Raw genomic sequence first — 72089 nt, 5'->3', positions numbered from 1 at the left:
GAAATAGAGAATAGCAAAATAATTGAAAAAAATAGCTGAACCAAAGGTTGGTTCTTTGAAAAGACCAACAAAATTGACAAAGGCTTTAGTTAGACTGACCAAGAAAGAAAGATATATGACTCAAATCATTAAAATCAGGAATAAGACAGGAGGCATCACTATTTCCTTACTGAAATAAAAATGATTATAAGGGAATTAACAACTTTATGCCAAAAATTAGATTATCTAGATTAAATGAACAAATTCCTGGGAAGACAGAAACAACCAAAGTGACTCAGAAAGAAAGAAAATCTGTATAGATTTATAAAAATACATTGAGTTGCTAATTAAAAAAAACAAAAATAAAAGCAAAACAAAACACTAACCACAATGAAAAGCCCAAAGTGTTCACTAATAAATTCTATTAAATGCATTAAGAAAAATTAAAACCACTTCTTCACAGAATCATCTAAAAAAATAGAAGTTGGAACACTCAGACCAATACTACCCTGATACCAAAACTAGAAATAGGTATCACAAAAAAGAATAACAACAAATCAAAATCCATTATGAATATATAAGCAAAAATCCTCAATAAAATACTAGAACATGGAATCCAGCAATACATACAAAGGATTATACACCATGACCAAGTGCAATTTATCCAAGAATACAGGTTTCTTTAACATGCAAAAGTCAGTTGCTGTAATACTCCTTATTAGTAGAATAAAGGGCAAAACCATAGGATCATATAAATAGAGGCAAGAAAGATATTTGACAAAGCCTAACACACTGTAGGGATAAAAAAGATTCAACAAACTTGAAGTACAAGGTTATGTCCTCAACCTAAAAATGAGTATCTATGAAAACAACATAGCTTATACCATATTTAATGATGGAAGACTGAATACATTCCCCCAACATCAGGAAGAAGGAAAACGTGTCCTCCCTCACCACTTCTATTTAATACTATACTTGAGGTTCTTTTTAGGACAATTAGACAAGAAAAATAAATGCATCCCAATGGGAAAGAAGATGTAGGAGGACCTTCAAGATGGCGGAGGAGTAAGACGTGGAGATCACCTTTCTCCCCACAAATACATCTAAAATACAACTATATGTGGAATAACTCCTACAGAACACCTACTGAACATTGGCAGAAGACCTCAGACTTCCCAAAAGGCAAGAAACTCCCCACGTACCTGGGTAGGGCAAAAGAAAACAGAAAAAACAGAGACAAAAGAATAGGATGGGACCTGCACCTCTGGGAGGGAGCTGTGAAGGAGGAAAAGTTTCCAAACACCGGGAAGCCCCTTCACTGGTGGAGATGGGGGGTGGATAGGGGGGAAGCTTCAGAGCCACAGAAGAGAGCACAGCAACAGGGGTGCAGAGGGCAAAGCAGAGATATTCCCACAAAGAGGATTGGTGCCGACCAGCACCCACCAGCCCGAGAGGCTTGTCTGCACACCCACCAGGGCGGGTGGGGGCTGGGAGCTGAGGATCAGGCTTCGGAGGTCAAATCCCAAGGAGAGGACTGGGGCTGGCTGCATGAACACACCCTGAAGGGGGCTAGTGCACCACAGCTAGCCAGGAGGGAGATCAAGAGAAAGTCTGGACCTGCTGAAGAGGCAAGACACCATTGTTTTGGGTTGCTTGAGAAGAGGGGATTCCTTCCGTTTCTGCCCACAGAAGGCAGAGCACCGTCTAACAAGCTCCAGAGACAGGCACGAGCCATGGCTATCAGCTCAGACCCCAGAGACAGGCATGAAACACTAACACTGCTGCTGCACCCACCAAATCCTGTGTGCAAAGCAGGTCACTATCCACACACACACCCCTGCCCCCCCGGGAGCCTGTGCAGGCCGCCACTGCCAGGGTCCCGTGATCCAGGGACAAGTTCCCTGGGAGAACATACAAGGCTCCTCAGGCTGTTGCAATGCCATGCCGGCCTCTGCCACTGCAGGCTCGCCCTGCATTCCAATTATAACCTGTACCCTCTATCCCCTGGCATGAGTGAGCCAGAGCCCCCTAACCAGCCGCTGCTTTAACCCTGTCCTGTCTGGGTGGGAACAGAAGCCTGAGGGCAACCTACACACAGAGGTGGGACCAAAACCAAAGCTGAACCCCAGGAGCTGTGCGAACAAAGAAGAGAAAGGGAAATCTCTCCCAGCAGCCTCAGGAGCAGTGGATTAAATCTCCACAATCAACTTGATGTCCCCTGCATCTGTGGAATACCTGAATACACAATGAATCATCCTAAACTTGAGGCAGTGGACTTTGGGAGCAACTGTAGACTGGGGTGGGGGGAGGCATCTGTTGTCTACAACTGATTTGTTTCTGATTTTTATGTTTATGTTAGTACAGTTTTTAGTGCTTGTTAACATTGGTGGATTTGTTTATTGGTTTCCTTGCTCTCTTCTCTTTTAATTATTATTACTATTTTTTTCTTTTAATATTTTTTTCTTTCTTTTTTTCTCCCTTTTCTTCTGAGCTGTGTGGGTGACAGGGTCTTGGTGCTCCAACCTGTTAGGCTTGAGCCTCTGAGGTGGGAGAAGTGAGTTCACGACATTGGACCACCAGAGACCTCCCGACCCCACATAACATCAATGGGTGAGACCTCTCCAGGAGACTGCCATCTCAGTGCTAAGACCCAGCTCCACCCAACAGCCAGAAAGCTCGAGTGCTGGACGCCCCATGCAAATCAACTAGCAAGACAGGAACACAACCACACCAAATAGCAGAGAGGTTGCTGACAATCATAATAAGGTCACAGACACCCCAAAACACACCACTGGACGTGGCCCTGCTCACCAGAAAGAAAAGATCCAGCCCCACCCACCAAAACACAGGCACCAGTCCCCTCTGCCAGAAGCATACACAAGTCACGGAAAAAACCTCACCCACTGGAGGCAGACACCAAAAACAACGGGAACTATGAACCTGCAGCCTACAAAAATGAGACCCCAAACACAGTAAGTTAAACAAAATGAAAAAACAGAGAAATGTGCAGCAGATGAAGGAGCAAGATAAAAAGCCACCAGAACAATCAAATTTAGAGGAAAAAGGCAATCTACCAGAAAAACAATTCAGAGTAATGATAGTAAAGATGATCCAAAACCTTGGAAATACCATTCAGAAAATACAAGAAATATTTAAAACGGACTTAGAACTAAAGAGCAAAAAACCAGTGATGAACAACACAATAAATGAAATTAAAAATTCTCTAGAAGGAATCAATAGCAGAATAACTGAGGTAGAAGAGCAAATAAGGGACCTGGAAGATAAAAGACTGAAAATAACTACCACAGAGCAGAAAAAGAAAAAAAAAAAAAACAAAAACAGAAAAATCTGAGGACAGTCTCAGAGACTTTAGAACAATATTAAATGGACCAACATTAGAATTGTAAGGGTCCCAGAAGAGGAATAGAAAAAGAAAGGGTCTGAGAAAATATCTGAAGAGATTATAGTTGAAAACTTCCCTAACATGGGAAAGAAAAAAGCCAATCAAGTCGAGGAAGTGCAGAGAGTCCCATACAGGATGAATCCAAGGAGAAACACGCCAAGACACATATTAATCAAACAATCAAAAATTAAATACAAAGAAAAAATATTAAAAGCAGCAAGAGAAAAGCAACAAATAAAATACAAGGGAATCCCCATGAGGTTAACAGCAGATTTTTCAGCAGAAACTCTGCAAGACAGAAGGGAGTGGCAGGACATATTTAAAGTGATTAAAGTGAAAACACTACAACCAAGATTACTCTACTCAACAAGGTTCTCATTCAGATTCGACGGAGAAATTTAACCCTTTACAGACAATCAAAAGCTAAGAGAATTCAGCACCACCAAACCAGGTTTACAACAAATGCTAAAGGAACTTCTCTAGGCAAGAAACACAAGACAAGGAAAAGACATACAAAAACAAGCCCAAAATAATAAAGAAAATGGTAATAGGAACATACATATCGATAATTACCTTTAATGTAAATGGATTAAATGCTCCAACCAAAAGGCACGGACTGGCTGAATGGATACAAAAAGAAGACCTGTATATATGTTGTCTACAAGAGACCCACTTCAGACCTAGGGACACATACAGACTGAAAGTGAGGGGATGGAAAAAGATATTCCATGCAAATGGAAATCAAAAGAAAGCTGGAGTAGCAATGCTCATATCAGACAAAATAGACTTTAAAATAAACACTGTCACAAGAAACAAAGAAGGACACTACATAATGATCAAGGGATCAATCCAAAAGGAAGATATAACAATTATAAATATTTATGCACCCAACATAGGAGCACCTCAATATATAAGGCAAATGCTAACAGCCATAAAAGGGGAAATCGACAATAACACATTCATAGTAGGGGACTTTAACACCCCACTTTCACCAATGGACAGATCATCCAAAATGAAAATAAATAAGGAAACACAAGCTTTAAATGTCACATTAAAAAAGATGGACTTAACTGATATTTATAGGACATTCCATCCAAAAACAACATAATACACTTTCTTCACAAGTGCTCATGGAACATTCTCCAAGATAGAACATATCTTGGGTCACAAATCAAACCTTGGTAAATTTACAAAAACTGAAATTGTATCAAGTATGTTTTCCAACAATAATGCTATGAGGCGGGATATCAATTAAAGGAAAAGAACTGTAAAAAATACAAATACATGGAGGTTAAACAATACACTAATCAATAACGCTGACACTGAAAAAATACAAAGGATCAGGAGAGATTACGACAAGAAGCTATATGCCAATAAAATGGACAACCTGGAAGAAATGGATAAATTCTTAGAAAAGCACAACCTTCTGAGACTGAAACAGGAAGAACAGAAACAGGAAGAAATAGAAAATAGAAACACCAATACATGCACTGAAATTGAAACTGTGATTAAAAATCTTCCAGCAAACAAAAGTCCAGGACCAGGTGGCTTCACAGGCGAATTCTATCAAACATTCAGAGAAGAGCTAACACGTATCCTTCTCAAGCTTTTCCAATATATAGCAGAGGGAGGAACACTCCCAAACTCATTCTATGAGGCCACCATCACCCTGAAACTAAAACCAGACAAAGATGTCACAAAAAAAGAAAACTACAGGACAGTATCACTGATGAACATAGATGCAAAAATCCTCAACAAAATATTAACAAACAGAATCCAACAGCACATGAAAAGGGTCATACACCATGATCAACTGTGGTTTATACCAGGAATGCAAGGATTCTTCAATATATGCAAATCAATGAATGTGATATACCATACTAACAAATTGAAGGATGAAAACCATATGATAAGCTCAAAAGATGCAGAAAAATCTTTCAACAAAACTCAACACTCATTTACGATAAAAACTCTACAGAAAGTAGGTATAGAGGGAACGCACTTCAACATAATAAAAGCCATATATGACAAACCCACAGCCAACATCGTTCTCAATGGGGAAAAAGTGAAACCATTTCCTCTAAGATCAGGAATGAGACAAGGTTGCCCACTCTTACTAATATTATTCAACAAAGTTTTGGAAGTTTTACCCACAGCAATCAGAGAAGAAAAAGAAAGAAAAGGAATTCAAATCAGAAAAGAAGAAGTAAAACTGTCACTGTTTGCAGATGACATGATACTATACATGGAGAATCCTAAAGATGCTAGCAGAAAACTACCTGAGCTAGTCAATGAATTTGGTAAAGTAGCAGGACATAAATTTAATGCACAGAAATCACTTGCAGTCCTACACACTAATGATGGAAACTCTAAAAGAGAAATTTAGGAAACACTCCCATTTACCATTGCAATAAAAAGAATAAAATACCTAGGAATAAACCTACCTAGGGAGACACAAGACCTGTATGCAGAGAACTATAAGACACTGATGAATTAAATTAAAGACGATACAAACATATGGAGAGATATACCATGTTCTTGGATTGGAAGACTCAACATTGTGAAAATGACTATACTATCCAAAGCAATCTACAGATTCAATGCAATCCCTAACAAACTACCAATGGCATTTTTCACAGAATGAGAACAAAAAAATACACAATTTGCATGGAATGACAAAAAACCCTGAATAGCCAAACCAATCTTGAGAAAGAAAAATGGAGCTGGAGGAATCAGGCTCTCTGACTTCAGACTATACTACAAAGCCTCAGCAATCAAAACAGTATAGTACTAGCACGAAAATAGAAATATAGATCAATGGTACAGGATAGAAAACTCAGAGATAAACCCATGAACATATGGTCACCTTACCTTTGGTAAAATAGGCAAGAATATAAAATAGAGAAAAGATAGCCTCTTCAATAAGTGGTGCTGGGAAAACTGGACAGCTACATGTAAAAGAATGAAATTGGAACACTCCCTAACACCATACACAAAAAATAAACTTAAAATGGATTAAAGACCTAAATGTAAGGCCAGAAACCATCAAACTCTTAGAATACGCTCTCTGACTTAAATCACAGAAATATTCTTTTTGAACCACCTCCTAGAGAAAGGGCAATAAAAACAAAAATAAACATATGGGCCCTAATGAAACTTAAAAGCTTTTGCACAGCAAAGGAGACCATAAACAAGATGAAAAGACTACCTTCAGAATGGGAGAAAATATTTGTAAATGAAGCAACTGACAAAGGATTAATCTCCAAAATGTGCAAGCAGCTCATTCAGTTCAATATCAAGAAAAGAAAAAACCCAATCCAAAAATGGCCAGAACACCTAAATAGGTATTTCCCCAAGGAAAATATACCGATTGCCAACAAACACATGAAAGGATGCTCAACATCACTAATCATTAGAGAAATGCAAATCAAAACTACAATGAGGTATCACCTCATGCCTGTCAGAATGGTCATCATCAAAAAACCTACAAACAATAAATGATGGAGAGGGTGTGGTGAAAAGGGAACCCTCTTGCACTGTTGGTGGGAATGTAAATTGATACAGCCACTATGGAGAGCAGTATGGAATTTCCTTAAAATACTGAAAATAGAACTACAATATGACCCAGCAATACCACTATTGTGCATATACCCTGAGAAAACCATAATTCAAAAAGAGACATGTACCAGAATGTTCATTGCAGCTCTGTTTACAATAGCCAGGACATGGAAGCAACTTAAGTGTCCATCGACAGATGAACAGATAAAGAAGATGTGGCACATATACACAATGGAATATTACTCAGCAATAAAAAGAAACGAAAAACTATCTATAGTGAGGTGGATGGACCTAGAGTCTGTCATATAGAGTGAAGTAAGTAAGAAAGAGAAAAACAAATACTGTATGCTAACGCATACATATAGAATCTAAAAAAAAAAATGATACTGATGAACCTACTTGCAGGGCAGGAATAAAGAGGTAGACATAGAGAATGGGCTTGATGAAATGGGTGGAAAGGCAAAGCTGGGGTGAAGTGAGTAGCCTCAACATATACACACTACCAGATGTAAAATACTTGGCTGGTGGAAAGCAGAAGCATAGTGCAGGGAGATCAGTTCAGTGCTTTGCAATGACCTAGAGGTGTGGGATAGGGAGGATGGGAGGGAGGCTCAAAAAGGAGGGGATATGGGGACATGTGTATGCATATGGCTGATCTGCTTTGTTGCACAACAGAAACTAACAGAGTATTTTGAAGCAATTATACTCTAATAAAGAGCTATTTAAAAAAATACTGATAGAAACATCTAATGTGTTTAATCATATTAATGAAGGTTTACAGTTCTGTTGGAAACTTTGAGTAATATTAGTAATAATGCATTCATAAATCATTTAAAATTAACAAAAATAGAGAGGGCAGAAAGCAGAAGTAAGAAGAACTACAATCCTGCAGCCTGTGGAACAAAAACCACATTCACAGAAAGATAGACAAGATGAAAAGGCAGAAGGCTATGTATGTACCAGATGAAGGAACAAGATAAAACCCCAGAAAAACAACTAAATGAAGTGGAGATAGGCAATCTTCCAGAAAAAGAATTCAAAATAATGATAGTGAAGATGATCCAGGACCTCAGGAAAAGAATGGAGGCAAAGATCAAGAAGATGCAAGAAATGTTTAACAAAGACATAGAAGAATTAAAGAACAAACAAACAGAGATGAATAATACAATAACTGAAATGAAAAATACACTAGAAGAAATCAATAGCAGAATAACTGAGGCAGAAGAACGGATAGGTGACCTGGAAGACAGAATGGTGGAATTCACTGCTACAGAACAGAATAAAGAAAAAAGAATGTAAAGAAATTAAGACAGCCTAAGAGACCTCTGGGACAACATTAAACAAAAGAACATTCACATTATACGGGTCCCAGAAGGAGAAGAGAGAGAAAATACCAGAGAAAATATTTGAAGAGATTATAGTTGAAAACTTCACGAACATGCGAAAGGCCACGAACATGCGAAAGGCAATAGCCACCCAAGTCCAAGAAGCACACAGAGTCCCATACAGGATAAACCCAAAGAGAAACATGCTGAAACACATAGTAATCAAAATGGAAATATTTAAAGACAAAGAAAAATTATTGAAAGCAGCAAGGGATAAATGACAAATAACATATAAGGGAACTCCCATAAGGTTAGCAGCTGATTTCTCAGCAGAAACTCTACAAGACAGAAGGGAGTGACATGAAATATTTAAAGTGATGAAAGGGAAGAAACTACAACCAAGATTACTCTACCCAGCAAGGATCTCATTCAGATATCATGGAGAAATCAAAAGCTTTGTGTACAAGTGAAAGCTAAGAGAATTCAGCACCACCAAACCAGCTCTACAACAAATGCTAAAGGAACTTCTCTAAGTGGGAAACACAAGAGAAGAAAAGGACCTAAAAAAACAAACCCAAAACAATTAAGAAAATGTTAATAGGAACATACATATTGATAATTACCTTAAACGTGAATGGATTAAATGCTCCAACCAAAAGACACAGGCTCACTGATTGGATACAAAAACAAAAGCCATATATACGCTGTCTACAAGGAACCCCCTTCAGACCTAGGGATACATTCAGACTGAAAGTGAGGGGATGGAAAAAGATGTTCCATGCAAATGGAAATCAGAAGAAAGCTGGAGTAGCAATACTCATATCAGATAAAATAGACTTTAAAATAAAGAATGTTACAAGAAACAAGGAAGGACACTACATAATGATCAAGGGATCAATCCAAGAAGAAGATGTAGCAATTATAAATATATATGCACCCAACATAGGAGTAGCTCAATACATAAGGCAACTGTTAACAGCTCTACAAGAGGAAATCGACAGTAACACAATAATAGCTGGGGACTTTAACATCTCACGTACACCAATGGACAGATCATCCAAACATAAAATTAATAAGGAAACACAAGCTATAAATGACACAATAGACCAAATAGATTTAATTGATATTTATAGAACATTCCATCTACAAACAGCAGATTACACTCTCTTCTCAAGGGCATACAGAACATTCTCCAGGAGAGATCACATCTTGGGTCACAAATCAAGCCTCAGTAAATTTAAGAAAATTGAAATTGAGATTATATCAAGCATCTTTTCTGACCACAACACTATGAGATTAGAAATCAATTACAGGGGAAAAAACGTAAAAAACACAAACAAATGGAGGCTAAACACTACGTTACTAAATAACCAAGAGATCACTGAAGAAATCAAAGAGGAAATCAGAAAATACCTAGAGACAAATGACAATGAAAACACAATGATCCAAAACCTATGGGATGCAGCAAAAGCAGTTCTAAGAGGGAAGTTTATAGCAATACAAACCTAACTCAAGAAACAAGAAAATTCTCAAATAAACAATCTAACCTTACACCTAAAGGAACTGGGGAAAGAAGAACAAACAAAACCCAAAGTTAGCAGAAGGAAAGAAATCATAAAGATGAGAGCAGAAATAAATGAAATAGAAACAAAGAAAACAATAGCAAAGATCAATAAACTAAAAGCTGGTTCTTTGAGAAGATTAACAAAATTGATAAATCATTAGCGAGACTTATCAAGAAAAAAAGGCAGAAGACTCAAATCAACAAAATTAGAAATGAAAAAGGAGAAGTAACAACTGACACTTCAAAAATACAAAGAATCAGGCTTCCCTGGTGGCGCAGTGGTTGAGAGTCTGCCTGCCAATGCAGGGGACACAGGTTAGTGCCCTGGTCTGAGAAGATCCTGCATGCCACGGAGCAGCTGGGCCCGTGAGCCATGGCTGCTGGGCCTGTGCATCCAGATCCTGTGCTCTGCAACAGGAGAGGCCACAACAGCGAGAGGCCCGTGTACTGCAAAAAAAAAAAAAAAAAAATACAAAGGATCATGAGAGATTACTACAAGAAACTATATGCCAATAAAATGGACAATGGAAGAAATGGACAAATTCTTAGAAAGGTATAACCTTCCAAGACTGAACCAAAAAGAAATAGAAACTATGAACAGACCAATCACAAGTAATGAAATTGAAACTCTGATTAAAAATCTTCCAGCAAACAAAAGTCCAGGACCAGATGGCTTCACAGGTGAATTCTATCAAACATTTACAGAAGAGCTAACACCCATTCTTCTCAAACTCTTCCAAAAGATTGCAGAGGAAGGAACACTCCCAAACTCATTCTATGAGGCCACCATCACCCTGATAAAAAAAAACAGATAAAGATACTACAAAAAAAGAAAATTATAGACCAATATCACTGATGAATATATATGCAAAAATCCTCAACAAAATACTAGCAAACAGAATCCAACAACACATTAAAAGAATCATACACCACGATCAAGTGGGATTTATGCCAGGGATGCAAGGATTCTTCAATATACGCAAATCAATCAATGTGATACACCATATTAACAAATTAAGGAATAAAAACCATATGATCATCTCAATAAATGCAGAAAAAGCTTCTGACAAAATTCAACACCCATTTGTGATAAAAACTCTCCAGAAAGTGGGCATAGAGGGAACCTACCTCCATGAAATAAAGACCATATATGACAAACCCACAGCAAACATCATTCTCAATGGTGAAAAACTGAAAGTATTTCCTCTAAGATCAGGAACAAGACAAGGATGTCCACTCTCACCACTATTATTCAACAGAGTTTTGGAAGCCCTAGCCACAGCAATCAGAGAAGAAAAAGAAATAAAAGGAATACAAACTGGAAAAGAAGAAGTAAAACTGTCACTGTTTGTAGATGACATGATGCTATATATAGAGAATCCTAAAGATGCCACCAGACAACTACTGGAGCTAATCAATGAATTTGGTAAAGTTGCAGGATACAAAATTAATGCACAAAACTCTCTTGCATTCCTATACACTAATGATGAAAAATCTGAAAGAGAAATTAAGGAAACATTCCCATTTACCATTGCAACAAAAAGAATAAAATACGTAGGAATAAACCTACCTAGGGAGACAAAAGACCTGTAGGCAGAAAACTATAAGACACTGATGAAAGAAATAAAAGATAATACAAACAGATGGAGAGATGTACCATGTTCTTGGACTGAAAGAATCAATATTGTGAAAATGACTATACTACCCGAAGCAATCTACAGATTCAATGCAATCCCTATCAAATTACCAGTGGCATTTTTTACAGAACTAGAACAAAAAATCTTAAAATTTTTATGGAGACACAAAAGACCCTGAATAGCTAAAGCAGTCTTGAGGGAAAAAAATGGAGCTGGAGGAATCAGACTCCCTGACTTCAGACTATACTACAAAGCTACAGTAATCAAGACAATATGGTACTGGCACAAATATATATATATCAATGGAACAGCATAGAAAGCTCAGAGATAAAACCATGCAGATATGGTCAACTAATATGGTCAACTAATCTATGACAAAGGAAGCAAGTATATACAATGGAGAAAAGACAGTCTCTTCAATAAGTGGTGCTGTGAAAACTCAACAGCTACCTGTAAAAGAATGAAATTAGAATACTCCCTAACACCATACACAAAAATAAACTCAAAATGGATTAAAGACCTAAATATAAGACCAGACACTATAAAACTCTTAGAGGAAAACATAGGAAGAACACTCTTTGACATAAATCACAGCAAGATCTTTTTTGATCCGCCTCCTAGAGTAATGGAAATAAAAACAAAAATAGACAGATGGAACCTAGTGAAACTTAAAAGCTTTTGCAAAGCAAAGGAAACTACAAACAGACGAAAAGACAACCCATAAAATTGGATAAAATATTTGCAAATGAATCAACAGACAAAGGATTAATCTCCAAAATATTTAAACAACTCATGCAGCTCAATATTAAAAAAACAAACAACCCAATAAAAAAATGGGCAGAAGACCTAAATAGACATTTTTCCAAAGAAGACATACAGTTGTCCAAGAAGCACATGAAAAGCTGCTCAACATCACTACATTATTATTAGAGAAATGCAAATCAAAACTACAGTGAGGTATCACCTCACCCAGTTAGAATGGGCATCATCAGAAAATCTACAAACAACAAATGCTGGAGAGGGTTTGGAGAAAAGGGAACCCTCTTGCACTGTTGGTGGGAATGTAAATTGATACAGCCACTATAGAGAACAGTATGGAGGTTCCTTAAAAAACTAAAAATAGAATTACCATATGAACCAGCAATCCCACTACTCGGTATATACCCAGAGAAAACCATAATTCAAAAAGACACATGTACCTCAGTGTTCATTGTAGCACTATTTACAATAGCCCGGTCATGGAATCAACTTAAATGCCCATCGACAGATGACTGGATAAAGAAGATGTGGTACATATATACAGTGGAGTATTACTCAGCCATAAAAAGGATTGAAATTGGGTCATTTGTAGAGACGTGGATGAATCTAGAGACTGTCATACAGAGTGAATTAAGTCAGAAAGAGAAAAACAAATATCGTATATTAATGCATATATGTCAAACCTAGAAAAATAGTACAGATGAACCAGTTTGCAGGGCAGAAATTGAGACACAGATGTAGAGAACAAACATATGGACACCAAGCGGGGAAAGCAGCGGGGGGTGTGTGGGGGGGTGTGATGAATTGGGAGATTGGGATTGACATATATACACTAATATGTATTAAATGGATAACTAATTAGAACCTGCTGTATAAAAAATAAAATAAAATTCAAAAATTCAAAAATATATATATACTGCATGATAATAAAAGAAAATTAACAAAAATAGGTTAGCTCTAAGAAAAAAGTTTACAAGAAAGGAAATATAACTATGATACACTTTATGATTTAACTGTGAAAAAATGTTACATAGAAAAATAAGTTGTGAATATTTATTTAACCAAAAGTTTAATATAACTCTATCTCTAGGGTAAAAGGATAGAAGTTATATGTGTGAATTTAATATTATTTTTCTTTTAGAACTATGTTTATGAATTACTCTGATTTTTTTAAAGCTAAATTTATAAAATAATAATGAATTCAGAATATATGATAAAAAAGTTTCTTGGGACTTTGTGTCTTCAACTATTTAGTAAAATTATGAAAATATGCGTGGTTTATTTATTTTAAATAAAATGTAGGCATTTACCTAAAGTTATTTGTAAATTAATATGAAACACAAATAATATTTTGTTTTTCACTTGTCAAGTTTTTTCTGACAAAATTATATGATAACCTGAAATAACATTCTGTACTTCATGCTTGACTTTCTCAGCAGGTCAAAATGAGAGTCATTTTGGCAAAATATATCGAAAGGGTTCATCATTTTTCCAATTATCTTATTTAATCCTTTCATATTCATTAATTTTCTCCTTTTTGACTGGTGTATACTTTATATACAATAACATCCCCTAATGTTAAGTGGATAGCTTAATGACTTTTGACAAATGCATGTAGTACTCTAACCATCATTACATCACGATAGAGAAGGTGTCCATGCCCTGATTTACTCTCTGAACATCATCATGTGTTTTGACTTTCTGTTCCTTGATTGTTAAATTCCTAACTCTGCCAACTTTTTATTTTTTAATCAGATCCCAATATCACTTTCATTGACTTCGTGAAAACCTTCACTTGCAATTTCACTTTTGCTTGTGCAACACCATATTGTTAAGTTAAACAAGCAGGAGTCATAAAATGAAAACATTAAAGGAACTTTATCATGTTCTCACTTTCCTTTAAATCAAGTTGATGTGTGTACCTTTCTTCCCGCATCCCCATTCCCAGATAAAAACTCAAGCAGTCCCCATGAGTTCACTGGTTACTCCTAGTACTCAGTCTCAATTCAGAATTTTAAAAGTCCAGACTCAAATAATAATTGAAAGTTTGAACTTGATACAAGTTAATCTTTCTAAATTCTGCACTTGTTAGCAGAAACCCCCCATAGTTTCTTGAGGAGGCAGGGTGTAAGTTCCTTCTTCCCTCTTTCCACGTATGGTATTTCTACATGACATTTCTATTCCTTCTATTACTAACTAGAGTTTCTGCCAATTCCAAACAAGATTAAAGCAAGTAAATTTCAGAGAGATGTGGAAAGAGGCAGAAGAGCCCAAGGAGCAAAAATTTCTCAAGTGATTGCTCCAGTTATAAGATGGTCTCAAGCTCTTTCCAGAGAAATGTTTAAATCTAACACCTTTTTTCTGTGTTTTGGGGAATGTTCTTGCTGGATTTCTCCAATTTTAGCTTTTGGGACAGAATCATTGTTGTCCTTTGGCTCAGTGCTTAATATTTCCTCTCAACTTCTGGCATCTTCTTGAGGTAGGTTCCTTCATTCTGTAGCAGAAATCCTCATGCTGCCCTCTTCTCTCTGATCCAGGCTGCTTTGCCAGATATTTGTCCTTTAGCACTGGGTTCACTGTGTTCTTCTACTGCAAAGAACACACTTCAGGCTGTCTAGTGATCCAGCTGAAAACCCAAGATGGGGATCAGGCACATCCCTACATATACTCATGCTCAGACAATGAGAATCCCAACCGGGCTTTTTCCAAAGAAATTATCTCCCTCAAATTTTTTCCAGTTTCTTTCAACCTGGCCCTTTGATAGTCTTGATTTGTTTAATCTAATTATTTTGATCATCTACTTTAAATTTCTATGACCATGTCTCAATCAAAATGGATACAACAATAATCCCATTACAGAGATATACAATACCTGACAACTGGAAAGATAGTGAACTATGCAAATATTAAGGTGGACACTAGGATTAACTGTTGGGAAAAATGCCTCAGTGGACACTAATTTCATAAATGACAGTTTGCTTATGAATAATTTTCAGGTTATAATGATTTTTACTTTGATATCCAACTTTGTAACTACAAGAGTTTCTATATTATAAACCCAAGTAAAGAGGATAAATGCCAGAATGACGGTGTTTAATTCTTCATTAACTTTTAATTAATTTATGCCCTTTCCATATAAAATGCTCTCAAAGTAAAGCATTTGATCTCTTTCATAGTACATTCTCCCTTATGGCAATGTTTCACATAATAAGCCCTATGGATCCTGTAAAAGCAAAGATATAGTTTTACACATGGAACCTTTTAAAACTTTCCTAGCTCACTTTCCTACCTCTAGATTCTTCCCTAATAATCCATGGAATGTGCTACTGTTAGCCTAATTTTGCTAAAGTACAACTCTGATCAAATCATTAGGTAATAGAAATGCTTCAGTGACTCCTTGTTGACAATAAAATAAAATTATAATCCCTTGGCCTGGCATCATGGCTCTCCAGGATACGACCATCATTCTCTTTACCAGCCCAATATTTTTCTACAGTCTTTGCAATTCTCACAATCCTTGTGTTCAAAAGTTACAGAACCACTTTCAGTTCCAAGTACATGTCCAACACTTTCTCATATCTCTGGCTTTACATCCATGATACCCTAGGACTAGAATATCTGGAACACACACATGCCCATGTGCCATGCATTCACCCATCTTTGCATTGCTGAATCTTATCCACTTCTTAAGATCCAACTCTCAAGCTGACTAGTCAGCACTTCCTGATTCTTCCCAGTTAGCCCAATTATCTCCTTCCTCTAGATTTCAGTTTATCTGTACCTACCTTATGATACTTATTTTCTACTTAGATTTTTTTAATTATTATTTTATATTGGAGTATAGTTGATTTACAGTGTTGTGTTGGTTTCAGGTGTACAGCAAAGTGACTCAGTTATACATACACATATATCCATTCTTTTTCATATTCTTTTCCCATATAGGTTATTACAGAGTATTGAGTAGGGTTCCCTGTGCTTGTTGATTATCTATTTTATATATAGTAGTGTATATAGACATTCTTATTAAAATTTGTTTCTGTAGCTCCTTTGTGAAAAAGACTGAATTTTATATATCCTTATCTCACATAGAACTTAAACCACTGCTTATGTAATAAGATATATTCAAAAAAATAGTAATTTCTATGGATTTGCCATATATTGCCCTGTAATAATATTGAATTTGAATATGTTTCAAAGTAAGGGAGAATAAAATTTATAATCTTAAACAACCTTTCACTGGAATTTTGGTTTAGAATCTGTATACATTAGAATTCCTCCAGGTAACATAATATATATACTGTTACTGCTGAAAAGAAAGCAAACTAGCACCTTAGGTAAGTTACTCTCAGTCTCAGCTTCCATATCTGTAAAATGGGAAAATAATACATTGTGAGAATTGAACAAAATGGCACATATACAATGGTGTCTGGCAGACAGATGTGCTTACTCAATAAAATGATGTAAATTCCTATTAAACTATAAGCTGCCACTACTTCTGCTGACATGGCATTGTCCCTTAATTCTACTGCCTGAACACTCTTACTCTCTACTTTCTATACCATTAAGATGAATATTTTTAATAAAATTAATATAGGCTGATTTTTTTTTAAAAACTGTTTTAAATATATGTGAAAAATAAATAAAATCCTTCCTATTGTCATCACCTAGAGATAACTATTGTTGACATTTTGGTAACACCATTCCAGGCTGATTTCTATTTCTATGTCTTCATAAATATATAAATGTTTTATTAAACATAGAATACTTAAAACTTGATTGTTTATTTAATAACTTATTATATCTCCTCTATATAAATACACATACCTCTTTATCTGTCTATCATCAATCTATCTATCTATATATCTATCTATCATCTCCCTATCTACCTCTCTCTGCCTCTGAGAGAAAATACAAAGGAATAATATACAATATATGTATATATGCATCTACTTATATATTCATGAAATTACCTAAACTTTTAGTATACATAGGAGTATAATTTCTATACTAAAGTTACATACTGTTTTATAGATATTAATACATATTGCTAAATTGCAACAGTATAAAAAATGACCATTTTTTCACACTTAAAAAATCTGAGCATTAATATAAAAATTCACTGATTTGCTGCGATAAAACTGAGATTTTATTGTTTTAATAGGCATTTTTGTTTATTAGCGAGATTAAACATTATGCCTACACTTATGTTCAGTTGTTTTGTTGTATAATTTTGTCTCTAATGAAAAGTAAGCTAATTTTAAACTAAAGCTACCTACATGTTTACCTTTCAAACATTATTTTTTTTCTAAGTTATAGTATGCAGCAAATAAATTAAAAACAAACGTTCAGCAAGGTGTTTTTAGAAGCTGACAGCATAATATATTTTAAAAAGAAGAGAAAGTAAAGCTGGGAGAACCACCAAGCACACAGTGCCTTAGAGTTCCTCACTATAATATACTGAAACACTTGCAAGCATGAAGACAAGGTTGAGTTATCATAAACATTTAAAGTTAAATATTAGGAAAAAATAAAATTATGTATTAGATTTTAGAAATATTTTCATCTAAATTGTTAGCACTTGGTAGTTGGAAAGTTGATATTCAGTAGTCTAGAATTTCACTTATGTGAATACTTTATTCCTATGATGAAAGATAAAGCATTGATTTATTTTATTCTATTGTTACAAAATTACTTTGTATACATAAAATACATACATACAGTTTTATGACCACAGACTATAATTTGGCGTATATGTCAAAATGGTATTTGGACTTCTCAACTCCCATATATTTCCATACTACTGTAAACAAGAATATAGTATAAACTGGAGGAGGTCCATATTACTTCTTCTTAACTCTAAATTTTCACATAATATTTCCTTTTCACTAAGTGAAAATGCACTAATTTTCTTTAAAAAAATTGATTTTTACCATCATGGTAAAAAACATTGCTTAGAAGAACACCTAGTGTATAGTAAAAACCCAAGACATTTGTTGAATAAATAGCATTAAAGCAAAGTGACATGCTTATTTTTATGAACAAGGACATGCTAAAATCAAATGATTACTGTTAACTAAAAATATTTAGTCATTAATCAAATATTTGATAAAGTATTGTTTATATTTATTGCATATATAATAAATTAATTACACTATGGATATGAAAAGCATGCAGTATGATCTAAAGAGAAAAATCTTACATAGGCTAAGATTTAAAACCCCTAAGTTTTAGTCCTGTGGCTCCTCTAATAATTATGTGATATTGAACAAACCGCTTAACCTTGGTATCATTTTCTCCAGCTGGAAAATAGTAATAATAGTAACTCCCTATGCAGCCCAGACGGTTGTTGTAAAGATAAAATGAGATAATAGATGTAGGAGTGCTTTCAAATATAAAACTTACATAAATGTAGGATAATATATAGATGTGGTCAGACAAAAGGAGAATCAGAACAAGCCCACAAAGGCAGAATAGCTAAATCTGACTGCAATGCTTTCAACTCTGAATAGAGTTAGATAAGGAAAAATAACCTAAATAAATCCTGAAGGAACTAGGTTTCCTTTTAAGAAGAAGCAATTTGAAATAGATAACCTCTAAATGTCCATGTTGTATACTGGATACCAGCCAAAGAACCTAAGTATTTCTAAACAGGAATAGGTGGGAGACTGGAAGTTCGAAGTCTGTGATTATTTTTTCTTACAAGGTGAATTTATTCCCTCGCGTCCCACATAAATGCACATGTAACTGACACAGGGAATCTCAGTTATAGTAACAGTTTGCCCACACTAGTATAGTGATCTAGAACAATTATTTTTCTTAATCTCTGAAGGCTTCATTTTTCACACGAGAAAAATGATTATGTATACACTATTTCCATAGAGATTTCCAGAATTAAAGATATACACATATATAAAGTATGGAGGCATGCATATATGTGAAAACTTTGCAAATATGTAAATTACAAACATTCAGAGATATAAATTCAGAAATCTCCTACACTATTGATTCAGCAATATTGCTGAGCACCTAAACGTTGCCAAGCATTGAGCTAGATCCTACCAATACCAAAATAAATGACCAATTTATGGCTCTCTATAGGAGGGGATGGCTCTCAATAGGAGGGGATATTTCAATAAACAAAGAATACAAAAGTATGTATATATTTATGAATTATATATGAAAAAGTGTCCAATTCCTGGCTCTTACCACTTAGTCCCAGAATATTAAAACTGAGCACTTTAAAAAAGTTGAAATGTTTTTAGGTTGCTTTTTAATTTACAGGAAAATAAAGATTTAAAAGGTACTTTCAACATCCAGAAGAAAGCCTTACATACGTATGTTCTATTGCCGATGGACTAGAGATGATGGCATTCTCTGTCCAAAATCTTAAATTAGTACCATAGAGCTTTTTGTCATATTATATAATAGGTGTATGCCAATTGAGTTTGACTTTGTTTAAACTTTGGAACTAGAGTCACTCAAATCAAAATAAAAAATAATTACAATTAAAATGTAAGCCTCTTAAAAATAAAGTTAAATTTCACATACAAATGGTTCTGGTTTAACAAAGCTAATTACTTTTTTACCTTGCTGATTCCTTTATTACAGCAGGATTTATCAACTTTACTGGTTTCTAGAATCAAATTATCCTCATTTTTTAATTATTGCTGCTTTTGTTTTTTTCAATTGCTAAACAAATTAACCCCTTAAACAGCTTACGGTTTTTAAAAGTGTTACTTTAATCATCTACCTTGAAAATGCTCTCTTTCTGCTTGTGTTTCCTCTCTATAGTTATCAATAGTCTGATTGAAAACTACTGGCATTGTATAACTTGGAGATCATTTTGACTAACATACTAAACTTAAATTGGAATTAATCTCTTTGTTTCCCTGATGTTTTTTCATAGAAATAGCTAAGAGAGTATCACGGAGACACTGGTGTCTTACCTGCATTATAATATACTTTCAAATAAGGGTAGATTGTTGATATAAACATTGTGTTGCAAAGAATGTGTCCTAATTTCTGAAACATAATTATTTATTTTCTTAATGTTTCTTGGAAGCATCAAAAAAGTATCTAAGGTTATAAAGCAGAAACTAACACACCACTGTAAAGAAATTATACTCCAATAAAAAAAAAAGTATATAAGTTCATCAACCTACCTAGGCTTCTCCAGTAGTGTTTAAACAGCCACTTAAAATAGCATGCAGGGGCTTCCCTGGTGGCACAGTGGTTGAGAGTCCACCTGCCGATGCAGAGGACACGGGTTCGTGCCCCAGTCCAGGAGGATCCCACATGCCGTGGAGCGGCTGGGCCGGTGAGCCATGGCCGCTGGGCCTGCGCGTCCAGAGCCTGTGCTCCATAGCAGGAGCGGCCACAACAGTGAGAGGCCTGTGTACCGCCAAAAAAAAAAAAAAAAAAAATAGCATGTAGATTTCCAGATCTAACAGAATGACAGACAAGAATCTGGAGAATGAACCAGATAAAATCCAATGAAATGAATAATAAAAAGATAGGAAAAATGAAAATGTATCAAAGAATTCACAGTGGCTAAAAATTAGTGAAAAGAGGAACCCATGAATTTAAATCTTTCCATGAAGTGTTTGGCCAAATCCAGATTTCCTTGATTTTCCACTGATGATTTCATGGAAGAGGAAACAGGATATAAAGCCTAGAACCTGATAAAGTAGGGAATGTAATAAGAAAGCCTCCATATCAAGGTTAAGACTTCAATGGACACACCACCAGAGTAATGGTGAAGTAAAAATGAAGGTGCCACAAAGAGAAGAGGAAGAGAAGCTGACTGTCTCAAACTTGGCACTAAGTAAAAGGAACAGACAAATAAAGTTTCTCCCCTAAGAATTTGTTGCAATCATATCAGTCCTCTAATATATAGTAACTATTGTCTGAAAAGCCTCATGAGGGAAATTTAATTTTAAGTGTCTCTGGCTTGTTATTATTTGAGGGAGTCAACAGAAGCAAGCATGAATCCTCTTGGAAGAATATAATTTTAACCCAAGTAGGAATGAATTTCTATACAAAAACTTTTATGGTAAATAAGCAGCTTACTTAAAAAAAAAAAAAAAACCACAGGGGAAAAGGTACCATGGATGATATCTAAAAGAACAGACTAATAGCCGATTCATATCCTTAAAGACTAGATATTAAAATTATCAGCAATCAAATATAAAATAAGTATGATTAATATGAAAAAATAAATAAAAGCCAAGCTCAAAAATTCAAGCAAGGAAAAAAAGTCCATAAAAGGTATCCAATCATACTGAAAAAGAGCAAAACATAACTCTTAAAATGTAAATATTATTAAAATGCAAAACTAATTGGACATATTTAAGAGCATAATGTTCATTGGTAAAGTGAGAATTATTGAATTTAAACACAAAACCAAAGAATTTATGTAAAAGAAACATTCAAACAAACCAATGAATGGAAAATTTTAAAGATAGTTTAAAATGCTCCAATGTAGTAGAACTTTGAATTTCTGAAGAAAAATATGATAAAGAGATGAGGCAATTGTCAGAGATCAGGGCAAAGAATTTTTCAGGCTTATGGGAAAGCACTAAACCTGAGACCAAGAAAGTCAAATGAAATTCTAGTGTTATAAATAAAAATAATCACATCTGTATTATGGAGAAATTACAGAACATCAAAGGCAAAAAGAAATTATTAAATGTAACCAGAGAAAAAAGAAAGATCCAATACAAAGTAAAGCAATAAAACTGACAGCTGACTTCTCAACAGCAACAATGGAAGACAAAACATGGCATATTTTCAAGCCTCTCTAATGTCTGTATTGGAAGAATATATAGCTCTCTCTATTGCAAGTGGGAGAGCCAACTGGTACAAACACTTTAGAGAACTCTCAGACAATTTCTTAAAAAGTTAAATGTATATCTATCCAGCAATTGCATCCCTAAACATTTATCCAAGAGAAATGAAAATATACATGCACAGAAAGACTTGTACACAGATGTTCATAACAGTTATACATGAAATCCCAGTACTTCGGCAAGGCTAAGGACAGTGGCATCTGCATAGCTTCCGAACCCCCAATACTGCCCCAAATAATGAAAAGAAGATAAAATTAAATTCTACATAAAACTATGTCTTCAACACCATTTGCAGATAGACAATACTAAAACATCAAAACAACTGTAAGCAAAAAAAGAAAAATCACCACAACCCTGCACACCATCTCTCCTTTTCCCACTCCACCCCTGCCCTGTTGCAGGGCTTTAGGCAAGCAAAGGCAGACCTAGAAAAACTCCAGGGAGGAAAAAAGAGGAAACTAATGAAGAGGTCTGAGGGGGAATCAAAACAAGTTTCAGGAATATTAAGTTCACCCAAAATACTAAAAAGTGTCCAGGCAGATCAGAGCATGGACTATAGGGAAGGAAGTTCAAAGTACACATGATTTAAGAGCTCAGGTTTAATCTAAAAGGGGTACTTTTCAAAATATATAGCTTCTGGGGAAGAAAATAGAACAAAGAAGAATGGGAAAATCACTCTTTGCCAATTGGGTGGTGAAGGGGAAAAGGAAAATAAAAAGTATATATATAGCCTAGAGTAAAATAATTTTTGCCTATTTCCCTCATAAAAGTGAACACAGCCAATTGAAGTATTGCACAACCATAGGGGAAGGAGGCCTGTCATTTAGGAAAGCTTTTCTAGGTCTTCCTTGGCTTGCCTCAAAGTCCTAGATGTATATGTATACATGGGGGAAATCTAGGCTATGTCATAACAAACGAGTACCATAAACCAGAGGACTTATAACCTCTGTTTCACCACACCAATACAAAAACAAATAAACAAACAAAAAGACAAAGTACCTGGACCGTGCTCTACTAATAAATTAGGATGACATTAAGCTAGGAATCTTTTAAAACACCTAAATACCTTAAAGAGGAAGTTCAATAAATCCATATTAAACTATTGTAAAATATCAGGAAACAAAATGTCACATAGGTTAACTGAATAAAATCCTCCCTCCTGCAAAATAACCAGGAAGCAGAAGAAAATGAAAAAAAATCAACATTCCAAATATGATTAAATATGCTCAACTCAGCCTTCAAGGATATGAGAAAGCAACTTGAATTAGAAATTCAAATACAATAAACAGAAACAAACCTAAATAGAGAGAAATGATAAAAGGAAGTTGATTGAACTCAGGAAAGAAATGAAAAAACAAAAACAAAATTAATTCAGAAATAAAGAATAAATCACAAAGTGCCCAAAAGAAAATAGACTCAAACAGAAATTGAATAAGGGGCACTGAAAGGCAGAAAAGCAACCAAGAAAATAAAAATCATAAAATGAAAGAAGTAAAAAGGCTTAGAAAGTAGTAGAAATGGAAGACCAGCAAAGAAGGAATAATATTGTTATTACCTGAGTCCCTAAAGGAGTAGAACAAAATGATGGATAGAGCAAATACTTAAAACTATAATGCAAAATAATGTCCTTTTTTCTTCCTAAATGGCAGGTCTCCTTCCCCCTAGTTGTGTTATTCTTCAATTAGCTGCATTCATTTTTATGTTGAAAATAGTCAAAATTTATTTTACTCTATCAAATAAGATGATTTTAATTCCCTTCATATTTATAAAATTTTGTTTTTCAAAACATACAAACATTTTAAACTATTGCCTACAATTCTGTAAACTGGAGAATGTGCTATTCCCATTGAGTGGATGGGGGAACTTGGCATGATAGAGTGAGACCTTGCTTAGGGTCTTCAGCTAGATAATCACAAACCCAGTTCTAGCAGTCACATGTTGAATTCTGCTCCCCAACACTCTTTAAAACACATGGATGTAGTCACTGCACTGAATCAGTCAATATATGTTGAGTTTATACAATGTGGTAGCAATTGAACCAAGTCACAGGCTGTCCAAGCTCTCTTCAAAGATCCTTTCTGTGTTATCATGCAGCTATATCGATGCTGCTCTTAGTGTTTTCTTAGATCCCTTTAAAAAATGAATGCTCTAACCAGAAATTTTAGCATCTCATTTTTCCAGGCCCTATATCAGATTCATCTACTATGGCTTCTCGTTGCAGAAAAATGTGTTATTGGGTTTTTTTTGCCTCTACTCTCACTTATTAAAACTGATTTTGCCAGGTAGAGCAGCAACAACAATAAAAAAATTCTTTGATTTTTTTCCTATCAAAAAAAATTATTCAATTTACCAGAGTTAATAAAAGTAGGAGTCATTTTTTTGTCTCACGTGGCTGGGTCACAATGATTTCACACACACACATGCACACGTACACACCCAAAAACCTGTTTCCAATATATTTTTCTTCATTTCTACAGTCTCAAGGAGTTTTTTTAAAAGTCACATTCTATTGACATAATAATCAGTCTCTATTTTAAGAGTTCAATCTCTATTATCACCTACTTAAGAACAAATTAGCTACTATATAATCAATGGAAACTAAAATTTAAGATGTAGGAGTTTCAAATGTCTATTACTGCTAACCAAATGTGAGTTCCTACTGAGACCCACACTACATGTAGAAGAAAAGGTGTGGTTTGTGCATAAAAAAGTTGTTTTTGAATCCAAAAATACAGCTCAAATCAGTCTGAAACTCTCATCTTAAAGGATGGTTCTGAATTTCTAGCAGCATAGTAGATATTTTCTGTTGAACACTCCGCTCAAGAGCTCAAAGCAACCACTGTCTCATCTGTGTTTTCTTCCCCTGTATTTAATCAGTCACTAAGTCTATCAATTGTTTTTCAAGTTTTTCTCACTTGAACCCTTCGTTTTCATCATTACCACCATTCTAGCCCTCACTGCTTCACACCTGGACTGCTAATCCATTTCCCTATTTTTAGTCTCTTTTTCCTCCAATAGAATATGTACTGCCACAAGAGCAAGATCAATGTCGCCGAGACACTACTTTCCCATTGTCTACGCGATGCAGGTCAAATGCTTAAAACTGGAACTTAAGACCCTTGTATTCCAATTCCAACCTGGCTTCCTCACTTTCAACTTTTACATAAGTCCTCCTACAACTAAACTAGGATAGTCAAACCAACTCACTACACTACGTTCCATTGTAAACTCTTATGTAAAAGGAATACATGGGCTAGAATAATTTGAGTTGATTGATAGCAACTGAGCACTCAATTCAAAATTACTTAAATAGTAAGTAGCTTATTATCTCACATAACAAGAATTCTGCAACCGGTTTTTTCAGCTTTGTTTTTAATAGCTCAATGACATCAATGACATATTATTTCCAACCTTCTGCTTAACCATGCTTGCTATATTAACCCAAACCTTCACAGATTGGAACTGTGTAAGCTCCCATCTCTCAATTACTCACTTGGTAAGAAGAATGAAGTCACTTTTAATAGTTTAGACAAGCTAAGATTCACCCACTGTAGTTGGGGAGGTACCAGGATCCTTTGAAAGAAAAAGACACTACAGAGAAAAATCAGGGCTCAGTTAACAAGACCGTCTGTTAGAAAGGCTAAGATCAATTTGCCATTAAGAGACTACCTCGCCCTTGAAATTCTTGCATCAATTACATATTTATTGATTAATATTTATAAAAGTTAAATTGGCTTTAACTATTATAGCAGTGGACTACCTAAAAGAGATAATGTATTGGTTAGCTGCACAATAAGGAGTTTATCTGATTAAAACTTATATAACCCATTACCATTAATATAAAGAAATACACATACAAGCACACATACACAGACACACACACACACACACCCCTAAACAAAAGAACCAACAGAGACTTGCAAAATTTAGCCATATTTACAAGACATATTCTGCCAGATGAGCTCTATGAGATCAGTTTGAATGAGGAAACTGGATTTATAGGAGCAAATGGCATGCAGGATCCCATTAGAAGTACTAGAAGAGCACATGAGAACAACTTAGCCTCCATTATAATTCTATTGGCAACATCAGTTTCCTTCAAAAATAAATCTGAAGGCACTTTCTTTCCAATAACTTTCTTGTTAAGGCCGACTCTGCTACTTCTCTTACACATTTATTCTTTTATTTTCAGGATTGTGTTTTAAGAAAAATTCAGAACTCCCCAGGAAATTCTTTAACTCAGCAGAACCTGTCAGAATGGGAGCTTGTCAACTTACCCAGCTGTGAATAGTGAGCCATTATTTTGCTATCACCTTCTTTATTATTCTCTGTGAGAATTATTGTATCATATATGTGATATGAGCTCATGGGCACCACAAAGAAAAAAATATTACAAAAGATCTGTAAAAAATATCTTATGTGGATGTAGCTTTTATAGTAATTAAAAAGAAAAGAAAAAAGAAGACAGAAATATGTCTAATTGGGAAATGTTGTATTGACAACTCTGTAGGAAATGGTCACATTAGAGCTATAAATAACTGAGAGAATGATTTTTCTTTAATTTTCTGTCCTTAAAGAGTCCCTGTTTATTTTTTTTTTCTTTTCCTTTTTTTCCCCTCTTTTTATTTATTTTTCCTGGAAAATAATGCATGTACTCAAAGCCTTAGATAAAATTCTGGAAAAAAAATTCCACTCCAAATAACAGCAATATTAAAGATGCCCCACTTTGGATTCTTTGCTACATGCTAGCTATTGCCATGTGGAAACAAGATGTCTACCCTCCATGTCTCTAGCCTACTGAAGTTGTACTAAAGTATCTGTAGAAGGATGAATTCTGACAACGAGGACCAAAAAATATGAACCCTACAGCCTCAGACTTCATATGCTTTTGTGTACCAGTGGAAGCAATTTACATTAATACTCCAAATATCTGTAGTATCCTCATTTATTTGACCTGCAGGTAGACTTCTCTTTTCTGAGTTTTTCCTCTCCAATTGTTTCCAATTTTTTTGTCTGCTAACCTGCCTCCACAAATCAAGCTGTTTTTTGGACACTGTTGTCACCAGTGAGAGAAGCTAGAACTGAGGGGTATTTCTCTGGGCCAGATACCTCAGTGGTGGTTCACAATCAACTGCTGAAGCCAAATGGACATTATTTGTACCAGAACTTCTTCATCAGTACCACCTACCTCAGAGTGAGAATCAGTACTCCGACTATTTGTATTACATTTCCCCAAGGGCTGTCCTAGAGCAAAGCAGCCTAGAGCCCAAACATTTGTACCCTTCTAATCCATAAAGTCAATTCCCAAGAGCCCTAAAATGTCAAAGAGATGCCTGGGTCATGATGTGCTCTGCTGTCTCCAACATGCTGTGTAAGAACTCACACTCCCCTCTAAGATACAGGCCTTGACCTTGAACACACTCTGTCAGACTCCTTTTATGGTGAGCCCTTTCTCAAGGCCCACACTTCTTCTTTCAGTCATGCTTTCTTTAAGATATCCCAAATACATCTCATATTTTATCTTTTTCGAAACGTAATTATAAACAATGATGTAGTATGACCTTAACTTCTCACAGACTTGGGTCAAATTCAGTTCAATCTCATTTGTGACCCTGGGTAAATCGTTTACTATCCCAAAGCCTCAGTTTCTGTTTATGATAATAAGGAGTAAAACTTTTCTCACAGCGTTGTTGTAAAGATCAAATGCAGTACATTCTGCTTCTAACATCATCTCTAACATATTCTAAATACCAAATTTTACATTTTCTTATCCTAGAAGCTTTCCAAATGCAAAAGAAAATCAGTGATATATGAGCATGTAAGAAGAAAACAGGGCTGTTTCTGACCCTTTTAATCAAAAGTTTCTGGGCTTTGTACCTGCCCAGACAATGTGCCTGAGATGTGCTGTCATGATAATAAATAGCACAAATTACAAATTGGTTTTGATATTTAATTGAGTTTTTAATTCTACTGGCAGATTGGGAAACAGTCACTACAATATTGGATCTATTTGAAAGTAGAAATTATTTAATAAACCTTAAGCAAGTCTAAAACATATATTAAAACTTGTCTTTTGACTGTTGTAGTCTTTAAAAATGTCTATTGAAAGAGCAGATAACTCACAGAAATTAAGAAAATATTAACAATAATTAAATGTGTGAACCCACCAAAAACAGGTTCCATTCCTTTACAACACATGTACATGCAAACACACACACACTTGCATTAAACTCCATCACTTACACATGATCTATTCTTCAAATTAGGTTTATAAGAAAAGATAGCTACATCTTTTAATAGTTCATTTTAAGTTATTGGTAACATTATTGTTGTAATTGATTAATATTGAGAAACCTGCTGGAACTTGGAATAAACTGACTCTGTTGCACCTACACTTTTTTGTTTGAACACCATAACATGTGGCACATCTGACTTATTTACACCCATTTAATAGGGTTATTTTTGTGTATTTTTTTTCATAGATTCTTAATTAAATAAGACCAAAAAAACCTGATACCTCTAGAAATTGACAACAGAAAGAGAGAGAGAATAACCACCAAGAAAAACAGATAGGCCACGCAGTCCATCACATTGACTGAAAAACTCTTGTGAATATGGAATCATTATGTTTTAGAAACATGTAAAGTTTCAGGCAAGCTAGGGAGATCCCAGTGGAAACAGGGTTTATCTGTCAGCTGCCTTCATTAGAAAAGGGGTAGATCTTCTAAAATGTATGGATTTGGCAGCCATATTATGATTGGTCCCCCAAATGAGAAAGTCAATCATCTTTTAACTTCAGCAAAGTCTGATCCTGCTGTCTAGAGATCTTTTTCAAAAATAACATTTTCCAATTTTTAATGTAAAATGTATTATAAATCTTACCACATACTTTCCACTAGTTATTTACTGGTTGATATTTGAATTTCACTTCCCTGACCCTTCAATACATTCAAAATAAATAACAGCTTATCCTCAATAGTGAACAATATTATTTCTGAACAATTTAATCAACTGCTACAAAACACACACTGGTTTCCATCTGTGTTTGACTCTTACTGTGTAAGACTTATTCCACTTTGGAAACAGAAGTTAAAGAGATGTTCTTAAATGTGAACTTTCCATTTCCTATCAAGGTGTTTTTTAACAGTGTTCCAATGTAATATTAGCATTTTTCTATCTCAACAACCTAAAAGTAAGCTCTCATAATATTTGCCCAGTTAATAATGCTCTACAGAAATATATACTATTTTCCTCCAATACAATCACAGAAACATATTTATGCAGCATTGCATTTTAAAACGCTCTCGATTGATTCCTCCACAGAGCTTGCTTGTCACAGCGCTTTGTTAACCTACCCAGTACAGTAAAGTGTATCAGACAACTTTGTCTTGCGTTGTCAATTAGGAAAAAAATAATAATAGTAACAAAAATAGTCTGCCTTCCAAATTCTTAGCTGCCCCAATGCTGAAAACCAATGATGTGTAGAAAAGAAAAACCCTCCTAACTCCTTGCCTGATAAATGAGTAGGGAGAATTTGACAGATCAGAACGAGAGGAAGCAGCCTAAAACATTTGGCACCATGTGCGTCTGGCATACAGAGACTGCCTGTCAAATGCCTATGACTCCATACAGCAGCTAGGGACCCTATGGAGCAGCAGATGGGCCATTAAGGTAGTATTAATGTAGATGCCATCAGTTTTCAGTTCTGACTGGGACATACTCTTTAGAACTATGAGCAGCTGCTGCCATTTATTGTGACAGCTTCCTGCTAACTTTTGCCAACTGGCACAATCTGACTCTTTGTACCTGAGCTATTAAATGTGTGACTTCCACCATTTTATTCCTCCAGAGAACGCTTTTAATAATCCTCTAAAGAAGGAATGAAGCATTTATCGTTAAAGTGAATATACGTACCATGCCGTTCTATTGTATAAGACTCATTAATGTAAGGTCTATGAAGTATACAGTGTACTTCATAGACCTTATATTAACACACTTTTATTAAAACCAAACATAGATCTTTTCATATGTATGGAAACGTTCAAGTGAAAATGATCAGTCATACTAAACCTAAATCTTTAATGTAATATTTTTAATGCAATATTGATGTACTAAGCTATGAAGTAAATGGAACCTTTTATCTTTGAAATATTTTTTCTCTGATGAGCAAATTTTTAAAAAAACTGTCACATGAAATATAGTAGTAAATTAACAAACCAAAAGTAAGTTATTTCGTGGCTCTCTAAGTATAGGTAAATATCTTCATCTCAAAAGGTTCAGATACACCTGGTGGTTTGTTTAATATGTGTAAAGAAATTTTAGGTGTATGAATGGATTTAAAAGCTCGTGTCTCTACTATAGATCATGCACAATGCATTATAAAGGATGGTAATTGTGTATTTATCACCTGCAGAATAATTCCAACAGAATGTGCAACCAAACAATTGGCGAAGCAGCACTCTGCTGCCTTCCTTTCACCCAGCTAGACTTCTAGGGATACACTGCATCATTTTTTATTATGTCGAACAAGAAAGCTCACAGTACAGCACAGCATACGGTTTGTCAGACAATAAAAACTGCACCAAGTCATTATAAAAATGGTTGGCAGACATATTCATTATGCTGAGCTAACGTCTTTTCTGCTTCAGATATCTCTACAACCTGACCAGTAATCTATGTATGAGATTTCTAAACAACTCTCACCCACTCAATACAATATTTCATAGGAAGGTCTGTCTGTGTATTTATACATGTGCTCACATACATGTGCATACACACATGCACACACACGTAGACAAATGTTAAATCTCAAGGCAGGTAAACTTCCTAAATTCATTTAGATATGTGCAATAAAGAAAATGCCCCTATCAGAAAGCATAATAGAGGAAAGTTTCAAAGATGTTGACATTAATACAGCTTTTGAAATGCCTAAGATGTATGAAAGACATAATACAAAAATGACATTTAAAATGCTCCATGTTAACATGTAAAGGAAATATGTGAAATAATGGTAGTTTATATAGAGCAAAGGATAGTTAGAGGGATGGCATCTAGACGTTAAGGCACTCTCAGTGACTCCTACATTTTCTTTCTTGAACAAATCTATGATATTTGACAGAATATCAGAGGTTTCCTTTACTACCTGTGAGTGAGTGTGTGAGTGTGTGTATGTGTGTTTGCGTGTGTTTTCACATGCCTTTACTTGCCTTTGTGTATTATTTCTAAAGGAGTTGAAAGGTATTTACTTCTGGGAAACTCCAAAGAGTGGAACATTATATTATAGAAATGGACCTAAAGAATAATATTACTGAAAGTGAGTGTGATTTACAAGAGCTCAAAGAAAACTAAACTTGTTGATAAAACCTAGAACTTGACTATAAAACAAACATATTAAAGTTCTACTTAAAAGTTACATGATTTATTGTTGTTGTTTTAACATTTCAGTTACCACACTGTATTTCTTCCCTTTACCTAAGCGTACTGAAATCACAAGACAACATGAACTTGTTTTGAATGTTTTAACAAGTAGTGGCATAAATGATGAAGTTATTTTGCAGTAGCTAACTTGTATCAGCCTTTCATAGGTTAACAAAAAGGAACCTTGCTTAATGCTGTAAAAAACTGGTAAAATCTGAAATGATTTTTGAAACTTCTCCATTATTTACTTTGACTTGGTATCAAGTTAATGATGCCACTATATGATAAACATTTTGAAAATACTCTAATGTATTGGAAAAAAATTAACATCAAAACATGAGCACTGCTCACATTTAGCACCTGTAGCAGTGTTCCATCAGAGGGGTATTTAACTAAGCTTTTGCAGAGAGGGGTACTCTGTTTCTTCATGTGGAAACCAAAACCCAAGAAGTGAAACTACCATAGTGTCTCTGTTGTATGAAAAGAATAGATCCATGACCAGAGAATCTGAAGAGCAATTCTTTTAAGAGGAATTGAGAGTTTGACAATGCTGTGCTGATATAATAAATCTGGAAATGATCCCAGAGAATTACATCACACATGTATTTCCAAGGAAAACTAAATTCAGAAAGAGCTACATGAAGTTTATATTATTGGCCTTATTTGAATACTACTGCTTTGGAGTGGTGATTTTGTATTTTTAAAGGTGTATCTTATATATGTTATTTTCAAGGAAAAATCTAATAGAATATTTTAACAAAAAGCAAAGGACAGAAAGGCTATCTATTCCAATAAATTATTACATAATTATTTGTAATATATAATTCTAAATAATAAAATCTCTGGATAAGAAATTCTATTTGTTTTTGTGATCAGGGTCAGAAAATAATGATATTTTCAAGACTCATGATTTAAATGTTCATTGAAGAACTAAGAATAAGCAACATTACCTTTCAGATTCTATCTGAAAGGATAGTTTTGTAAATCACTGCAGTATCATATGTGGTAATGCTGTAATATCAATGAATATGTAATGTCAAGTATTTTTATCAATGATATGTTTCACACACAATGGTGAAAATGTTTTACTAAAAGTTTATCCAAAGAATCTAGAATCTTTGAAACTCCGAGGAATCTTTCCATAGAGGAATTACTTGTATTCAATATTTCTAATCTGGTTCAAACTGCTATTGTCACTATTATCTGAATAGAAATATTTTACTGAAATATGAAAAATGTGTAAAAAGGTAAAGGCCTTAAAGAGAGAATATACTTTAAGAGTTATTTTTATTAGAAATAAATGAACCTCTACTGTGACTTTTTTTAAGTTAGCAGATTTGGACTTAACTAATAAAATGAATTTAGCCCCTTATGTTTTGGTTTTATAACCTATAGAAACAGGAAAACTTCGTTGCCCGTTTTAGATGTTTGTAATAAATTAAGATCATATGGTACTTGAATATAAAATGTGACAGACATTATTAATAATATTAATAATAAGTACCAAAATCATGGAATACATCCACAATCCCACCCAATCCATAAATAGGTACTGTTGATTTAATAAAACAGGCCAAAAGATAGTTTTTTTAAATACCTGTTTCTCTTTATCAATCCACATATTTTATGAATTTCAAAAGCATATCAATATCCTCTGTGGTTCAGCTAAAGTAAACAGAAATAATTGGAACAGGGACAGCTAAATTATTAGAGATTTACTTGGCTAGAATAGTATACTTTAAAGTACAAAAAGTTCCATTGGTAGTGATTTCTCAGAAAATTAATAAGGTTACAATGCTTGTTTCTTCTTTTGAATTTTAACCTTCATGGGAATAGTTTATCTAGAAAGGTGTTATTAAAAACATACAGAAACTTTAAGTTAAAGTAAAATTACATCCATTTGCATGTTCTTGCTTAGCTCTTCACTCTTATCAGATAAGCTCAAAAGTAAAAAATGCCTCAGTACACATAAAGGAATTTAAGTTATAATATTGATTTCCCTTGAATTTGAAAACTAAACTCTTGGGCTTTGAGTGATTTTTCTTCTTCACACAAACAACCACATACAGATGTGTACCATATGCAGATAAAGGGGAATAAAATTGAGATCCACTCCAATCATCTTTCACCAAACTATCTCTTCCCATTCTTTCATACTTCTACTTATAGCTTACTTCTTCTTGAAACCCTTACAAACCATCTTAACTAGTCTTAATTCAATTTATAACTTGGTTATATAAAGAACACAATGTTTACTTAGCCTAGAAGCACTCTAGTCTTCCTCTTAACCCCAAAATTTGGGTTATCTGGAAGAAATAAATAAGCGAACAAGAAATAAAAAGGCTAATTTGTAAAGCCTAAACTAAGTAATGATATAAATTGTCTATTTAAGGAGTGACTATTGTCTTGAATAACAATTCTCAGTTTCTCTCCACTCCATGTTTTCCTTTGTAAGATGAAGTCCAGGCGTACCAAAGTGTCTCAGACACAGAAGTAGGGAAAGGTAAAGCCCTCAAAATGTCCACCGTCTCCTCCAAGCTCTAAGGTTATGGAGGTGCTGGCCGTGGAGGGGGAGCATCCTGATGGCACAACATAATCTGACCTCTTAGTCTCTTCGAGAAGAGGCAGCATTCCTGTATGATTTAGGCCTCATCTAGGCTTGTGCTGGTGCTACAAGAATTATTTCATTTAATTTTAAACATTTGAATCTGTAGCCATCTGCAGCAAGGTCCTTCTGGTGACCCGTATATTGGCCATTTCCTCCGTTATAATGTTGCATAAAAACTTGTCCCCCGGGCTTCCCTGGTGGCGCAGTGGTTGAGAGTCCGCCTGCCGATGCAGGGGACACGGGCTCGTGCCCCGGTCCGGGAGGATCCCACATGCTGCAGAGCGGCTGGGCCCGTGAGCCATGGCCGCTGAGCCTGCGTATCTGGAGCCTGTGCTCCACAACGGGAGAGGCCACAGCAGTGAGAGGCCCACGTACCGCAAAAAAAAAAAACAAAAAAAAAAAAACAAAAAAAAAACTTGTCCCCCACGTTTTAGTGACCTACAAATACAAATTTATTTTTCTTGCACAAAGGTTTGTGGTTTGGCTTGAGTGACTCTGTTTTAGGCTCTAGGTCCTGTTCAGGTCATTCATGTGTTTTTTATTTGGAGGACAGTGACTACTCAGATTAGGATCTTTTCATGAAGAGTAGCAGAAGTGCAAGAGGAGTCAGTAAAAACATGATGCTTCTTAAATCCATGACACAGACTAGCACATTGTCACTTCTGCCCAGAGTCCACTGGCCAGAGAAAATAATATGACCAAGCCAAAATCAATGGAGAGGAGCTGTATAATCCACAACTCTTGTCAAAAGCACCAAAAATATAAATATTAGAGGGCATGAATATATATTTCTATGACAGAAGCTAGTGACACATATTAGGAACAATAATTCAATTCACCACATCTCCTCTGGAAAACTCTCTAGACCGATTACCATCTGCTCCTTGGTCCTATCTACGTCTTAGTAGCTAAGCTCTGGTTTTTTGTTACCTGACCACAAAGAACTGCTGTGCTGTGTCTGAGCTTCTGCTCTCCCTCTCCACAGACCTTCCCCTCTCTAAATCTAAGACAAGAGACAATCTGGCTGATTCTTTTTTCTCTGTTTCTGTTCTTCACAGCTTCTAATAATCCCACTCTAGACTAAAGACGAAATTTCTACTATATCATATCCTCTATCTTTGGTACTTCAACTTCCTGGGAAACAGTAAATGGTAAACAAGGATATTTTCTTATTTATTAGAAGAATCCCATGATGTAAATCCTCCAGGATCAAATGCTAAACAAAACAAAACAAAAAAAGAGGGTATTTGGGAAATTTTCCATCAAGGCAATTGCTTTGTTTGCAAAGTTGGGTACCAAATTTGTAATTCTATTTTTGAATATCAGAAGCTGAATACCAACTAAGTCTTTCCCATTACATTTCCTTATAACACACACCTATTTCCCTTTAGACTTTGATGGCTAGGGAGAGGGTTATGTTTTCTAGAAAGCAAGAGATAAAAGCACATTAAGATTTTATGTATTGCCATTATATATACAAGGTTATATTTTCCTTTTCTTTTTCAAGTGTCAACTTCTTGACAGTAGAATATGTTGTATATAGATTTTTCCCTTGGAAAAAATTAGAATAATAATTAGGGGAAAAATAAATATATGACATAAGCAAGAACTGTTGCCTTGGGCTTGATTCCTGGTAAAGAAATACTGATTGAAACAGCACTTGCACCCTCATTTAGGAATAGGATGTGCACAGGAAGAAGGAAAAGGAGGGTGGAGAAATGATTCTAGGAGTTCAGCTAAGGCAATGTGTAGGGAAAAACAGAATCAGTGTGCTCAGAGGAGACGTGTTTTTAAAAGTCAATAAGTAAAAATAAAATGAAGCTTATGTTAGTCCATATTTGTGACAGTAAACTCACACATATTAAATAAGAGATAGTATAGTGAAATACACTGTATGATACTATAATGACGGATACATGTCATTATACATTTGTCTAAACGCATACTCTGTACAACTGAGAGAGAACCAAAATGTAAACTATGGACTTTGGATATGTCAGTGTAGGTTCATCCATTGTAATAAATGTATCACTCCATTCTAAAAGAAATAGTCTTGAAAAGAGAGAGAGGGAGAGAAGGAGAGATCATGTCCTTAAAACAAAGGTCAAAAAAAAATCAGCCTACCCATCAGTCTAAGGATCTATAAATGATAGGTTGTGCTTCTGTATTCTTCAACATTCAAAATTTGGGGCTTATTTTGAAGGGAGCTTATTATGTAGAGATCTTTAGAGAGCACACCCAATTTCTCTGGTTATAAAAAGCATAATTCTGGGAAGCAGTACCAAGAGACAACAGCCTGATCTGGTTTATAATAATATGTATGAGTAACGTACAAAGCAATTTTGTTAGGGAAAGAATATTTTTAAAATACACCTGCTGGAATAACCGAAATATCTCATTATGTTACCTTTTAATCAGTAGGACTTAATTTTATTCAGAATATTGGTACTTGAACTCAGTCTACTTCCATTTACATTTCCATTGAAGGTTAGGGTACAATGTGTATACTATGTATAATATCTGATGCTGGTGACAATTTGCTAATAATTAGGCTCAAAAATGCCTGTTGATAATTATCTTTTGACATGATTAATACAGAAGGAAGTATTGTGAATTAGGTATAAATACTACTGATTTCACAACAGAGAACTGTTTTCTTAATGATTTGCCATCCAATGCTCTTTTTTTAGAGGCGAGGAAATAGCACTATTTCCAGCAGACCACAGGCCATCTCATTGTGCCTGTGATATACTGGCTGTCTAAAGATCTTCCCTCAAATAAGCAACATATTTTCTTTTTAAAATGGATTGTTTTGAAATATTCAAAAATACATGTGGCACTAAAATATGAATACAATTTAAATCAGTTTATATTTTAAATAAATCCAAGTATTTTTGAAAAGTTATTTTTAATACTTCAAAATTTTTGGCATTTAGCTCATACTGATGACATTAAGTTTCAGATAAAAACTGTTCTGTTAAAAAAGAGACAAGGGGCTTCCCTGGTGGCACAGTGGTTGACTGTCCGCCTGCCGATGCAGGGGACACGGGTTCGTGCCCTGGTCCAGGAAGATCCCACATGCCGCGGAGCGGCTGGGCCCGTGAGCCATGGCCCCTGAGCCTGCGCTTCCGGAGCCTGTGCTCCGCAACGGTAGAGGCCACAACAGTGAGAAGCCCGCGTACCGCAAAAAAAAAACAACAACAAAAAACAAAGAGAGACCAAAACTTAAGGACGAGGCAGCAATCAATCTTAAAACTTCCTATTTTTTTGCTTGTTTCCAAATAATAAAATTTTTATCATAATCTGTAATATCTATTTTAGTGATGTATACTCCAGAAAAATTCTCCAGAATTTTAGCAGGAAATAAATGGATGCATGTCTCTAGATAGCCATGTCTTTAATGATAGAACTTGTTCTCCATGAGGAAGAGTTTCCTAAATTTTAGGATTTTTTTTCTCTCCCCCAACTAGTGTACTCTTAATATGCATTGGACATTTATTATAGACTCTTACAGGTTTTTTAGGATCATATCACGGCCCTGCCAATTTATTAATAACAAAAGACAAAATGCATGCTTTATTGAGCATTTGCTATATGCTAGACACCCTAACAAATGCTTAACATAGCTTATGTACTTTAATCCTTACCTTATGGGATAGGTAAGCAAAAAAGTAGACAGATTCATTATGTCACTGTAGGTCCAGTAAATAGTTGCACTATTTTGAACTTTATTCTTTCAAAAGGTCAAAAAGTCAGTGTGAGAGTGGTGAAGGGGTGGGAATGTGGGAACAGGCGTGGAAGGAGGAGACAGGGAAGGCACTAAGAAGATAATAATGCTAGTGTTAGAAAACATCTAAAATCAGTGTGGACTTGGTGGCCTTGGAAGACTTCTGCCTTCTCTGCTAACGTTCAAGACATGATATCACCAACAGATATGGACCTCAACATCATTATCTAGATTTCCTTCCAGAAAGGCATTAGGTACTTTTATGCAAAACATTGCTTTCTCCATTTCGTAATGTGTGTTAGTGTGTGTGTATGTGTGTGTGTAATAAGGAAGTAAAAAACTTTACAATGCTTTCACTCTCCTCATCAGAAATTCAATGAGATACAATTCTATTATTGATGGAAAAACAGGATCTCTATCCTGCTTTAAATCAAAGTCCAAATAAGGAATTTGGCCTTATATATGCACATCAAAACCTCAAAAATTCTCATGACCTTTCATGCAGTAATTAAATTTCTCAAAATCTAAAATTTCAAAAAAAGATACCAAAATCAGACAGTTTTATATACAAAAATATTTAGTGTAAAGTGAAACACTGGCAAAAGGCTAAATGCTCACAAATGCAACATTTTATATATATATATATATATATATATTTACTCATTGATGTGTACCATATATGTGATATCATGTATGTGAAAATTATATATAAAATTTTTTAGTCTTAAATCCATACAGTATCATATAATATTAGATGGAAAACACAGGATTCAATACTGTATAAAAATTCAGATGGTCTTCATCATATAAAACAAAAAAAGTAAGGTAAGAGACCTACACCAACATCTTTGAGTGGTTATATCTGAATAATGGGAATGTTTACTTTTCCCGTGTTCTTGTTTTTATTTACTTACTCTTTGCATTTTCTACAATGAGGATTTACTACGTTTATTTTTGAAAAATGAATGCATTTAAAATTACAAGCAACTTATCTTGCTGTCCCAGGTATACTTAATGAAACTAGATTTTTGAATTAAAACAAGATTTTTTATTTTGAAGTTGATTAGATCTTTTAAAATTATTTCACAAATTACTTGCTAATGTCAATGATATTTTTGTATTTTAGATTCTACTTTAACAAATTTCAAAATCATTTAACAAAAATACATTTTAATAATCAAATTTATTCAAGACATGGGAAAATAACTTTTACTTAGGACAATATTAAAGAAGATATGTTTAAATGGCTATCATAAATCAAAGAACTGGCTTCATAAGTGTACACAAAAGTACATAAGTAATATCTATACTGAGACTTAGCATTACTAAGTGCTCTACTATATCATTATAGAAAATTTCGTTAGAAGAATACATGTTTGTCTGGTTTTGGATCCTGGATACTTCTTTAAACTTTGAGTCCAGAGAAGGGGGTCTATCAAGAAAGGAGTAGATTTTGAACTTGAATGTTGGAGTTATGCTGCCTTACCTTTTTACAGTGTGTTATGTTTTCAAAGCTCTTTTACATTCAATTTATATTATTCTTACAATACCACTGTGAGGTATACAGGCCAAATACTTAATGAAGTTTGAAGAGTTTTGTGACTTTCTCATAGCCCATAGGTCTCAAGTCTATGAACAGAGGCCAGATCTTATAGTCCTGTATTTTTTAAAGTAACATCCTTTTTCTTTCTAAAGACAGTTCTTTAAACCCAGGTAAGGGAAAGGTTGTAGGCAATAGGATCTCACTGCATGAGTCAAGTTATGTCAGATGAGTGATCTTCTTTGTCTAAATATAGAATGAAAGATTAAAACTAGAATTTATATGCACATAAGCTTGTCTGTTTCCCTCTAGTTCCTATTTCAGATCGCATGGTTCTCATCTGCTATTATAGTGCAAGGTGCCTAGAGTGTGTTTCCAGTTGTCCCTAGAGTTTGGAAACTAATAATAGTTTCCTTGTCATTATGCAGCCATAGAAAAACATTAACTAATATTTTGCCTCAGAACTCTCAATCAACATTTTACTCAGGCACTTCTGACATGCAAATTCACTAAAACAACCTAAAAGAAGTGGGCACTTAAACAGCATGTTATGAAATCTATTCCTGGCCTTATGGAAAACGCATGTTGTATTCATACAGAAGTAAGGATACTAAGGTTACTGTAGTCAAAGTAGCCAGCCTTCTTCCTAATGCAAATAGGTTTGAATTTTGTTTTGTTTATGACCATTAAAACATTTCAATGAAATATCCATCACATATGTTGTTGAGTAAAATAAACTGAGCCACAGACAACACAGACACAAAAACAATGGTGCTTCTGAAGTTTGTGAACAAGTAGATGTCAGTCTTTGCAAGTGCAGAACTTTATATATCAGTTTAATAAATTTCCAAATACTTTATGACTCCAGTGATTAGGCATTAGAGCTAATTACTCTAAGTATTTTTTTTCTTCAAGGCTTACTTCCTACTTTGACTCATTCAACTGAAACAATCAGATTCACCAAGAGAAATGGGTAATGTCTTTTCAAACCATATTTCCCATAACAGTTTCCTGCAGCAAATCATTAAATAGTCAACAGATGCATTTAGTTTTCACTCTATACAATTTCAAGCAATTGTTTTGAAACAAGGGCAAAAGTAGTTTTTTTTTTTTCCTTTTCTACCAAATATCTTCTCCTGCCCCAGTTAGACAGACAGGTTCTTAAAGAAATCACTTTGCTCCTGTGCAACTTGCATACTACTTTCTGTTTCAATATTCTGAGCGGCAATATCAAATGCCATGAAAGGTCTTGGGGCAAGAAAGAGAAGAGATTTAAAGTTCACTTTGTGAACAAGGAAATTACTAACTGTTGATACACGCAGTAAAGGAACCACCCCTGTTAGTAAAGATTAACATCCCACAATTATAACACCTAGGAAAATATATGCTCCAGAATTGACAAATTATCCGGAACCCCCCCCCAACTTCCTTTTGTTTCATCCCTAAAATATAAAGCAAGCATACTTTAGTGACATGATTTTTTTCTGGCACCTTTCCACAGCCAATTCCATTCATGCAGAAAAAGGATGAAATTCCATCATTCGAGCATGACATCTCAAAATTCAAACTTAATGAGAGCTTTGGCAGCTTCTGTCGAAGGCAGACAGTGATTAACAAAACACTTCAGAGTACAAGGCACAGCAGTGCTCAAAGAAAACAGTGATGATCTCCACTTAATTGTAGAAAAGCCCAAAGCATCTGCCAGCCGAGGAGAGCTAGAGCCATAAGGAGCTATTGCTCAGATAGGCTGTCATCTCCAGAGATCAACAACCATATGCTCAGCTCAAGCACAAACTCCAAAGAAGTTAATTTTCTGACAAAATACAGGGATAAATATGACATTCAAACAAGTGTGCTCACCCATCCTGAACACACGTTCATCTGCACGCATCAGATTTATGCATCATTTAAACACAAGCAAATATAATTTGTTTGGAACACAAACATTGCTGCATGGGTACAGGTATAATTAATCTTTGTCTGTTCCACAGGTTCTTGTGTTCTACTGGTTAACCACGCTTTCAACAAACTTTTGATGAATGGAGAAGTCACCTGTTGCTTCATACCTAAACACACACCACACTTGTTCAAGCTCTTGAAATCAATGCAAATTTTTTAAAGATGAAAAATTAGCCTTATTATTGCTACGATTTGAAGTGTGATATACACACACACACACAGATCTATCTTCCTGTCTATCATTCATCTATCTGTGTATCTATCTATCTGTCAGTCTATCTAATCTATCTATCATTCTACCTATCTATGAAAGCAAAGCTGAGATCTTGACAAAACATTTCTGAGATATACTGCTTTACTTCTCTCTCTCTCTGAAATCAAAACTGATATCTTGGTAAAACATTTCTGGGATACTGCTTTGCAAATAGAAGCAAAAGTTTCCCCCTGAGAGGTGGACATTTCCAGGATAAAATCACCAGAGAAATTGTTTGTGAGTACCTGTGGTCATAATGTATTCTAGTCGAAAATAACACAAGGTAAAAACAAGAAAATAAGTGAGAAATGGGTGTTGTACATAAGAGCTACAAAAAGTTAAAAAATAAGAGGTTGCCTTCTAAGAAGGAAAAACCCCCATGTTCTCCCAACATTGAGAGGTGGAGATTCCTCTTGAAGTAATACTTCCCCAAAAAATGCAAAATGTAGCATCAGGTAGACTAGATTCAGCAGACTATCAACTGTGAATGTCTTGAGAACAGGTGTTTGATTTAGCATTTGCACACTAGCCAAATGGTAGTTAATTTTTCAGAGGTGAATAATCATATTCCTTATAAAAACTAAAGTATCTGATGGCAAAAAAGGGCTTCAGTAGCAAACCTAACTCCTATTTTAAAAAACACTCCTAATGCCCTTCACAAAAAAGGAATTCAATTTCTCCTTTGTTTGTATCATCAGCATCCTCCAAGGTTGCACACTGAAACTTAAGTGTTAGCTTATTTTCTAATCGTAGCCACTCTCCCCACGTTGAAGTTACAGTGAAAAATGTCACATTGTCATGTCCATGTATAAGCTTTGTTAGAGTCTGAGTTAACTTGCTATCTTGTAATTTTGATGTTATTGTGTCATCATTTTAAAATATTTTTAAATATTTTCTCTGATTATAGAAGTAATTTATGCTTAAAATAATTTATAAAATGCACGTAGGTACAAAGAGGCAGTCTGAATCATCTTTAAAGACACAATCAGCAAAAACAAACAAAACAAAACAAAAACTGGTTAATTTTGATAAATTTTTCTAATATATATACATGTATATAAAAAATGCCAAGCCATTAAACTCATTAAAATACGTTTATATGTTTATTTTTTCTCCCTCTACTCTGAACTTTAAGCACTACTCATATAATTATATAGATTTGAAAACATTTTTAAATGGCTAATTAACATCCCATTGCATCGATGGACTTATTTTACCATGACTTATTTAACCATTTCCCTCTTTGGAGTTTTTCTAATTATTTGTGATTATAAAATGGCACTACAATGAAATTCATTATAAAAGTATTCTTAAATTATTTCAACTGGAGTTTCAAGATCAGTTGATACGATTATTTTTAAAATTTTGATATGTGCTATTAAATTTTCCTCAAGAATATTAATGACAATTCAAATGTAACCAGATATACATGAAGATTAGCACTTAATGGCATCTTCATTGATAGATCTTCCTTTTAACTAAACCATGTTCTAGATTATTATATCAAAAAGAAAAGGGTTTCTTTGGAACAAAATTGAATATGATAAAATTTATTAAAATGCTCCTAAATTAAGGTGATTTGGGTAGAAGGAATATTTACAAATTAAATTTTAAGTGGAAAACTATAAGAATATTCACAATTTCAATTAGAATTGAAATGTTATGGATTTGTGGTAAACAAATATACTTTTTACTTTATGAATGAGATAATAGAGGAAATAAAAGTCTATAAATAAGCAAAAATAGAAAAGGCAACAAAAAATAATTCAAAGACAAAAGAAATACTTCTGACCCATAAGTACAGTTTATCCTTAGGTCAAAAATATATATTGATTTAAGACTTTTACACACTTTTCAAGTCTGTCTTCAAGCATGCACATACCTCTCTTGAATAACTCTGTTTGAACATTCTGAATCTTTAATCTACTGCAGTAACTTTTCCATCAAACTTCATAAAATAAAATGTTCTACACCCCACTGCTTCTATTCCCTCACCATCCTCATCCTGATTAGCTGATTTGACTTCCATCCCCCCTATTCCACTGAAAACACTGTTCTAAGCACACCATTAACTTGTCTTGCTGGGTGTCTTTGGTTTATTTCTCTCCTTCTTTCTCCTATCTTTGTATTTCCTTCTTCTTGAAACTATTTTCTAATATGTCAAACATATTCTACCCCCTTCCTTTGCCCCTATTTTTCCTTCCTCTGAGAATGACCTCTCCCTCTTCTCTATCCCCAAACTGCTTTTTTTTTTTTTTTTTTTTAGAAATAGCAAAATCAACACTTGCTCCAAAAAGCCTTTTGTCATGGTTGGGACTCTAAAGAATTCATGGCACACATTTGGCATTGATAACATATCACCTACTAGTACTGTTTTATGAACATGTTTTAACTCTCACAATAAATTTTAAACTGCTTGAAGGGAGAAGGCCTGAGGATCTTATATTATGCATTTATTTGCCTATTATTTCATCCTTGTCAAAGAAGCCATACTATTGGCAGAGTCCAACTGTCTTATAAGGACCAGATGACTCTAGTATCTCTAAGAGTCTATAATTAAAACTGTCTCCTCTGAAGTCAATCCTTCTCCTTTCTGTGTCATATGATATTTATTCTATCATTCTGACATTACCATGAGCATTCTCCCATGAAATACTGAGATTTAAAATACCTAACATAATGTCTAGAATATAACAAATATTCAATACATTGATACTGCACCCTCTCTCTTGCTTCACTTCTCAGTCCTTATCACTTCATTTTCTGTAGAAAACTGCCATTTCTTGGCCTCTAAATATCTGACTTATCTTCCTGTTTGTGGGAATCTCTCTCCCACATTGTGTTGTACAGTCAGTTCTGATCTAACATGGCATATGTGTTCCTAAAAATTGCCATGCTATGCAAAATTATACAATAAAATTACTTGACTTTTGGGGAAAATGGGGCTAAGGGCACAACATCAGTGACACACTTAAAAATTTTAAAACCTAACAAATATAATAGCACAGTTTTACACGTCAAGTGATTAAGAAATTCATAAATAGTTCAATAAATATGGTACTTTACACCTTGACAAACACCTGAAGTTTGCTCATGAGTGAGGGTAGGGATACAGCATGTGAGTTAGTGGGAAGTGGCGGGAGGACGATTATCTGAAGCAGGATAGAACACTGTAACACCAGATGTGGATGGCTGTGACTCATAATATGCACAGTGAACTCAGGTATCTGGTAGATGTAGAAGTTTGTTTGTGGGTGGGTAGGTGGGCGTGTTTTGTGTATTCCTAAATGGCTCAGGTCAGTTGAGTAGTTTCCTGCATTCACCTAGTCTTTCTCACAATCATAATTAAAGAAACATGAAATTTTCATTATGCTCAAACTGTCCCCCAACATATCAGTTGAAATTTGTGTTTTCAAAGTAAGTGTTATATCAGAAATGCATGCACATACCACATTGATGCAGGCTTTTCTATCGCAGTTTCTGAATGCCCCAAATATCGCCAGCTTTGTGTAAAACTCAGAACAAGAACAGGCTCTTCAAATGTTCCAGGTTCAATACAAACGTTTCTGTCATTTGGTCCTTTGAACCAGTGGGTCTATTGGTACCCCCATACCTGTGGTGGGTTGGGCTGCCATCTGGAGCTTATTATATACAAAAGATAATCACAATATATTTTAGGGTTTATAGCAAAATTATGTCTTCTTCTGCAAATAGCTGTTTTCTTTTTGAGAAATAACTCATGACTTTTCCTACCTTTCACTGTTAAACAACAGATAACCATATGCCCGGACCTGATTAGCGTTAAAGCCATAAACTCACAGATGTACCCAACATCCATTGATTGTCAAGTGAAAGTTTTACTTATTGTAAAGGTCAGAAGTGCCTGAATGTGCAAGTTTCAGGAAAACTTGACTTACACTCTCAACATGACAATTCTTGCCATGCTTCTATCAATTTCTTAATCCACACTTATGGATTCATAACTATGATTAGTTACCTGAGGAGGAAAAATCTGAATTTGGTTTATAACTGGCTTTGTACCATATGCTAGCCCAAACTAGAGTGTACCCTAAGGACAAGCCAGGAAGAATAGAAAAGAAAATCTTCTTTAGGGTAGAACTTTGTATGACACATCTCATTGTCCTCTTTACCTGGAAGGATAAATAGTCTGATTTTATACAATACAAGGATATACAATACATGGATAGTTGCTAAGCTCTGGTCAGATGGTCAGAGATTCAAAATATTTGAAGATTAATAACAAACTGGTTTAAGAGAAGGTATCTGGGCAGATCTATTGAAATAGTTTCAGAGTGGAAAGATGTTTTTATCCTTGAATGCTCACCTCCATTGTCACAGAGGTTCTCAATAATCAGGCAAACAAGATACTACTTTTTGTGAATGCCATTTAGCCTCTTTTCCCCAGTATCCCACTTAAGCCAGTACTTTCAAAATAGGCTAACAAACAAAGTGCTAGTATGGCAAAGACAGAGGCTAGATATGAGCCCGATTAAATGAACTCCCCTACACCCAAATTGATATGGCTACTACCCTGCTAAGTGTCAGGATGCCAACATGATAGATCAATCTAAAACCAATATATCCCTAAAATCAAGCATCCACTTGATGGCTTGCTCATTACACTAAACTATTTACAGCAGAGACTCGGCTCACTGGAACAAAACCACTTTTTCTGGATTTGGACTTTTCTTCTCTACCTACCACGTTTCTGCCAGCAAAATCATCTGGTTTCTTACTGGATGTCTCATTCATCATCATCAGGGAATCTACTTTATAATTAAGGAAGTAGGTAAAGGACTGATGCCTACAAGTTTCGTTGTTCTTACCATATCAGTTACAGAAATAGATGGAACTTACAGAACTGAAAGATGGTCTAGCAAATGCAATGGTGTCAATAGGTAGACAATGCCTTGAGCCGTTGAACTGCTGTCCTACATGATGAAATGTTTGTCCTGAACCAGCAAAAATTTGTGAAAAAATGGAGTTGCTATTTACTGAGATGGCACAGACTGCAGAAGGAGGAAGTATAATAGAGAGTTTCAGGATTTCTGTTTTGACATTTTGAATTTGAATTGTCTATTAAATATCAGTGTGTAGACTTAGAGAAAAAGGGGTCTAGGAAAGAGTTATATGAGACTCATCAACAAATAGATGGTATTTAAAGCTAGTAGACTAGATGAGCTCACCCAGGCAGTGAATGTTGAAAAAATAAGAAGCGGTCCAGTGATCTTATGGCTCTCTGGAACCAACCAAGGATACTAAAAGAAGCAGCCACTAGGCAGGGCAACCAAGAGAATGGTGTCTTGGAACCTAACTGGAAAAACTTTCAAAAAGAAGAGGGGGTAATTAATTATGTCATAAATGCTACTGCAAAGTCAAGCTGAAAAATGATCATTACATTTTGCAACATGGAGGTCACTGTTGCCTATGACAATAGCTGTTTCAGTGGATTGATAGGAGCAAAATCCTGATTGGAATGGGTTTGACAGAGTTTGAGAGGAAAATTCTTGGTAATAAATACATATGCAATTTTTGAGGAACTTTACTGTAAAGGAAAGTGGTTGGTTACAGAAATAAGGATAAACTTATTCCATGATAATCAAGGGGAGGTAGAACACAAATACTACATATGCAAATGCATTAATAGGCATGGGAACCTGTTGGAAGTTCTCTTCTGATTCTTCCCTGCTTCTGCTTTCACTGAAATAGGTAGCAAGGTCATCCACACAGTGTGATGATATGGACCTGCTATAATAAGTTTAAGGGGAAAAAAGAAAATGTGAAATAGTAGTCAAGCACAGGGGAGGAGTGTGGGAAATGGAGTTGCACTGAGGAATGGAGACCAGTCACCTTGTATTTTTCTCTAGTCTCTTTCAGCTCTTCCTGCAGGTTCATGGAGTAAGTAGAGAGTTATTTATAAAATGAGCTGAGGATTTGCTAAGCCAATAAAGATGTAGAGATATGCAACAGAAAAGATGTAAGGGGGTTGACTATGATAATGGCCCATGTGATGTAAACCAGCAGAAGGAAAGTGAGGATCATGTGTAGCTCACCCTGCTGGAAGGAGTTAAATTCCTTAGTTTCTGTTCTATTCATCTGGGCTCCTAACAAACACAGTTTTTTATTGTCATTTACATATTGTTTTGTGTATCTTGAGGAGTAAGTTCTTTCAAAAACCAAGAGCATGATTCTGATAGCAACTCAGTAATAAATAAGTGATCACTGACTACTAGCTTACTGTTTGAAATAGTCATTTATTCAGTCATCCCATTTCTGATCCCCAGAGAAGAAGAAAAATTAGGTAGTGGGCTTAACTGTGTAGCAAAACATTTTCAAGAGATAAGAGAGAAGAGGATAAATCATGAGGTTTGAAATCACATAGACCTGGGTTTCAATTCTGGCCCAGCTGCTCATATGGTTTCTGTCACCAAAGCAGGTAACTAAACTTCTCTGAACCTGAGTTTCCTCATCTTCAAAATGAAGATAACATCTACCAGTTAGCTTTGCAGTGAATATTAAATAAGATAATATTGTACATTACCTAATACCTTGTAGGCCAGTTTAATTTTAAAATGTACTTACTTTTTTCCACTGTCAGTTGATATGCCAAAATTGTATTATCTGATATGCTAGTTTCCCTGGGTACTGTGTAATAAAGTGATTCCATGGTCAAATACATTTTAAAATGCTGTGTCAAACAAGGGTAAACAGTTTTCTTGATTGTAGAACTTCTCAGAGGGTTTGATAGGTTAATATACTTTTGTAATTTGAGAAAGTGTTATAACATGCCAAGTATCCCATAAGTATTTGACAGAGGAATCCATTCCATTTTTCCTAAATATTTAAATGGCCTACTATTTCACAAGATGTACTATTGGGAGAAACTGTTTTAGACATTTCTCTGCCTGAATTTCTACTCGGAAAAGTCATTCAAGGATAGCCAAGCTCTATATACTCTATTTGGCAGAGCTAATGGCATTTTCAAAGGCCATGCCATACTTTTAAAGATCTAGCATAGTTATTTTTCAGGGGAAAAAAATTCTGCAGCCTCTTGAGGAACTAATTTTAAGTATAGCCTTTTCCCTAGCTACATCCTCTGTATTTCAAGTTCGGTCAGCTTCTTCTTACTCAATACAATTTTGTCACCATAAGTATTTTGTCACACCCATAAAATTTGAAAGTTGGAATACAGATCATTTAATCCTTCATTTTTTTACTATCTCAATGAGTTTTCATATAGCATAATTTATTAAACTATTTTTATTCTATAATAAATCTAACTAAATTTTTGTAATCAAATTATATCATATCTTACACAGAGAAAACAAGTCAGCTACTACCTGGATATATAGTTGTTGGAGGAGATTTTTTTAAAAATCCCCTGAACAGGGAATAGTTATAGAACTATATTGGAAAAAGAATACAAGTACCTTGTCTTTTTTATCAAAATAATGTCATTCATTAAGCAAGTACATGAAAATCCTTATTTTTAAAAATTGAAAGTCATTTTTCTGTTTCCCTTATTCCCTTCTGGAATTTACCTCATTGTGCCAGTAAAGAGCAGAAAGTTACCCTGCCTGCATCTCCCTGATCTTTTATACAGTTAACCAAGAAGTGAACAAATAGCAAATAAAAGATCATCACTTTTTTACATAATCATTTTTTTCCTAGAATTGCACACAAATCTGTGGTCTGCCTTAACCACTGAAAATTGACATTTCCCATATCCTCGGGTTAGTGTGACATTAACTGGAGCATCACATTCTGCTAGTATCTCTTTCCCTTATTATTTTTATGCATTTTATGCTATTTTTAAAGTCATGCTGTTGAACATGTCATGACTGAATATGAGTGAATCCAAATATCAGATCTTTTAATGTGAATACAAATGTCAGATTGCAGGCAAGCCCTCCCTGCTTGAATTTGATAACAGAGAACGGGTCCCATGTCCAGCTAATGCTAGAATTCTATCTCAACCAGGTGTCCTTATAAAAGTACAAGCATAATGGTATGAGCATAATTTTAAACAAATGCAGGAAAACATAAATGTTTCAGGTTAATTTTGAGAAGTAAAGCTTCAAATCTATACGATCCAGTATCAACCTAAATATGATATGAAGGAAAATATTAACTGGATCTTCCCAGGTAATTTTCAGTTTCAGATTGTTAGTGACTAGTCTGAATGGGATAACTTGAAAATAAAATAACATTAAATTAAATTAAATAAAATAACATTAGTTCCTTCTTTTTTGTTATTGGATTTTACATTTATTCTCCTTACTGGGTAGTACCTATAGTCAAGTCATTTAGATTTTCAGTAATCCATTTCAAAAAGTGACCACAGGTGACAGGGAGCCTTTTGACATTCATCTTTTACAATTCTGATCCCAAGAGTTGTTGAAGGAAATCACTGAAAGTTAGGTGACCCTGGGGTCTGGGGCCCTTTGACACAACATATTTAGTGCATCAAACACAGGTGCATGCCAACCTGATTCTAATTACCTTGACTGCTAGAAAGAAACATCTTTTTACTTCATTTCGGGCTAACCTTCATTTTGCCATTCAACTGAAAATAATAATACTTAATGTGAGCTATATAAAGACTTATTTTGCCTTTGCAGCATCCTGCGCTCTGAGCAATGCCAAGCCATACTTCTTTATTTGGGCAAATCACTTTCTCTTTGAGTCTGTGGAAGAACCCCAGCAGAGGGAAGGATACTTAACAGAGTCGAAGTATATAAATAGCTCTGCTGAGAGCATTACAAAGGCTCTGTTGTGCTATCACACAGCAAAGCCAATAATATACAATATGAAAAATCCCTGCCAAGTGCACAGAGAATACAGACAATGTTTGCCATTTCTCTGATCGGCTGTTTGTTATGTGTTGCAAGAGTTTATAGCCAGAGTCAGAAAAGTCTACCACACCCTAAAGTCTTTCTATTAGAACAATAACAACAACAACAACGTAAGCCATAAACACACGCACACGAACACATGTGTGACTTGAAAGACATCAGGACAGCATTAACAACAAAAAAACAGTGGGTGGGAGTGGAATTGAAATGCAAACATCTCTATAGAAAGAGAAATGGAATTTTCACAAAGCACTAAAGCCTTGTATAACCACTTCCTTGAAGATGTCCTCTGTTTTCTGAAAGCACATCAATCCACAGATTTGTAAAAGAGTTAGAACATCAAGATTTTTAACGAAAAATCATACTTTAAAAAAGCACATATGAATTGACTACCTTCTTGAAAATAAGTAAAACAAAGCCATTTATTTGCCACAAAAAGTTAAAATTTTATTTTCAGAAGATGGACTTAAAGTATGGCTCAGATGCATAGCAAGAAAATAAGATACTTGAAAGCTATAACTTAAGATTCTCTTTGACTTTATCTGCTGTATTTGAAGATGTAGTCGTCAAATACACATTCAGGGCATTTTGATTTTTGCTACTTTCAACAAACATTTTCTATTTATTATGAGAAAGTTTTTCATGGAAATTATATTATTATATTTTACTATAATGCCCTAAAATATAGATAACATTGCAGTCAGATCTTTTAAAATTTCTCTTGCCTTCTCACCCAATCTCTCCTTGGTCTCCTTTACTGTGACTCTTCCCTGTTTTATTTCACCTACAGTTCTCTGATACCCTCTTTTCTCTTCCATTTCTGTCTTTCTTTTTTCCAGTCACTTCTAAAATCATTCATAACCCTTCTTTTGCTTTTATCTTTATTTGACATAAACCTACTTCTGGATTTCTCTCTTCTTCCTTGATTTCTACCACCACCCCCAAAAGCATGAGGCAGCACTAGAGATTTCCTTTGAAATAACACTTTATAAATTTTCTCAAGTTGTGGAGAGCAAAATGTTCAAGCTAAACTATTCCAGCATACACAAAGTTCCTTTAATGGAATCCAATCATACATTATATTCCAGTTCAAAATTCACCTCCACTGTGAAATCTTTCTCTCCTTAGGAAAAAATGTTTGCTTTCCTATCTGTCCCCCAAAGAACTGTATACATGATTCTACTTTAGAACTTACGTTATCTTACAGAAAGTTTTCTACATATTCATCTTGCCTAGTAAAGTCTTGATTGGAAGATATATGGCTTATATATCTTCTTATTTCAAAATGATATCCTAAACCCAGCAGGTCCTCAATAAACAAAGCTTAAAGAAACACATACACCCAAATTGTTCTGAGTTTATAGCCCTGCTTTCTATTTATTGGGGAAGTCACTTAACCTATACAAACCTAGATTCCTAATTTGCAAATTTACTTCCTAAGGTGGTGAAATAATGCCTTTAAGGCACTTAGCACAGTACCTGACAGCACACAGTAATTGCTCAATTTGTGTTAGCTGTTGCTTCTTGGGAAGGTGGACCTCTCCTAATATCAATAGTTTTGATATGGTTGTAATTTCTTTTAAAATAAAACTGCTAGAACTCTCCCAAACACTTTTTTATGAACAACATCATCTTACAAATGTGCTGCTGGATGTTTCATTAAATGATATATAGATTCCCTAAAGGTGAAGTTGAGGACTTGAAACTTGTTTGTAATGGGCATCACGAGGGAGTAGGAACTCCAGATGGTTCACGGCACAGCCAGCTGTCCAGGGAGCATTGCTTGATGAGAGCTCTGGCCCAGGAGAAGAGTGAAAGGTAAAGGCCCATCTGAAAGTCTGGCTCAGGGGCCTAGGATAAGACTGCATGCACATCAAATATGAGACCCATCATTTGATCCACTCATGAATCATTTATTACCCCATTCAATGTATTGAATGATTGTAAATTCTACTACATTAAAGAACAAACTAGCTAAGTCTTGCTTTGTATATAATCATCTTTTTCTGGAGAAATCTTATTTTCTTTCTAGTACCCTTAAAGAAAAAAAAAGTCACAGTCTAAACTATACCAAGAACATGATATAGATTCCTGGTGTTCTGCCTGAACACTATACAACAAATGATTTCTTGACACATTGTTCCTAAAAGGTTGTTGTTTGTACTATGGGTAGAGATAAGAGAAAGCTTCAGAGATTTTATTTCTTTCTGGCAATTAAAAAAATTTCACTTCCACTTCTTGCTGCTCACATCCAACTGCTTTTTCAAAAAAAAATCTCAAAATTTCCCTAAATCCTCAAATTTCTGAAACTGCTTAAAAGAAAATAATCTAGGTTGTTTCCTCCCCTTAACTGTCTTAAATACATGGGCCTTGGTTTAGATATTACCTATATCTATTCTTTTCCACTCATCTTTGCCTATTTCTCTACTCTGTACTTGTATCATTAAGTTTTTGTCACAAAGGATGCTACTTTGCACTTATATCAACTGAAACTCATCCTGATTGTTTTGTTAGATCATTTTCCTATTTCTTCAAGGTCATTTTTATTTTCACTGTTACTTCTCTCAACCAAGCAGCCCTTACAATAGATCTGAAGTATGCAGTTGCCAATACATTTGAAAAAAGTGCTTGACTACTTTCCCTCTTTATCTGAAGTACCTACACTTCCAGGAACATCAGGCACTACCCTTGTCGTTTTCCAAGTCTCTAAATGGGTTTTCTCCTGGCTTTACCTTCCTTCTTATCCAGCCTAGAATCCTTAGACAGTGTCTTAAGTTTCTCTCTTGCTAGCATCTCAAGACCTTTAGGATCATACTTCCTGTGTCCCTGTGCTACACGTATTTAGCCCTGGATAAGCCCAGTCATCCACTCTCTACATTTCTACACACATATTGAGCAGTGCTAGAAAAAAATCACAGAAGCATGTCATTTGGTACATTTACAAATATATAGCTTCCGATTTTAACAATGTCCTCTAGGTTGATAAGTAATTTTAAATGCATTTTACTAGTACCCTTTTCCATTTCTAGAGTATTTGTCCAAAGTTTTACTATTCCTTGGAAACCAGCACTGAACTTTTACCTACTTACTCCCAATGTATATTTGCCTATTATTTTGAAAACCAAGATCATCTGGAATTTATTTCCTCAACTTCCTTCCTCTTACCTTTAAAAAAAAATGATTTACTCCTAAAACATTATAACCTCATCCCATGCTGCCTCCAGGAAAAAGAAAAATAGCCCTATTCCTATTCAAAAATAGATCTTTTCCTCTTATCTAGATCAGTGGTACTGCTGAGTGATTAATTTTTTACTGATCGAAATCACAATAGAAAAGAAATAAGGAGTTTTTCATAAAGCGTTTAATATCAAGGACCACGTTTATTCTGAAGGATACAATTCTACCTCACTCATCTTCCACTGAAAAAGCAAAAGAAGTAAGATTTAAAATATATATATTTCTTGTTTACCCACTCTTTATATCAGACCTTTTTCTTTTTTATTTCTTGTTTCTTTAGAGACAAGCTTCTAAAAGAATAATATACATCCGCTGTTCAACTTCCATAATTCCCAGTCACTTCTTAACCACTAGCATTTGATTCCTATTCCTTAAAGTTGCTTTTGTTAAGATAAGTAACCACCACCTTAATCATCAAAGCCAAGGGTCACATTTAAGTTCTCATTTTCTTTGATCCCAAAGATGCTGTTGGCACTATTGACCATTCCCACAGCTTTGAAAGTTCTTCCTCCCTTTGATAATTCAAAATTCTTTTGTTTCTCTACTTACTTTCTGACAACACTATTTGTCCTCCTTTTGGAGCTCTGCCTTATCTACAAGGGTCTTAAATTCTGATGTTCCTCCTGTGCTCTCTTCTTAGTTCACTCTAGTCTCACATGACTCACTCTCTGTGTAATCTCATTCCTATTCTTGACAACTTCAAATAATCTGGATCTTGACAGATATTTTTATAGAGCTATAAATCTGTTTTTAACTTCTTATTATACATTTTTATCCATACATCCTGTTAAACTTCAGTTAAATGTGCTCAAGTTACAAATCCTTTTACTCTTACATTTTCTCTCTCCATACATTCTATCAAAATGGTGCTACCCTTGAGTTAGCTGTCCAAGTCAGAAACTGCTTTTCCCTTCCTTCCATTCTCCATCCAGTCAGTTACCTAAACCAACTTGCAAATTCCTCTTGTCTTCTCAACTCTGATGAGCACCACCTTAACCAGTTTCCCTTGATTTCATCATTATGGCCTTCATTAAAGCCATATCATTCTGACTGGAAACTCTTTCAAAATGCACCTGGAATGATCTTTCTAAAACTGGCATGGTTTCTACAATCTACAGGATGTTGAGCATTTTTTCACTAATTATTAGAGAAATGCAAAACAAAACTACAATGAGGTATCACCTCACACTGGTCAGAATGGCCATTATGAAAAAATCTACAAATAATAAATGTTGGAGAAGGTGTGGAGAAAAGGGAACCCTCCTACACTGTTAGTGGGTATGTAAATTGGTAAAGCCGCCATGGAGAACAGTATGGAGGTTCCTTAAAAAACTAAAAATAGAACTACCATATGACCTAGCAATCTCTAGGCATATACCAGGAGGAAACCATAATTTGAAAAGATACATGCACCCCAATGTCCACTGCAGCACTACTTACAATAGCCAGGACTTGGAAGCAACCTAAATGTCCATCAACAGAGGAGTGGATAAAGAAGATGTGGTACATATATGCAATGGAATGTTACTCAGCCATAAAAAAGAACAAAATAATGCAATTTGCAGCAACATGGATGGACCTAGAGATTGTCATATTGAGTGAAGTAAGTCAGACAGAGAAAGAAATATCATATGATATCACTTATATGTGGAATTTAAAAAACAAGCACAAATGAACTTAGTTACATAACAGAAGAAGAGTCACAGATGTAGAAAACAAATTTATGATTAGCAGGGGATAAAAGGGAGGAGGGATAAATTGGGAGATTGGGATTGACACATACACACTACTATATATGAAACAGATAACTAATAAGAACCTACTGTATAGCATAGGGAACTCTAGTCAATAGTCTGTAATGACCTATATGGGAAAAGAATTTTTAAAAAGAGTGGATATATGTATATGTATAACTTATTCACTTTGCTGTGCACCTGAAACTCACACAACATTGTAAATCAACTATACTCCAATAAAAATTAAAAAACAAAAACAAAAAATCTACAAGATGAAGTCATGCTCTTAACCATGCTTTTCAAAGCCCCTGCCTCTCTTGTCACATTTCTCAGCACTCTTACGCATCTTTCTCATGCTGTCTTACTAGACAACTTAGTGCACCCATCATGCCTTATTGTGGGCACATGTGTCCCTCTTGCTGCAATGTCCTTCTTTTTCTCCCAAATTCTTGAGCAACCTTCAAGAGAGAGCTGAAAGTTCTCTCTGATACCTCTTTGGTTTCTTTTAGAGTGTCTGTTAAAGGATTGCTTACTTGCTATGTTCAGCACAGGATTATAAGCTTCTTGACTAGGAAGAGTTTGCCTTTTTCATCTGGTATGGAACCTGGTTTGTTGCAGCCACTTAACAGATGTGCACTGGTAAACAGTACTTAGCAACACTGTAGTTTTTCAAATATTCTGTCCTCCCATTTAGAAAAGTGTGAATGGAAATGAAAACCTAATTAATTCAAAAATACTTTTTATTGTTAAATTTTAGTGTTATAACCATATTTAATTAGATTACTGAGCCCGGAGGAAGATGGCAGAAGAGTAAGACCCGGAGATCACCTTCCTCCCAACAGATACATCAGAAATTCATCTACACGTGGAACAACTCCTACAGAACACCTACTGAACGCTGACAGAAGACCTCAGACCCCCCAAAAGGCAAGAAACTCCCCACATACCTGGGTAGGACAAAAGAAAAAAGAATATACAGAGACAAAAGGATAGGGACGGGACCTGCACCAGTGGGAGGGAGCCGTGAAGGAGGAAAGGTTTCCACACACTACAAGCCCCTTCGCGGGCGGAGACTGCAGGTGGCTGAGGGGGAAAGCTTCGGAGTAGCGGAGGAGAGCACAGCAACAGGGGTGTGGAGGGCAAAGCGGAGAGATTCAGGCACAGAGGATCGGTGCCCTCAGGCACACACCAGCCCGAGAGGCTTGTCTGCTCGGCCGCCGTGGCGGGCGGGGCTGGGAGCTGAGGCTCCATATCGGCTTTCAGTCGGAGCACAGGGAGAGGACTGGGGCTGGCGGCAGGAAGAGAGCCTGAAGGGGTTAGTGCACCACGGCTAGCCCGGAGGGAGTCCGGGGAAAGGGGCTGGAGCTGCCGAAGAGGCAAGAGACTTTTTTCCCTTTTGTTTCCTGGTGCGCGAGGAGAGGGCATTAAGAGGGCTGCTTGGGGAAGCGCCGGAGACGGGCGCAAGCCGCGGGTAAAGGTGCGGACCCCGGAGACGGGCGTGGGACGCTGGGGCTGCTGCTGCCGCCGCCGCGGGGCCTGTGTGCGAGCGCGGGTCACTGTCCGCCCCGCCTTCCGGGGGGCCTGTGCACCCCGCCACTGCCGGGGTCCCGGGACCCAGGGACGGCTTTCCTGGGAAAGCGCACGGAGCGCCTCGGACTGGTGCAATGTCACGCCGGCCTCTGCCGCCGCAGGCCCGCCCCACACTGCGCGCCCCTCCCTCCCCTCTGCATCAGTGAGCCAGAGCCCCCACATCAGCGGCTCCTTTAAACCCGTCCTGTCTGAGCGAAGAACGGACGCCCTCCGGCGACCTACGCGCAGAGGCGGGGCCAGGTCCAAGGCTGAGACCCGGGAGCTGTGAGAGCAGAGAAGAGACAGGGAAATCTCTCTGTGCAGCCTCGGAGGCAGCGGATTAAAGATCCACGGTCCACTTGATGTGGCCTGCGTCTGTGGAGTGCATGAATGGACAGCGAATCATCCCAAATTGAGGAAGTGGACTTTGAGGACAAGATTTAAGACTTTCCCCCCTTTTCCTCTTTTTACAACGAATTATCCCAAATTAAGGAGGTGGACTTGGAGAGCAAGATTTTTTATTTTTCCCACTGCTCTCTTTTTGTGAATGTGTATGTGTATTCTTCTGTGTAAGATTCTCTCTGTATAGCTTTGCTTCCACCATATGTCCCAGGGTTCTATCTGTCCGTTTTTTTCAATAATTACTTTTTAATTTTAATAACGCTACTATATTTCATACTTTATTGTATTTTACTTTACCTGCTCTTTCTTTTTTTCCTACATTCCCTTCCTCTCTCCCTCCCTCCGCTCCTCCTTTCCTTCTTTCTCTCCTTCTTTCCTTCCTCCCTCCCTCCCTCCCTTCTTCCTTTCACTTTCTTTTTCTTTGCTCCCTCCCTCCCTCCTGTCTGTCTTTCTTTCCTTCCTCCCTCCCTCCCACCCTTCTTCCTTTCACTCTTTCTTTTTCTTGCCTTCCTCCCTCCTGTCTTTCTTTCTTTTTCTTTCTTTCTTTCTTTCTTTCTTTCTTTCCTTCCTTCCTCCCTCCCTCCCCTCTTCCATTCACTCTTCCTTTTTCTTTCATTCCTCCCTCCCTCCCTCCTTTCTTTCTTTCTTTCCATCCTTCCTCCCTCCCTCCCTTCTTTCTTTCTTCCTTCCTTCCTTTCTTCCCTTATTCCTTTCTTTCTCTCTCTCTTTCTTTCTTCTACTAATTCTTTCTTTCTACTTTTTCTCCCTTTTATTCTGAGCCGGGTAGATGAAAGGCTCTTGGTGCTGCAGCCAGGAGTCAGTGCTGTGCCTCCGAAGTGGGAGAGCCAACTTCAGGACACGGGTCCACAAGAGACCTCCCAGCTCCACATAATATCAAGCAGCGAAAATCTCCCAGAGATCTCCATCTCAACACCAGCACCCAGCTTCAGTCAACGACCAGCAAGCTACAGTGCTGGTCACCCTATGCCAAGCAACTAGCAAGGCAGGAACACAACCCCACCCATTAGCAGAGAGGCTGCTTAAAAACATAATAAGGCCACAGGCACCCCAAAACACACCACCAGACGTGGACCTGTCCACCAGAAAGACAAGATCGAGCCTCAACCACCAGAACACAGGCATTAGTCACCCCCACCAGGAAGCCTACACAACCTACTGAAACAACCTTAGCCACTGGGGACAGACACCAAAAACAACGGGAAATACGAACCTGCAGGCTGCAAAAAGGAGACCCCAAACACAGTAACATAAGCAAAATGAGAAGACAGAAAAACACACAGCAGGAGAAGGAGCAAGATAAAAACCCACCAGACCTAACAAATGAAGAGGTAATAGGCAGTCTACCTGAAAAAGAATTCAGAATAATGATGGTAAAGATGATCCAAGATTCTATTTCCAACATCCAAAATCTTGGAAATAGAATAGACAAAATGCAAGAAACAGTTAACAAGGACCTAGAAGAACTAAAGATGAATCAAGCATCGATTAAAAACACAATAAATGAAATAAAAAATACTCTAGATGGGATCAATAGCAGAATAACTGAGGCAGAAGAACGGATAAGTGAGGTGGAAGATAAAATAGTGGAAATAACTGCTGCAGAGCAAAATAAAAAAAAAAGAATGAAAAGAACAGAGGACAGTCTCAGAGACCTCTGGGACACCATTAAACGCACCAACATTCGAATTACAGGGGTTCCAGAAGAAGAAGAGAAAAAGAAAGGGACTGAGAAAATATTTGAAGAGATTATAGTTGAAAACTCCCCTAATATGGGAAAGCAAATAGTTAATCAAGTCCAGGAGGCACAGAGAGTCCCATACAGAATAAATCCAAGGAGAAATACGCCAAGACACATATTAATCAAACTGTCAAAAATTAAACACAAAGAAATCATATTAAAAGCAGCAAGGCAAAAACTACAAATAACACACAAGGGAATCCCCATCAGGATAACAGCTGATCTCTCAGCAGAAACTCTACAAGCCAGAAGGGAGTGGCAGGACATAATTAAAGTGATGAAGGAGAGAAACCTGCAACCAAGATTACTCTACCCAGCAAGGATCTCATTCAGATTTGATGGAGAAATTAAAACGTTTACAGACAAGCAAAAGCTGAGAGAGTTCAGCACCACCAAACCAGCTTTACAACAAATGCTAGAGGAACTTCTCTAGGCAAGAAACACAACAGAAGGAATATACCTACAATAACGAACCCAAAGCAATTAAGGAAATGGGAATAGGAACATACATATCAATAATTACCTTAAATGTAAATGGACAAAATGCTCCCACCAAAAGACACAGATTGGCTGAATGGATACAAAAACAAGACCCATATATATGCTGTCTACAAGAGACCCACTTCAGACCTAGAGACACATACAGATTGAAAGTAAGGGGATGGAAAAAGATATTCCATGCAAATGGAAATCAAAAGAAAGCTGGAGTAGCAATTCTTAAATCAGACAAAATAGACTAAAATAAAGACTATTAGAAGAGACAAAGAAGGACACTACATAATGATAAAGGGATTGATCCAAGAAGAAGATATAACAATTGTAAATATTTATGCACCCAACATAGGAGCACCTCAATACATAAGGCAAATACTAACAGCCATAAAAGGGGAAATCGACAGTAACACAATCATACTAGGGGACTTTAACACCCCACTTTCACCAATGGACAGATCATCCAAAATGAAAATAAATAAGGAAACACAAGCTTTAAATGATACATTAAACAAGATGGACTTAATTGATATTTATAGGACATTCCATCCAAAAACAACAGAATACACATTTTTCTCAAGTGCTCATGGAACATTCTCCAGGATAGATCATATCTTGGGTCACAAAGCAAGCCTTGGTAAATTTAAGAAAATTGAAATTGTATCAAGTATCTTTTCCGACCACAATGCTATGAGACTAGATATCAATTACAGGAAAAGATCTGTAAAAAATACAAACACAAGGAGGCTAAACAATACACTACTCAATAACGGAGTGATCACTGAAGGAATCAAAGAGGAAATTAAAAAATACCTAGAAACAAATGACAATGGAGACACGACGACCCAAAACCTATGGGACGCATCAAAAGCAGTTCTAAGGGGGAAGTTTATAGCAATACAATCCCACCTTAAGAAACAGGAAACATCTCGAGTAAACAACCTGACCCTGCACCTAAAGCAATTAGAGAAAGAAGAACAAAAAATCTCCAAAGTTAGCAGAAGGAAAGAAATCATAAAGATCAGATCAGAAATAAATGAAAAAGAAATGAAGGAAACGATAGCAAAGATCAATCAAACTAAAAGCTGGTTCTTTGAGAAGATAAACAAAATTGAAAAACCATTAGCCAGACTCATCAAGAAAAAAAGGGAGAAGACTCAAATCAATAGAATTAGAAATGAAAAAGAAGAAGTAACAACTGACACTGCAGAAATACAAAAGATCATGAGAGATTACTACAAGCAACTCTATGCCCATAAAATGGACAACCTGGAAGAAATGGACAAATTCTTAGAAATGCACAACCTGCCAAGACTGAATCAGGAAGAAATAGAAAATATGAATAGACCAATCACAAGCACTGAAATTGAAACTGTGATAAAAAATATTCCAACAAACAAAAGCCCAGGACCAGATGGCTTCACAGGCGAATTCTATCAAACATTTAGAGAAGAGCTAACACCCATCCTTCTCAAACTCTTCCAAACAATTTCAGAGGAAGGAACATTCCCAAACTCATTCTACAAGGCCACCATCACATTAATACCAAAACCAGGCAAGGATGTCACAAAGAAAGAAAACTACAGGCCAATATCACTGATGAACATAGATGCAAAAATCCTCAACAAAATACTAGCAAACAGAATCCAACAGCACATTAAAAGGATCATACACCATGATCAAGTGGGGTTTATTCCAGGAATGCAAGGATTCTTCAATATATGAAAATCAATCAACGTGATACACCATATTAACAAGTTGAAGGAGAAAAACCATATGATCATCTCAATAGATGCAGAGAAAGCTTTCGACAAAATTCAACACCCATTTATGATAAAAACCCTGCAGAAAGTAGGCATAGAGGGAACTTTCCTCAACATAATAAAGGCCATATATGACAAACCCACAGCCAACATTGTCCTCAATGGTGAAAAACTGAAACCATTTCCACTAAGATCAGGAACAAGAAAAGGCTGCCCACTCTCACCACTCTTATTCAACCTAGTTTTGAAAGTTTTATCCACAGCAATCAGAGAAGAAAAGGAAATAAAAGGAATCCAAATTGGAAAAGAAGAAGTAAAGCTATCACTGTTTGCAGATGACATGATACTATAAATAGAGAATCCTAAAGATGGTACCAGAAAACTACTAGAGCTAATCAATGAATTTGGTAATGTAGCAGGATACAAAATTAATGCACAGAAATCTCTGGCATTCCTGTACACTAATGATGAAAAATCTGAAAATGAAATCAAGAAAACACTCCCATTTACCATTGCAACAAAAAGAATAAAATATCTAGGAATAAACCTACCTAAGGAGACAAAAGACCTGTATGCAGAAAATTATAAGACACTGATAAAAGAAATTAAAGATGATACAAATAGATGGAGAGATATACCATGTTCCTGGATTGGAAGAATCAATATTGTGAAAATGACTCTACTACCCAAAGCAATCTACAGATTCAATGCAATCCCTATCAAACTACCACTGGCATTTTTCACAGAACTAGAACAAAAAATTTCAAAATTTGTTTGGAAAAACAAAAGATCCCGAATAGCCAAAGCAATCTTGAGAACGAAAAAAGGAGCTGGAGGAATCAGGCTCCCTGACTTCAGAATATACTACAAAGCTACAGTAATCAAGACAGTGTGGTACTGGCACAAAAACAGAAAGATAGATCAATGGAACAGGATAGAAAGCCCAGAGGTAAACCCACGCACATATGGCCAACTTATCTTTGATAAAGGAGGCAGGAATGTACAGTGGAGAAAGGACAGCTTCTTCAATAAGTGGTGCTGGGAAAACTAGACAGGGACATGTAAAAGTATGAGATTAGATCATTCCCTAACACCATACACAAAAATAAACTCAAAATGGATTAAAGACCTAAATGTAAGGCCAGAAACTATCAAACTCTTAGAGGAAAACATAGGCAGAACACTCTATGACATAAATCACAGCAAGATCCTTTTGGACCCACCTCCTAGAGAAATGGAAATAAAAACAAAGATAAACAAATGGGACCTAATGAAACTTCAAAGCTTTTGCACAGCAAAGGAAACCATAAACAAGACCAAAAGACAACCCTCAGAATGGGAGAAAATATTTGCAAATGAAGCAACTGACAAAGGATTAATCTCCAAAATTTATAAACAGCTCAATAGCAAAAAAACAAACAACCCAATCCAAAAATGGGCAGAAGACTTAAATAGGCATTTCTCCAAAGAAGATATACAGACTGCCAACAAACACATGAAAGAATGCTCAACATCATTAATCATTAGAGAAATGCAAATCAAAACTACAATGAGATATCATCTCACACCAGTCAGAATGGCCATCATCAAGAAATCTAGAAACAATAAATGCTGGAGAGGGTGTGGAGAAAAGGGAACGCTCTTGCACTGCTGGTGGGAATGTGAATTGGTACAGCCACTATGGAGAACAGTATGGAGGTTACTTAAAAAACTAAAAATAAAACTACCATATGACCCAGCAATCCCAGTACTAGGCATATACCCTGAGAAAACCATAATTCAAAAAGAGACATGTACCAAAATGTTCATTGCAGCTCTATTCACAATAGCCCGGAGCTGGAAACAACCTAAGTGTCCATCATCGGATGAATGGATAAAGAAGATGTGGCACATATATACAATGGAATATTACTCAGCCATAAAAAGTAATGAAACTGAGCTATTTGTAATGAGGTGGATAGACCTAGAGTCTGTCATACAGAGTGAAGTAAGTCAGAAAGAGAAAGACAAATACCGTATGCTAACACATATATATGGAATTAAAAAAGAAATGTCATGAAGAACCTAGGGGTAAAATGGGAATAAAGACACAGACCTACTTGAGAATGGACTTGAGGATATGGAGAGGGGGAAGGGTAAGCTGTGACAAAGCAAAAGAGAGGCATGGACATATATACACTACCAAACGTAAGGTAGATAGATAGTGGGAAGCAGCCGCAGAGCACAGGGAGATTAGCTCGGTGCTTTGTGACCGCCTAGAGGGGTGGGATGGGGAGGGTGGGAGGGAGGGAGATGCATGAGGGAAGGGATGTGGGAACAGATGTATATGTATGACTGATTCACTTTGTTATAAAGCAGAAACTAATAAATAAATAAATAAATAAATAAAGTGAAATTTGGCAACTATTTCACACACACACAAAAAAAATTAGACTACTCACAGATCTAAATCTTTTCTTCTTATGGAAGTTTAGAGGCAAAAGTGTATAATACGTGACTCGGTCTTTTGTATTCTCATAGGTCCCTGTTGCAGTGTCTCTCCCCTCTTTGACAATGTCCCCTCCCCGAGCACCCAGACACTGTCCCACACCTCTCCAGGCACCCAAATCATATTTCTGAAGTTAGCAGAGTAATAGAGTAATAAAGATTGAAATTACACTCCTTCATGATACTTTTATTTAAACATGGCCCTTTAAAAGACCAAAAAATATTCAGGACCCAAAGGAATTAGACTCACATGTGCATTTTAGACTCTGACTAACAATTGGTGGAACTGTTTTTGTTTCGGGGAATGGTGTGAGAAGAGAAAACTATTTAATGCCGCTTAAATATAACAACTACTCATAAGACCAGATGTATTGTTAATTTCCTGGAAAACATATCAGAACTGGTTTGAAGACAGGCTTTTAGCTTGCTTTTTAAAAACTAATTTTATTTTCTTTTTCAACACTGAGGAAATTAGGATTCAATGATATGCTGCTGCGCACAGAAAATATCATTCAGGAACCAACGAACAAACACAACTCACGAGGTGATGAGCAAGGGATTAGGTGACGTAGCATAGTAATCTTAAAGGAGTTTAGAAAGAAAACCGAAAAAGGAGCGTGCTTAAGAATACCTGGGGGACTTCCCTGGTGGCACAGTGGATAAGAATCCGCCTGCCAATGCAGGGGACACGGGTTCGATCCCTGGTCTGGGAAGATCCCACATGCCGTGGAGTAACTAAGCCCGTGCGCCACAACTACTGAGCCTGCACTCTAGAGCCGACATGCCACTACTGCTGAGCCCACGAGCCACAACTTTTGAAGCCCGTGTGCCTAGAACCCGTGCTCCGCAACAAAAGAAGCCACCACAAGGAGAAGCCTGCACACCACAACCAAGAGTAGCCGCCACTAGAGAAAGCCCGCGCACAGCAACAAAGACCCAACACAGCCAAAATTAAATTAAATTAAATTAAATTTAATTTAAAAAATTTAAAAAAAAGAATACTTGGTCTCCAAGAAGTGTTAACTGGTGTTTACCTGAACAAATACTTGGAGTGGGGCTGGAGAAGCATGAATAGTTTTTGAAAACTTTTATACAAGTTATTTAAAGTCATAAACCACACTTACTCACTGCCTCCTCAATTCACAAGAAAAATATTCAAAGATGAATAACATTTAAAGTAAGATAAATGAAAAAGGGGCAGTATCTTGAATCTATCATTGACTAGTTCCTATGCTTATAAACCAGATTTTGGAATAGGAGTATAATTATTAGAAGATTTTTATGTTTCTCTTCATTGAGCTGAGGATCAATAGCATATGAGTTGAGGGGAGAATTTTCCCAGAGTTAGAGAGTTTTAGTAAATATCAATTCGCCGAGCCCTGGTGGAAATTTGAATTGCTATTTACAGATATGGAAAGGAAAAAGGAAAAAATGCTATTCTTCAGAAGTGTCTTTGAATGTTGGCTACTTGATAATAAATTTCAGGTTGATTCAAAATTATTTAAATGACAAATATATTTTTAAACTCTGGTCTCAAGAAATAGTTTTTAAGTTATATCTCTATCCTATTAATCACTGTGACCCCAATCTCCAGAAAAATATCTAACATGTAATGGTACTCAGTAAATAGTTCCTAAATAAATGGTGTAATCCATAAAGTGCAGTGATTTGGGCTGCTAATATTAATAAGGTTTAAATGTTCATTGAGTGCTTACTATGCACCAGGCATTGGAACAGGGTTTTCTGTGTAATATCTTTTTTAATCCTCATGGCAACACTATAAAGTAAGTGGAATGGTGATCCTCATTTTAAATATAAGATAAATGAGGGACTGAGAGATGAAGTAGTTTTCCCAACTAGTGAATGATGGAGTCACACAAGCAGATGTACCTCAGAATCCCTGCACTTAACCACCATGCCATACCTCTTCTGTATCTTCTACTGTATTTTTTCACATTCATTCATTCATTTATCAAGCATTTACTGAGTGGCTTTTAAGTGCTAAACACTGTTCTAGAACTGAGGTTATGAGAATGAGCCAAACACTAAGTATTCACATTCTCCTTAACCTTATTATGTTGGGGAGAGGGATGGGGAAGAAACACAAATTAAATTGATAAAGAAGAAATGAAAACACAGAAGAAAGAGGACAGAGTATAACAGTTCCGGTTGTTATTTTAGATAGGAGTCAAGTGCAGCCATTCTCTTAAGGTGACACTTGACCAGAAACAGGAAGAAAGGAGGAAACAAGCTATGCAAACACATGAGCGGAACCTGTCCTAGCTGTGGCCGGGGGCACTCATGGCTGGGAGCACAGCATCTCCAGAGATGGCCAGTGTGGGCAGAGCAGATGAGAAAGTAGAAAGAAAGAGATAGTGAGAACAAATGTGAGCCTGGAGAAGGCAGAAGACAGTATAGGCCATGATACAAAGACTTTGGCTTTTATTCTGAGTGTTTCGGGAGGCCACTTGAGAACTTTGAGAAGTGAAATGATTTAAAATATAATAAACACACACAGACATACATCTTGTTATTGCATAGACAATAGGCTGGTCAGGACTGATTATATAGAAATGTGAGAAATATGTGTTTAGAAATGTTATGGAATTAAATATTTTACTTCTGTAACTCAGTGACTCTTAGGTCTAATGGGCTGAGCTGAGAAAATCTGTCTATAAGGAGAAAAGTGCTGAATTAGATCACATCATTGCCAGTTGCATCTGTGTATGGTCCTCTTTTTCAGGCTATATACACTCTCCGAACCATTTCTTTTCTCATTATCCCATATATCTCCCATATACTGGTAACTTATGGGTCAATAATCCCAACCGATACTGCTCTCTTCAGTCTCAGAGCCACATATCAAGCATCCTACTGTCCCCACTTCTTGAATATCCCCTTCAAAAGCATTTTGAACATTACGTACCCAAAATTAAACTCTTCATCTTCTATAAACTCTATTCCCTCTTAAATTCCATTTATTGCTAAATGTTATCACCACACACTTATGCAAAGTCATAGTCCTGAGTCTGCTTACCCTTTTATTCAAGAATATTTATTAAGATCCTACTATATATCCGAAATGATATTGAGCCCAGGGGATGCATGTGTGAACAAACAAGTGCAGAGTCAACACACAAATCTTTGAGTCCAGTGGGGCGTGTGGTCAAGAAACAAATAGCACAAATGACTAGATATACAAGAAATGCACGGGCTGTGAAAAGATTATATAATTTGGACTGAGAAGTTGGAGAAGATCTCCCAGGGTAGTTTTCACTGAATGTGAAACAGGAAGTGTTAAATGAGTATTAAAATCAGTGAGGATTTGGGTGGTGACAGTGGAGGAGGGAAAGAAAGAGGGGACGGGTGGGGACAAAGAGGGCAGGAAGGGAAAGAGAAAGAGAAAAACAGACATAGAGAGAGAGAGAGTTTAGAGAGGGAAGGGAAGAGAATGTATTTTAGATTTTAGGCAGAAGGAGCCATTTATACAAAAGTCCTGGGTATACAGTGGATAATGAAATGAGAAGAAAGTTCAGGATGGTGCTCTGGAGAACACTAGTTAACTGAGATTGGATTAAAAAATAAAGAGTAGAAAAGAAGCAGGAAGAGACTGAGGAAAGCCAGAGTAGGAAAAAAAATCAGGAGAGTAAGGAAAAAAGGAGTTTTTAAATGCAACTGAGAAATCAAAAAATCAAGTAAAATGGAGACTAAAAATTGTCCATTGGATTTGTTAACATTGAGATCAGTAAAAACCTCAACAAGAGCAACTTTGTGGGCATGACATCAGTAGCAGCTATAACTGGATGTTTTGGAGAGCAACCAGAACTCCTAGGATTCTGTGATATAAGAATAAGAAACGAAATAGAAATTGTCACATATCTTGAAGAGGTGATTCACACTGTAGGAAATTTGATTGGCCAACAAAACATAGGAAAAGCTGCTCAATCTTCTTAGTGATAAAGGAAATTCTATGTTATTATTTTACATACCAGCACCCCAGATTAAAAAATATTCCATTTTGACAACATCAAGTATTGACAATACAATAACATGAAACCACAGGAACACTTATACACTGCTGGTTATGTTCAACACCTTGGAAACAACTTGCCTTCACCTAGAAAAGTCAAAGATGCCCATGTTCTGTGACCCAAAAATGCCCTAGAGGAATTTGTACACATGTACACCATGTGTAAATACACTAAAACATGCACACACACAGTATTATTTTTTAAAAGCACAAAACCTGGAAGTAAATGTCTATCAGCAATAAAATAGATAAATATATTGTGGTACAAAAATATGACAGAGCACAATACAATGGATTTGTAAAAATAAATGAACTGTAGCTACACATATCAACATAGATGAATCTCAAAAGCATAACACAGAAGAATACTGCAGAATGATCCAATGTGTAAAATGTTATCAAGCAGGTAAAAGTGAACAATAGTGTTTAGTAATATATACATAGTGGCAAATCAATAAAGAAGAACACAGAGAAAACAAAAAATTCAAAATAGTGTCTATCTTATTGCATTATATATAATATGACATAAGGGAGATATGAATAAGGAGAGATACATTAGAAATGTAAGTTATTGGTAATATTCATTTAATTGTCCTTTGCTTCTTTGAATCCATGGTATATTTTTTCACTAATTTTTTAAAAGAATGACTAATAGGATAAGAAAGTAATAGGAAAAGTATAGATGATCCTTTGAAGAATCTTATAAAAGAAAAGAGAGAGTGATAAGAAGAGTATGTGAAGACCAAGATAATTTTATAAGATGAAAGAGACTCTTTTAATGCCACTGAATAGGATCTAGAAGAGAGAACATGATCACAGATCCAGGAGAGATAGAATAAGTTCTGGAATAGCTGGGAGGGGGACATAAATGAAGAGAAGTTTGCACGGCTTCCTTTTTCTTATTTATTAATTGAGGAAATAACTTTCACACAGATGTATGTGATAAAATACCTAAGGACATAAATCACAACGTTTTTGGAAAGAAAATATAGAGTAAATTCAAATGTTCAGGTCTTGTGTGACTTATTTCTTCACCTTTCCTTTTAAAAATATTTTATTGCAGAACATTTTCAATGGACACAAGAGTAAACAGAGTCAGTATAATAAACCCCCATATATCCATTGCCCAGATACAAAAATTATCAACACATGGCAATTTTATTTAATCTGTACCACCATTCATTTCTCCCATGTTATTTTAAAGCAAATCCTGGATATCATATCATTTAACCTATAAACATTTTCATAGATATCTCTAAAAAATGACCCTTAAAAAACCATATCCACAATGCTGTTACCATGCCATAATACATAATTCTTAATATCATCAAACAGCCATAATTGATTTCCTTCTGACACATACTCCAGAAAACTCACACCTTCCACCTCACTAGAGCTTACCTCTGACCAGTACCATTTGAACATAATTTAAAATAGATCCACTGTATCCTTGACTTGCATGAGACCTCAGCAACTTCCAGCCACCAAACCTGTAGATCTCCCAAAATTTACACCACTCTCTCTGACTTGACTTTTTTTAGTGGAAGAATATGTTCTCCCAATCTCCTATTCATGTTCTGAGCCACAAGTTATTCAAGTTAACTTACATTCCAAGTAATTAGTCCTGGACCCACTTATCAATTAGAATTTTATTGCAATAATAGAGTAATGTTTCATAGGAAGGGTTAAAAGAAAACAGAGATCAAAAAAATGTCAAGTCTATAAAAAATTCACAGTGGTGATCAAATCTGGAGTTTCTACTGTGTACTTCGTGCAGAAAAAGAACTCAGTACATGCACAGAGGAGCATGTCAAAATGGTTCAGTTTGTTCCCAGAGCTCTGACACCAGCTGATTTCGATTAAATAGCAGTGAGCTGGAAAAGCATTCTGGGTATTGGTATGTAAATGAATTCACCAAGCATTTCTTCCTATGGTTTTGGAATTCCCACAGCCACAACTACAATGACACGTACATTTTAAAGTTGCATTTTAAGCAAGTAAATATAAGACTAAAACCGTCCTTTAATCCTAAGGGAGTTAAATTTTTTTTTCTAAGAGGAACAAAAGTATTTCTTTAACATAAGATTATTTTTAAAGTGTTTTCAAAGATACATGGGAACAAATGGACAGGGCATAATCTTTAATCCATAATTTCAGCCTCAAGACACTGGAGTGGCTTTCTTTGAATTAAGACATTTCTATTTGGGAGTTTTAAAGGAAGGACATAATTGGTATGTGTACAAAGCAATTAAAGATCAATGACTGTATAGTGAAATGCTGTTCATATAGCCTCTAGAGCATCAGTTTGGCTTTTAAGATAAATAGTCTCAATCATTTAATTTTATAAGAAACTAATAGCAATCTGAAGCAGTAACTACTTTGTAAAAACGGGAAACAAAAAATCATTCTCTCTCCAGTACCAAAATTCACATAGAAAATTTTAAAATATACTTATATTTGACACCTTGATTGTCATTCAGTTATTCTAAAGAGAATGAATTATAATAAAGGCATCTCTGGCTCAGGGAAAATATTCTGGTGGCAGTGCTTTAGTAATATGACATAGCGTCTTGATTTTTCTTAGTGTGTAACTCCACCCCCTCCCCACTCTGCCCCCCACATCTTAAATAAAGTAGTATTCGATTCTAAAATTATAAACTGAAATATAAGTGCATAATGCAAACCATCCTTTTTCTGTGTAAGCCAAGATCACTTTGCAGCATACCGCTGCAGGGGACCTAACAGGGAATTTCCAAAAACATTAATGTATTCAGAAGAAATGTCAAAATAAAGAAAGCCTGTAAACATCGTCTGTGGGAAGCTTTTTTGTGCCCTTCTTGAATGCAAAATGAACTTTCATTCTCCCACAGAAGTAGGATCTGTTTCTGCCATCTAGTGACAATAAGGCCAATGGGTGCTTAGAAAAGAAAAACATTTTCTAAACAGGCTCAACAAATCCATGCAAAGCAGCCAGGATTTTACACACACATACAGCCACACACACACACACACACACACAAAGATTCTTTAGAAAGGAGTCTTTAACAGGGTACCCAGAGAGTAAGTGGGGTCTAGATGTTCCTGGCTGATCTCTGAAATAAGGGAAAAAAAAAAAGGATAATAGTATCTATATGTGTAGAGTGCTTTTAAAATTGCCAAATCACTTTCACATGTGTTATCTTCGCAAGAGTCCAAGACACAGTTCAAGTATGCGTTGGGAGTATGGGATCTAGAGTCAAGACTGTCTGAATGTAAAGCCTACCTACTCCTGTATTTGAAATCTTGTTCATGACCCATCCAAGCAGAGGATTCAGTTCTCCTGATTATTAGGCTTTTGTTCACTGACTATATCTCACGTCCTTCTATCCATTAAGTTCCATTACACGGCTGCATTATGGTGAAAGCACTAAGGTAAAAAATCGCCTTTATTTAAAACATTCTGACTCTGGAACTCTATAGGAATATTAACATCGACAAGTAGATATATAACTATTTGGTGGCATAGACACCTGTGGTCAAAGAAGTTGAGGCAGGATGATTATGATCTGAACAACTTATTACATGCATACCTTGTTTTATTGTGCTTCTCAGATACTGTATCTTTACAAATGAGCAAAGTCTACTGGCACCATTTTTCCAACAGCATTTGCTCACTTCCTGTCTCCATGTTACATTTTGGTGACTCTTGCAATAGTTAAACTTTTTCAATATTAAATTTTTATGGTGATCAGTGATCTTTGATGTTCCTACTACAGCTCATTGAAGGCTCAGATGATCGTTAGCAATCAGATATTTTTAAATTAAGTATGTACATTTCTTTTTTTCGATGTAATGTTATTGCACATTTAATAGACTACAGTGTAGTGTAAATATAACTTTTATATGCACTGGGAAACCAAAAAATTCGTGTGACTCACTTTATTTTGATATTCACTTCATTGCAGTGGTCTGGAACCAAACCCACAATATCTCTGAGGATGCCTGTATCTTTTGGGGATTACTAGTTCCCTAGCCACCCCTTGGAACTTGGCTTTGAAGGCTTCAGCAGAAAGGAAATAAAGGCAGTAATTACTTGCTGATTTTTCTACAGTACTGTTTATTTCTTTCCTGACTTTTACCTATTAAATAAAGCAAAACCACTATATTTAACTCGGACTGTTC

This window comes from Mesoplodon bidens (assembly GCF_964165515.1).
Source record: "Mesoplodon bidens genome assembly, chromosome: 4".
Lineage (NCBI taxonomy): Eukaryota > Metazoa > Chordata > Mammalia > Artiodactyla > Ziphiidae > Mesoplodon > Mesoplodon bidens.
The sequence above is the reverse complement of the archived record's forward strand: the minus strand, read 5'-3'. Positions refer to the sequence as shown.